A 72089-nucleotide genomic window follows, 5' to 3' on the forward strand; every position below is an offset into this window, starting at 1 on the left:
AAATCCCAGAAGATTGCTTAAAATACCATTGCACGATAGGTTACCATCAGAAGTTAAATATAGAAAACCAGATTTGCTGGTAGTCCTGAAACATAGCATGAAAATATAAAACTCCGTGTGCCACTCTACAGAAGTCTGGTCTGAGAAATCCAGTGATCTGGTCGACACACTGGAGGGTAGGGATGCCATCCAGAAGGACTTTGACAGGCTTGAGAGGTGGGCCTGTGCAAACCTCATAAAGTTCAACAAGGACAAGAGCAAGGTCCTGCACATGGGTCGGGGCAATCCCAAGCACAAATACAGGATGGGCGGAGAATGGATTGAAAGCAGCCCTGAGGAGAAGGACTTGGGGGTGTTGGTTGATGAGAAGCCCAACATGAGCCAGCAGTGCATGCTTGCAGCCCAGAAAGCCAACCGTATCCTGGGCTGCATCAAAAGAAACGTCCCCAGCAGGTCAAGGGAGGTGATTCTGCCCCTCTACTCTGCTCTCGTGAAACCCCACCTGGAGTACTGCATTCAGCTCTGGGGCTCCCAACATAAGAAGGACACGGAACTGTTGGGGAGAGTCCAGAGGAGGACCACGAAGATGATCAGAGGGCTGGAGCACCTCTCCTATGAGGGGAGGCTGAGAGATTTGGGATTGTTCAGCCTGGAGAAGAGAAGGCTCTGGGGACATCTTATAGTGGCCTTCCAGTACCTGAAGGAGGCCTGCAAGAAAGCTGGAGAGGGATGTTTTAAAAGGGCACGTAGTGATAAGACAAGGGGCAATGGCTTTAAGCTGAAAGAGGGTAGATTTAGATTAGATATAAGGGAGAAATTCTTCACTATGAGGGTGGTGAGGCACTGGAACAGGTTGCCCAGAGAAGTTGTGGATGCCCCAACCCTGGAAGTGTTCAAGGCCAGGCTGAACAGGGCTTTGAGCAACCTGGTCTAGGGGAAAGTGACCCTTAGAGAGAGAGATCATGATTCTATGATCTCTTTGCACTTACAAAGTGCATAGCAGTAACTTCAATAGTCAATAATATTAAACTTCATTATCTGTAAGTCTATTTATCACTACTATTAGCAAATGTAATTCATTATAACAAATAGAAGTAAATATTATTTGTAAAGGTAATTCATAAAAAATGGATACTTTCCATAGTAGCATGCTTTATACCAGACTGTGATAATACAACCTCTACCCATTATATACAGTTGGCTACGCTTATGAATTGTGCACGTATGGGACGGCACCAACTGATTAAATGTAGTGTTTGCCACAGAATGTTGTGCCATGGCATTGCACAGCACAGAAACCAGTGATATATTCCAGCATCTGCTGTTTGGCTTCTTTGATTGAACACTATATATAGGTGTGTATGTATGTGAATGTACACATGTATACAAGTATATGTAGGTATGTACATTTCCCTTATATGACCACCCCATGGCGGGAACTTCAGACATCAAGATCCAGTTGTGTTCCCTCTAGTCCTTGGTCATCACTAATAGCAAAGCCCATGCCAACCCAGCCTTCTGCCTGTTATTACTGAGTGACTGCTATTTCCAGATGCCTTCATAAAACCAATCCTGTGGTTATATTCTCTGCTGTGTGGGAGCTGAAAGCCTTTTTAGAGTCTGGTAACTAAGCTCTATTGACTCAGGTGTCAGAGAAATTATTTAGCATTTTTTAACTTGCTGAATTTTTTTCATGACTTGTTACAGTCAGTTGTGCAGTCAAGTTTTCACTTGCACGAACTGTTTTTTTCAAAGTTTACTGTCACAAAAGATTTTTCTAAAAACCATAGTTTCCCTCCCCCACAGGCTGAAAGGAAACTTTTTATATCATTCTTTAAAACAGAAGATCACAATTAAGGTCAACCGGGAAGATTAAAAAATCCCAACAAAAACTATAAAACTTCTAATCTACTATTTGCTCATGGTTTTTGGCCTACTGCTGCCTTCAGAAAACACTCCTAGAGAATGGCCTGGTATAGTGTTACTGATCTGGCATTTCTAGAGCAACATGATTTTCTTACCTACAGTAATTCATTCTTAATTACAAAGTGCTTTCAAGCCCTCAGATGGAAAGCAATATAGAACTGCAAAACATTATAATTAATAATACAAGTGAAAATTAAATGTTTTGTGAAGCACAGGTAACAATTTTTTTATATGTCTGTGCAACCCTTTTTTGCTATGTTTCTTAAGGAGATTTGTGAAGTGATTTATATTGCCAAGGTGTTTTTCCTAGGCTTTTATGCTCTCTTTTAATGAGCCACGTTTAGCAGCTCACGCCTCTGGAAGTGTTCAGCTTCTGTGTTGTAAATGCATGTGCAATAAGAACTGTGAAAAGTGTGGCTCATGATCAATTGACAAGTTGGTGAAGAATATCTGAAGCTTATTTTCATCTTCTTATTTATCTGAGGTTTATTCTTTACTCCTTGCCAAGTCAAAATAAAAGCTTACCAAGAGAAATACCAATTAAAAAGTATTTACCTTTGCAAAAGCTGTCTTTCAAAAAATATATGGAATTAGCTTTCAGTTAACCAGATCAGCAGAGGATTAAAAAATAATTCCACACACATTAAGTTTCAACACATATCTTTATCATCAATGTTCATATGCTTGTCTTCCAATCCCTGTATTTTTTAAATTGACAAATTCAGAAAAAAGTAGTTATGATGCCATATATAACTCTAGCTAAGAGTCAAAATCTAGCTTCCTTGATGCAGATATAATTGCCTCCATTATATTTTAAATAATTCTCATTCTTATTTGTTCAGAAATTACTTTTTTATATCCAATATCTAATATGAAATGGTCTATTTTGTTATCAAACTTGGATGTCATTTTTAATTTTACTTTATCTAAGCCTAATTTATTCTCAATTGGCTACTTTGGAAAACTGTATAAGAGGGAGGAAAAAACTTTTCCTATTCAAGTATTCTTTAAATAAATTATTAAAAATTGTATGGATATCTCAACAGTAACTGAAGGCAAAAATTCCCAGTAGAATTTATTTTCCTGTTTTAAGAAAAAAGTCAAAGTTAAAAAAATTGGTGATTTAAAGCCTATCCTATTTGAAAAGAAATATTTTGAATATATACTGATATGTAAGATATATCTGTTCTCACTAGGAATTTAAAAGTTAGCTGTTTAAGCTTGAACTAGTCTTTTTAGACCTGTTTTATAAGCAGAGGAGAGAAACAGGCCCACTGTAGTGATCCATCTTATTGCAGAATAAGAATTAGATTAGATGAGAAGTATTCCCTAAACAGGTCATATAAATCACCCTGTGCATTTTTTTTTCCTGTAAGAGGGGGCCACTCACTTCTATGACTGGCTAAGATATTTCACTCTTAGACATTTAGTTTCCTACCACTACTTCAGCAGAATTTTGTCACACGTACTTATCTATTTAAAATACTAAAAAGGCATTGTTGGACTCTACAACTATCTCAACAGTTTAAAAATGCCTTCCTGCTAAAACAGAAGTTAATATAAGATAGTAATGAAATACAGTGTGTACTGTATTTGTCATGTTATCACACAATCATTCATGATCTAAAGAGAAAAAGAACTTCTTCAATGAAAAGCAGAGGTTTAGATCATGTGACACTCTTCACTAAAATATGACATTTGGCTCCTTACCACTTTAAAGTTACCACATTTTCCTATTCAGAAGATCATTACAGCTTCTATTAAAATTAGAGCAAAAAATATCTGAAAGAGAATGTATTTATTATGTTGCAATATGAATGTTTTATACTGTATTCACACTGTGGTGTTGGACAAGCTCAAGGCTTTTAATACTGGAGGAATTTACAGAGTGTGACATCACAGCAGGTCTGATTTTTCACAAATACTTAAATGCAGCCAAAATTTCTCAGCAAATACTGCTGAAACAATATGTATCATGGGATTTTATCAATGTCGTTTGAATTATTATTTTAGGGAAATGAATGTCTCTTTTTCATTTAAGTTTACTTTTCTGTATTTCTGTGTTTCTGACTGTTACGATGTATGGTATTTGTAAGAGGAAAGTTGCAATGCAAAATTCTCACACCTCATTCTGAAAATACTTCAGATTTTTTTCTTTGTGAAAAATTTGAAAAATGCATTCACCTATCAATCATTTTTAGATATAAAAATTTACCATATGGAAGAGTTCCCACTTTCACTGAGCTTTATGAATAATACCAAACTCATCACAGAACTGAACTGTGGTAATAAATATTGGGAAGAGGCATCCATAGTTAATTAGTTTCATACTCTCTCCTGCCAGAGTTCATCAACTCTTGCAATAGGGATATTTTGGAACTATGGCACCTTTTAAACAAATGCTACCTGTCTTTCTCCTGGAGACAGGGAGACATCCATAAGGCCTGATAAGTTGTGAATCCTCTAAATACAGTGAAAAAACTATTATCTGAGTCAAAAGCAAGTGGTAAAAGGAAGACTCTGCAAGTTAAACTTCCCTACTTTGTGGTAACGTCCACCTCAGTGCATCTAATTCATAAAGAAACTATTCTAATGGCTTCCAACAGATTCAGGTACTGCGGGTATCATCCACTGTTTTACTGGAATTGCTGCCTTCTCCTAGTCTGGCTCCAGACTTCTCTGTGACACCAAGTTTCCAAATCTGCTGTTGTTTTCTTGTTCCTTTTTATTTCTTTAGTAAAACAAACCCATACATTTTCTTCAAGGAAGCTGTTCAGAAGTCGTTCAAAAGTCATAATTTCTTTTCATTCCTCACCACCACCAAAAAAAAAAAAAAAAAGAAAAAAGAGTGCTTATTCCTAATGCAAAGTAGAGATTTCTCACAGAAAAGAAAGTTTCAAGTGACTTTCACCGCTTTACCTACAGGTGATTCAACCTGATGTCACCTGTGTGAGCTGTGGGTACTGCTTACAGGGAATCAGGATCAGCTTCAAGTGTCCTGGGAACTCAGCTGAAGGAGACAGAGGAATTCCCTAGACTGGAAATGAGATCTCTAAAAAGTCTGAAAGCCCCACAGAGGGTTCAAGATCTTCCATTCAGTCTTCTCTCTCTTACTCTACTGAAGACCCTCATCAACTTTCAAGCAGTGACACTCTTCCTTGGGGAACTTCCCCTGTGCAATGCCATTTCTCCCAGCTACCAAGCTACTTACAGCACGGACCAGTGAGGTACCATCATCAAGCTGGATCTTGCAAAAATGAAGACAGTCTCGGGGAAATTTTTCCCATTTCTGTCTGAAGGTTCCACTGAACAAACCAACCTGAGGATTCAGATATTTAAGAAGTTGGATAAGTAGGTACTTACCAGCGAGTGTTTCTGGTGCTGTATTCTGTGATAGATCTCCTTTGCGGGCACCCAGTCCTAGACTTTCTCAGTGTCTCTCCAGTGAAGTCACCAGGGAAACAGGGAAGTCAGATGAACTTTAAGGAAAAATTTAGCTGCTTAGAAATAAACACTTTGCTACCCACAATATCCAAGCAGAATTATTTATCAGAGCTCTTAAGTATCATAAAAGGAATGATAAATAGATGTTATGTAGACATAAAGCTGTTTCAAGAAGGACTCTCCCAATTCACCGACAGAGGGAACAGAAAACTCATTCCTTCTCGGATATTATTGTACGTTACAGTAATTTTCTTGTGAGCCATAATATATTATGTGGTTGTTCCACAGGTTTTAACAGGAGAGACAACATCATCTTGGCTATAGGGTTTTGACGTATTGTAGGGGATTGCAGTTGTTTGTCTGCACAAGAAGCATACGAAAAGTATTTCTCCCTTTTCAAATTTTCGGGGTAAAAATGCACACAGCGTTCATTACCTCAGACCATAAGCTGCACTAAAGGTGGGTCTGGGAGGGAAAGGGAAGATGTGACTTCTGGAGAATTTGCCAATATTTTTCCAATTTAAGACAACTAATCTTTGTCAACAATTAGTATGACAGACAAAATTGGCTTAAATGATTGATCTACTCTCGTAGTGACATAACAGCTGATGAACCTGGCCATATAGGTTAGAAAGTCAAAATGAAAATGATAATGAATACCATTATGCAAATTTTTATCAAGTCAAAGAATCGAGAAAAAAATCAATCTTAACAGTAAATTCACTTATTCTTAAGAATGGCTGTTTTCACAAAAAGAAGTGACAAAGGACAGATTAGATACCTTTGGAAGCTAGACCCTTCCTAGTTTTAACACAGAAAACTGCTGCTAACAGGAGTTACAGGGACTTTTGCATTAAAAAGCTCATTTTTATCCTAGTGAAACATGTTATGCAATATTCTTTACAGTTGAAATGCAGCTGTGCAAGAACTACAGTGAGGATTAACAGTTTGGAAAAGATGAACAAAGTCTGGTAAAACTATTTTGTATGAGGTAAGAATTAATTATGAATGCACCACACAAGATTTCTTCTCTTGGGAGTATTAATCCATTAAGCTTGGGAGCCCCTTCACACTCCAGGGCCTGGGTAGCCTGATTGCTCTTCAGCCTGTACCGGGGTGAAACTGGAGTATGCGCGAGCGTTTCTCCTCATCACAGGAAAATAGTCCAGGCCTCGAGGCCTGTGGTTAACCTTAATTTTGTACACAGGAAGAAGGAAAAAATATAAATTCCAGATGCAGCAGTATAAATAAACTTGCAAAGTCAAAGCATTGATGCTGCTTTGGATTTTTGCGACCAATACAGTATGTTCCTGATTATGCGAGCTTGTTGTATGAGGAATACTTTTTAATGTCTAGTTTATGTAAGTCTTTGTACTTATTTACTTATGCATGTAAAAAAGGGTAATCTCCTCCAATGATTACATCCTATGTTTCTCAAAGCTAACTATACTATACATTTGCAAGAAACACAGTACTTCTGAGGAGTTTGAATGCGCTGTGAATGCACAGTGACACTGACATAACTGAGCACCTTTGAACTGCTCATTGTATTCAGAAGTTTCATCATTTGACATGGGAGAGACACAGTATTTTCCTTCCTCTAATGTCATAGTAGGTAAGGCTGTTGTTATGTTGGAAGGTTTTACTAGTAATGCTAGAGATTTTCTCAGTATTTTTGCTCCCCTATTAAAAAAGGAACACAGACTTCAGAAGGATTCACATAATTAACTGTGATCTTCCATTTCTTTTCATTTTATGAGTAATTCACTTTCAGTCAAAATTAAACACCCTTTTAAAAGCCAGGCCTTGCAGACACTGATTTCTATTCCACAGTTACTATGTATAAATTTATTTTGCATAAGCGTATTTTTTCAAGCAATACAAAACGCTAAAGACAGAGATTGCGCCACTATCATGCTGAGCTTACTTACTATTTTCTAAGATCAGAGAGCAGGCTGTCAGAGCAGTTAACAAGTGTGCTTCTTCAATTCAGCATTTCTAGAGTTTTCCTTTAATATATATCATCTCTCAAGCATAATCAGAAAGGAAATTATCTTTTCAGAAGCTTCATAGTTAGTTTCCTCTCTAGAAGTTTGCAGGTTTCCATAGTGTTTGTTTTTTCCCAATGCAAATTATATGGATGCCCTGCCCTTCCCTTTTACTAACTGATGTTGAGCAGAATTGGAAATGAAATTAATGGTTTGATATGCATCCACATTACAGCAGCAAGTAAGTTTTGTCCCAGCTCAAAGGCTTGTAGGACCAGATTCCTATTTTTTTCCATTATCACTGTAATTAGTATTCTGCTTTCATTAGTATATTGGCTATTTGTTGTAGGTAGCCAGGATCTTTTCTTTGAACAAAGGGGAAAAAGAAAAGGGTGAGAAACGAAGTAGTAAAGTGCTGCAATTTCATCTCTGTGAAAAGGAAACCTCTCCTTCAGGATTTCCCGGCAATGTAGATGTTACAAGGATTAGGTGATTAGAGTATGTTGTAGGAGATCTGAATTGCTCAGCAGCTGCTCTTTGTCAGAATGTTTTGAACGGAAGAGAGGCCCAAAAATGACTTCGTAGGTGAAGTTACTGACCAGGACAGCTAAAACAGGCTATTAAGGTACTCTTGAACAGAGAATGAAGAGGTATAATACATTTCCTATAACTATTAAGCTCTGGATGGACAGCAGCATAACAGCTCTGAAAACAGGGAAAGAAAAAAGAGCAAATAAAAAATATTTTATCTGCTTTAAGAGATGTGCCTTCTCATTGTGTAGTCAAGTGAGTTAGGGCCAAGGTTGCCAAAGATAATGTGTTTCAGTAAAAGAGCAGAAAAGAATGAATAATAAACAGTTGTAAATCTTAGAGAAGGAGCGTGGATCTTCTGTGTCAGCAAACAGCTGGTTTTCCAAATGGTCTCAGTTCCTTAGTCTGGAATTAGGATGCTTTCATACCTTGCTTGACTTGGATTGGAAGGGTAAAAGTAATATTTCTGCTGGCTTTGGACTGGGTCTGCAAAGATAATGGGAAAAGAAAGCAAATGGAGAGCCTATATTGAGTTTATTGCATTTTGGATCACTGGATCCTGTATCACTGTTTCAATTCTGCCCCTGAAACCTGTGCAAGCTCTTGAGCAGCTCTCTTCCCCCTGTATACCTCAAGGTAAGGAAAAATGGCAAAAGGGAGTTCCTGATACTTACGTCCTTTATGTGGGAATGGGTAATGTGGATCTAGTCTAGGCATGACACCTTCTTTCTTCTGAAGAAAGATGGTCAAAAGGTGGTTGCTAAGTACTTTTTATCACCTTTCTTAAAGGGAATATTTCTTTCTACCCTCAGGAGGTTGTTTTCTTTGCTGAGATCGAGTATTTTTACATGTAAGGGGGGATTGACTGTCTTGGTAGGTCAGTGTCCTCATGCAGGAAGACTTTTGAAAGGTCAGCTTCTCCTGAATCAGAACAGAAATGGTCTTGTCATGTCCTTGTCAGTCACTTCAAAATCTGTCAGTACTTTCTACTGGCCTGCTGAGCACTGAGACACATAGCCATGGCTGGTTGCATCATATCATACTCTGGTCATGAAGTACAAGAAGTCTTCTATCATGAGGGGATGCCAGAAGGAATACTATGAAAGGTGTTCTTTTAAAAACTCCTCTTTTTCTCATGCTGGAGGAAATAACAGAATTACTAACTTCAAGTCCTAAATGGAATGAGATTTGTTTAAATGCTATAAAGCAGAAATAATCTTTGTTTTTACTTCTCTTCAGAACCTTAAGATTTTAGAGGTAACCTTTTCAGTCATTTTTACATGATTGAAGTATCCTAGTCTTCTTTTTGCTTGTTAATCTTACATGAAAGCTGAATAAAATATGAATCAGTGATTTGGACACTAGCCTACACGGCTTGGAGAAACCTGGGTACATGCAGCAGATTTCCTGTGTGACCTTACACTTCTTAATCTTTCCATGGCTTCTTCGGTTCTTCACTTTCAAAATCAGGATTTGATGGGTTTCTGCCTCACACACATTAAGGCCTGTGAAATGCGTCGATATTAAAATCTCCATGGCTGATATTAAATAACCTAAGTAAACAGCTAACAGTCATTACTCTGGTAGCTGAAGCTTTAAGAAAAACACCATATGTTTTGAGACTCACAATAACACCACGAAAAGTGGCAGCATGACAATACTGGCTGTGTTTGCATGTCTTCAGGACAGACTCCCGGGAGAGAGCCCACACAATCTCTTCAAGTGTCCTGAAAAAAATCCAAGAAATGAGGAATTCCCAGCCATTTAAGTATATTTGTTTATGGAAAAAAAAAAAAAAAGGCTTTTATGGAGGAATAATGCCATACGCTGTGTGAAAAAAAAAATCTGGAAACCATGGGGCTTTTTTTCAGATGTTCATGTTGGGGCTTCCTATGAAGTGACCATTAAGACCATCTTGGTTTGTTTGTTTATTTTTGCACCCGCACCAGCTTGCTGGCGTCCTGAAATGAGAAAGTAACAGTGTTTTGGGGGGCTTTTTTGTTTTGAGACTCTTCTTTACCAACTTAGCCAATGAGACAGGCCCTCAGGAAGAAATACCTTGGAAGAAAGAGTCTGTGTTGGAGTTAGTGAGGGGTTGGAGGCTGATGTGTTTGGACTTTGTTCTTAAAGTGAGCATAGTACTGTTTTCTCGTTCTTTCTCTCTCTCTTTTCCTTTCTTTCTTTCTTTCTCTTTTCCTTTCTTTCTTTCTTTCTCTCCTGGTCACAGCTTAAAATCCAAGAGAACCAGTCTTCCTCTATCTCCTGCATCTTTTCCCTGTGACCTTCACTCTTCCTAGTAGTTTTAAAAGATCTAAAGTATAATTCATTTTGTTTTGTTTAGGGGCTCTTTAATTTACTACTTACTGTGAGTAGTTCATATGGATGACAATGCTGGAAATGAAAATTTCAGTTCTTCTGAATATTCCATGTAAATGAAAATCAAATTGAAAAAAAATCACCAGAAATAAACATAAAATTAGCATTAACAATTTTCAAATAGATTTTTAGCCCTTTAGTATCCTCAAGTATGTCTGCAATTCTGCCCGCTTCCATCCAGCAGACTAGCTTAGTGAAGCCAAACAAAAAGCAAAGAAAGTGCTTAAAGCTCCCTTCCTACATTTTTTTTTTCATAATATGTTTCTGTGATCCTTCAAAACCTAGTACATGCACTCATGATGTGGGGAATAATATGTACTTTTTGAGGGGAAAGTCAAGAAATGTCATTCTGAAGGTTGGTTTCATTTTCTTTCCCTGTTACTCTCCAGGTGATATTGATCATAGTTCCTCAGTAACCTTAAAATGCATTAATTAAAAACAATAAAAGAAAGGAAGGAGGGATGGCAGGAAGCAGATTTTTGTTAAGCTCTTATGTATTAATAGTCTCTCAGAGCTTTCTTAATAGTCATTCATTTTCATTAGATGATACAAGTATGGATAATTCTTTCAGCTAATGGGTTGTACTTAGAAAAAGAGAATAAAGACCGCCACTGAAATTTTGGTCAGGCTAGGTACTTGGATGGAAAATCAATGTATTGGATCTCCGAGCCTCTTGTTCTTGTTGAATATGGATGGCATTGTTTAGCTAAAAGCTGAAAGAAAAACAGTGTGAACTGGAAATCCTGCGGTGTCTCCAAATTTCAGTTAATCAATATCTGGGGCTCTGTCAATACAGTTTGAAGCTAACACAAATGCAAAATGGTGGGGTAACTCTGCAGACCAGTGCCATAGCTGTAATCTCTCCCTAGCGTGGAAATCCTATGTTGTGCCTGGATCTCTGAACAAAAGGAGACAACCAGCTTAAAGGCCACGAGTCATGGAAGAACTGATACACTCAATGTTACACACTTGCTTATACAAATTAAGGAACTGAGCTCGGAACCTTGAATTCTTTCCACACTACTTCCGTCAGAAACAACCTGCTTATTTCATTCTACCAAGACATTTTCTGCTGTCTCTCATAAGGAGTGAAAATACAGAAATAAGTCTTTTTAAAAGTAAACCAAGCAGTACATAGAAGAACTCTCCTGGTTATAAGCTCCTACTGTGACTTTCTCAGACATTCTCTGTCTTTACCTTCTTAAAAATCTAAGATGGTTTGAGTAGGCATTGTTAAGATTTTGTGTTTTTTCTTTAGCAAATCTTCACCTCATTAATGAATAAATGTCATGCAACCACTCATTTTAAACTAAGGTAACATAGTTAATAACTTTTTAATATAGTAATTCATTAATATCTTTGTCTAAAAGGCAATCCCATAAGGACTGAGATTATTTATCCAAGTGAAAGCCCTCCTTTCAGGTTGGAAAAAGATATTCAGTACAGTTAGGTCTTCCCGGTGAAAGGACATGAAAAAGCTGTGGCAATGATATAAAAATTTGTGGTCATTACAGTGGGCTAGCTTTATGATAGTGATGAAATGACAGTAACAAAAATCAGTCATTACCAAAATGTTAATGGTACTTGTCATTGTAATTAGGCCAATGGTCTTTAATAAGGAACCGGCTTGCAGTATTTAATTACAAAACTTTGTTAGGGATCTGCTGTTAGGGATGTGACTGTATATCATCAAGACAAAGGCCTGACTCCTGTACACTGCAATTTGTTTGACAATTTTTCACTTGCAATGTGTGTCTTTGTACAATGTGAATAGTAAAGTCTGACTAATGTAGAACTTGATAGTAGTGAAATAGCAACAGTCATTCAAAAAGCAAAGCAAAAAAGAAAAACCCAACCCTGCAAACCATGCTGCAAATTTAGAAAAATCTTCTAAACTTGGGGTTTATCAACTAGTCAGGAAGACTGGAAATAAAGGGAAAGAAATAAAGCAAAAGGAGAGGGGGTTACAGAGAAAAGAAGGAAATTTATTCAGTTACATGATTGATTTGGGAACCATAAGCAGAAAAGTTTGAATGACACTTTGTCCTTCTCAGGAATGCTGGAAATAATAGCATAGGACAGTAAGCGCTTACTGCACTGATCTGGTGAAAGTTAAACAGTTTCTTCAGAACTGTAGTTTCACCTTTGTCTGTTACTGAATATACCAAGAGCCTGAATTAACCCAAGATATCCTTGTGTAGGTGGGAAAAAAACAAAACACCAGATATTAGGTTTCCTTTGCAACTGGAAGGTGAGTTGATACCTTCCTACCATCCTGAAAAGGGCATACTTCTGACCTCATGACTCCTGCTAGTTTAAGAGATGCCACTGTAATAGTTCCATTTCTGTTCACCTTTGTCATCAGGGTTTATCATCCAAAGTGGTAATCTGGGAAACAAATTGTGGTGAATATGGATGCTCTGTGTAAGGCTCCTGTATAAAACAGCCCAGCTGCTGAAAAGTCCATATATGCCACTTCAGCATGAACTAGTAAAACTGTATCAAAGTCCAGGAGTCAGAAGACCTGAGGCCAAAGGTGTCTTAAGCGATAGCTATTGTTTCTTTGGTAGAGGTGGCTTGTCTCATGACCTTGGTCTATCGTGTGTCATTTGAAACATTGGCCTCATTCAAGACTGTCAGTATACGGACTTGTTCTTGTCACAAGTTGAGACATTATCATTTCTAGACAATATATAAGTGGTGGTAGCATGGGCTGATCACTACCGTTACTGCTGGTGCCTACGTGAGGTTTTAGTCTGCTGTAAGAATCACTGTCCAAATAAGATTTGTGCAAAATCATTACATCCTATCAAATGCAATGGGAAAAATGGACATGTGTGTTATTCTGGCACTTTGTAACCAACCTGGGGGCGGGCAAGGAAGGGGGGAGGCTTCTCATCTGCCAAATAAGGTCACATCAGCAGGATTCTTTTCCAAAACAAGTCATCTCTTTCCAAAAATAACTGTTCAAATCAAATAAAGCAATATAATCAGAGACCATCTTATGGAAAAAAAAGAAAAAAAGAGAAGCTCTTGATTTTTTAAGGACAGGGCTTAAGGTCTACGGAAAGGACCTTATAGATGAAACTGATGTAACTGTTCATTATAATCTAACTTTGAGTTGCCACATCCTGACAAGAGCTGCCACATTCACCAATGTACCTTCTGTGTGACAACAGAATAAAGATTGGACATCTTGCAGAATGGGGAATTTATAGAGTGTGGTAAATGTTAATTGTTGTTCTTTATGACTTCCTAACAAAAGAACTTCAAACCTATGTCCTTTTGCAGTACTTTGTCCTTGAGAACAAAGATGTAGCAGGGTCAGCAAACTATGCCACACCTCCTTGCTCCAGGCAATATATGAAACAGCTCCTTGACAACTTAGCAGTTCACCAGCTGCCGAGCCAGGTTGACGGGAAGAAATTTGCAGAACCAGGACTTCTGATTTTTCTGTAGGCAATGGTGATCCGTGTGTTGTGGCCAGAAGTAAAACTTTAACTGTGACGGCAGCCCTAATGAAATGGGAACAGGGAGACAGGCCAGACACCACAGAAAGCAATTCTTGGTCCTTCTCAAGTCTGGGTTTATTTTGCAAATCTTTGTAGTGTCAATACACAGCTTTGAAAAATAGGAACAGGCGTTCAGTTAACAAAATGATAGCCACAGCACCACAGCAGATCCACCATACAAGCCACACTATATCCCTGGATGATGGATTTGTTTTGCCTTTGTAGAGTCTCCTGTAGATAGTTCTTCTGGGAATGAGACCACAGTGCTGCAAATGATTTGAGAAGCCCTACTTCACACAGTTCCATTTTCTGTATCTCTGGCAAGAAGAGGGGGGCAGTTGAAGATATGTTAATTTTACAATATCTATAATGAAGCCATGTCCAGTTAGCCATTAAAAGCAGCTGTGTCATTTGCCACACACTTTTGCTGACTGAAAAAGAGAGGAAAGAAAGTATTCCTTGTGGAGCTGCTATGCCAAGTCTACAATTACAGAGTTCCAGTTTTATTACTGCTTTTTGTAACACAAAGGAGTTACAGCAGAGTGTATGACAATGCCATGTAATAAAAAGTGTAGAAATACAATTTCTCCCAAGTTATATTGTAAAGTATGATTAGCAGCAAATAATGGAAGGTGTCATTTTTTATTTGGCATTGGCATTCTAATTATCAAAGGTCAAGTGAGAAAACTTTATGGCTTGATTTTAACTTAAAGAACTTATTTTAGGCATAGAATGTAAGGATACAGACTAAGGCTTGCATGAAAAAAATGCGAGTGGAGGTTTTCTGCTGCTGCATGTACATGTAAATTTATTACGAAAATATTTGCCTGTGACAGTATTCAGCTGGGGAAAGAACCAGGCTGGTCTGCAAATAAAATACTTTATAACAAGAGGTCACAGACCGCAAGGAGAGAAAATGAGTTGACTATATAGGAAATATTAAGTAGCCATTGGAGATGTCCTCTGGAAAAAAAAAAGAAAATCAAAACCATAATACAGGCTAATTCATGGATTTTACTTTTTCCTTAAATTATTCTTCATACCTGAGATATTTACAAGGAAATAATCTTTGTCTACTTGAAATTTGTCTATGCCTGTTCTGAATAACAAGAAAGATGTCTAAAATCTCCTATATTTATATTTTCAGAAAGAAATATTTTGTAAACTACAGTACCAATTCTGTAATTGTTAATGTAGATGCAGATCTCTACTACTATCAGCAGTCCTACTGAAATCTGTGGCACTATCAATGTTTGATGTTATTTGAGGCAAGGTCACAGAGAGTATCTTTTATTAGACCACTTGATGATGCTAGAAAATTAACATACTTTTTGGTTACTTAAGGCATCTTTCTAGTTTCAGAGGGGAGATCATGTCTCATAGCTGTCTTACAGCTGCAACAAGACTAGTCCTTTAAACATATTTGCATAAGTGACTGAAAGCCTGAATCTTAATAGAAAAATTATGCCTGAACATCTCTGCACCACCACTACACATGTGGTACCACAAGCACTTTTTTTTTAAATGCTAATTGTTCAAACAGCTTTGAAATTCACTTCTCTGCCTTATTTCCACATTATATATTTCCACATGCTATAAATTTGCATGAATCATGTAGTGAACCTGAGTTAGTAAAAAACACAGATGAAAAATAACCTCAATAGAAAAATACTGTCTTATTTTTAAACCAGATGTGGTTCCCAGTCCAGAACATCTACCAGTACAACTGAGTAGGTAGCATGACAATATGAATAAGTGGGAAGGAGCAAGGGATAAGATTGCTTAAGTTGACACCATTGTCAGATAAACGGCTCATGAAATTCTACCCTGGGATCTACCTACATCTTAAAGAAGCCCCCTCCTGTCTGCTTAGCAGCACCTGCCATCATGCTTTTGGGTATGAAAATAAGTCTCATGCAGCTGAAAGGACAATGAAATTCTTGATTTTCCCTGTTGGAATTTCTTCAGGAAATCAGAATTAATACCTCTGACCCTTACAATGGCTTTACTGGGATTTTTAAAAATAAATTGGCAAAATTGTGACTCTGGGATTGATTTTGTTTGTACATGTGTGTGGGGGGGTAGGTAGTAAGAAATGTGTAGCCCCATGTTATAGACTACCTAATGCAGAACCTGCCAAGGCCATGAGGGGAAATGACTGTATTACTGTACAGCCCGCCTTCAGCCAAGTGCAGCTGAACCTTGGTTTCCCTTATGAAAAACAAATACTTCCCACCATATGGCATCTCTTAGCACCCTTCAGGGGCATTTGTTCAGAGCTGACACAAAGAAGAGTACAATCTGTTGAATCACCATTCAGTCTTCCATAAACAAGTAAGTAATCTGTGAAAAGCTTGCATATGACTAAGCCATGTCTTGCTTTTCCTATAAGGATGTCAGACATTATAAAGTACAATGTAGCTGTGGAATCTTTTGATGAAACAAGAAATCGTGGTTTTGATGTCAAAATAAAATTACTCATTTGAGAACAGCTTTATTTTCTGAAGAGAGTAGTGAAAAAAATTATCTGCCATACAAAGACCCATTTCATAAATAGTCAGAAGTAACAGTAAGAAATACACAGACATGCATGCAGACAGCCCTCAAAGACAATGAAATATGTGCCAGTACTCTAAGTTGTTTCTAAGTGAGGGACAGGTTCCTCTGGTGGTGTAAATCAGTGCAGCTCTGCTGGTTTCATGAACTACACTGATTTAAGCTACACTGAAAATCTAGCCTTCTGACAGTTTCTCTGGAGTTATTCCTGGCACTGAAATGCATCTTTAAAGTTCAAACAAAGACACATCCTGTGCTTTTATGTCAAGAGCTACCTTTATATAGGGTATTATGAATAAAGTGACATCTAATAGACAATAATACTGTCTGGGAATGATACCATGTCCCATTTATTCAGCCAGAGGTATAAGTTTTTTTCTAAGTGTTTATTTTTAACTGGTTGCCCTGATCTAAACTGAGAGTGACTAACTTCCACTTTATCATGCTAAGCAGCATATTAGATACCTCACAGAGTTTTGGCTTGTACAGAGTATAGTCATATTATTATTATCTAAATGAGCAAACCCTGGAGTCTGCATTTTATTTTCTAAGGTCACAATTATTTCCTGTACTTTCACAAGTTATTTTTAAACCTCCTATATTCAATCAGTTACTTGTGTTCCAGCATTTTATCTACTTTAGCTCAGTGGTTTTCAAATATTTTGATATGTTGATTTAAAAAAAAAAAAAAAAAAAAAAAACAAATCAGTCCCAGACTCCACCGAGCCCTTTGGAAACTTTTCACACACACACACATTGCTGTGTAAGACCTATGAATTTGCTTTTCTATGACCATCTTTGTTAAATCATTTAGAATTGTCATTCAGGGAGTTTCAGACTACTGATTGAAAATCATGCCTCTAGTTCTGTTAGTTGTTCAAGGATAACCCTTGAAAAAACCAGGGGCATTGCAACCACTCAGTTCATCCTAAGTGTTTCTTTTTTCCAAGCAGATGTAGTACCAGACAGTGTTCTGCTTAGCAAAGCTCTTGCAATAGCTATGAGTGTTCCTCATCATCACATGCACCCTTTCAAAAATTAGGGGGTCATGCAGTATCACTCATACTTTAAATACTTGCTGTCAAGGCTTTAACCATCAAATCGATGTTTCCCCTGGACAGAAAACTGTGCCGTCAGTCTTTCAAAAGGCAATGTGGATAGAATGTTCTTGCAACTGATGCTGTTATGTTTGAGGGGGCAAAATGAGAAAGAGGGTCTGTGGAGTGAGATAGCTACATAACATATAACCGTATAAATGAAATGCAGTGAACCCAAAGCTATATTCAATATGTGATACAGTGATGAGCAATCAATTCACCTCATCTATAAAATGCTGCTTAATTGAAGAATCAAGCCCTTTAAAATTCTCAAAAGTTAGCTGTTTTTTTTCCCAGCAGTTATAACAGGCTTTCCATCTATTCATGTATGACAACATTTCAAGCTATCAAACTTACAAGGTACAATTTGGCACACATAATTTCTAAGTATCACCACAGAAATCTAAGCATTAAAGGAACAACAGGTAACATCTTCTCTTAGAAGCTATGTACATATACATTGGCAGGCTAAATATTAGGCTTGGTCCACAGACCTTAAACTAAGATCCAAAATATGTTAATATAGTGCCACAGTGATCTGACAGCCTCAAATTTCTGGTCAGATGTTTCCTGTCTTCTCTCACAATAAGGAAATTCAGCTCTCCTTCAGAAGTCCCTGGCTGCTCTGTGCATCAGGGTGGCCTCCTGAGCAAAAAAGACACAAAAGGAACCAAACCCAAACCCCGTGGGGTATAATCAAAGGATATACAAACTCAAATTTTTTCAAGGATTTGAATTTTTTATGCAAAAAGAAGCAAGAGAACAAACTGTGATAAAGAAGTCACTCCACACACAGTTTAATCTCACATTTAAGCCTCTCTTTCTCCTTGTTCTTGGTTCTCTTAAACTAGATCCATGTTTTTCAGAGATAAACACAGGGAAGGAGAAAAAAATGACAACTTCATCTGTTGCACAAGACCTAAATATATTTGTGGGTTTTGACTTAGTTGATGCTCAAGCTTATTAACTGACAGTAGCAAAAATAAACTCAAATAAAATTACACAGTGTTTTGTGAGCTTCCTATTTCCCATGTAATCCTGTTCTTAAAATTATATTGGTCATTATAATAAAATGCATATTCCTTGACCCCAATCTGGTCTGGGATACTGAAGAAAGTATTTCAGCTTATCTTGTGCTATCATGTTAGTCTAAAGTGAGATTGTTGATGAATGAGCAAAGCAGAACCTATTACTGGTGGAGAAAAAAAAACATCCAAAAACATGTAGGATATGACAGCATGCCTCCTACTGTGGTAGAGCTCTTCCCTTGGGAAAAGCTGTGATGAATCTCTTTAGCTTGCTATCCACAGAGAACAGTATGTGCACTTGCCTAGTTTTCTACCTTCCTACCCCTGAAATTATATTCTCCTAATTCACCATACAGATCATTGTGCCAGTCTCCTAGAACAAAAATAAGAGATACAATAGGCTGTGGATATTATCCCCATCTCTGCTTAATTGAGATCCTTTTCCAAAGGAGAAAAAAACAGTATTTGTTTAATTCTGTCTTCTAAAAATGTGTAGTTTTGTCCATCTCAGAGGTCAGAGCCTCATGATCTTTCATTTCTAGGAATCCATCCTTCAATGTGCAAAAACCTCTGGCCAAGATTTTCACAAGGGGTTATGTTTTATAGTTCCCATCTCAAAGCACATTAAATGATCTGATGTCAGAAAATGCTGGTCAGAATCTGTTTAAAAGTTTATAACTTCTGAAATATCTCAGGTTAGAGATCCCAGAACTTAGGGGCTTCAGAATCACTAATTGCTATGATCACATTGACCCCCACCAACGGTTTCCAGTCTCTTTTCAAAGTATTGAAAATTGGTATTGATGCCTAGCTTCGCAAATTCAGTTACTGTGGATTTTTTTCCTACTCATCTGGTAACTGAATGTATAAAATCTCGTGTATTTGACATGTTATCTGAAGTATCATGTGCATTGCAAATCCAAAGTAGCTACAGTTTTGAGCTTAATTTTCAACTAAGGAAGTAACAGAAGGAAGTCCGGTTAATTTAACACAGGACAGAAGCACAGAAATTTGTGGATTTCCAAGGTGAAAAGCCTAGGTCGTACAGCTAGTTAATAGTACAAAACTTGTATTTTCAGAAATTCTGTAATCACTGTGGTTTCAGTATGTGCAAAAATGCTTCTAATTTCATTAAGCAATAGCTCTTATCCATGCTTCAGGGAAAAAAAGATAATAGTCTGCCACAGAAGTCTAGGATCCTTCCTAATAACATGTTTAAAACAACAAAGTAATTTCAAAGTCTGATTTAAACCACCCGTAGATCAAGGAAATTCAGAGACGTAATTTCCTCTTTGCCCTTGTGGTTATCAGGCTTGATTTTGCCACCTTTGTTCACTCAGTGCAGCGTGAACTTCGTTTGGTGAACTGAGCCATTGACTGAGACTAACCATTGGCCATTATTCTCCATTAATAATTAGTAGCATTGAAAATAACAATCCATAAGTCCTAGGGACATAGTTGTAATGAGATGTGAATCTCAATAGGCTGGCTTCTGGTGAAAGATAGAAGAGTGATTTGCTCTCAGAATAAATGAAATATCCTTCTGTTCTTCTACATCCTTTTGTTACCAAAAATTGTAACACAGAAAACTCTCCAAACCAAATGATAGTTTAGAAAGCTGACACTGGTTTATTGCAGCACTGGGTACATGGGGGTTTCCTCCTCCTAACATGCACACCTGGTTAAAATCATAACAGGTATTTAAAACTGTTATCAAAGTTAGTTACGCCTACTGGTCCTACCCCTTAATTAACTATTGGTTAATACTTTTCTTACTTCATCTTAAAGATACAGTTCTCTTTTAATTTACTATGCATGCTCAGAGAGTAGGGGGCTTATTTGGGTTGGGGGCATTTTCTAGCTTGGAGGTGTGGTTTTCACATTATAATGAGATTATAATGAGGCAGGTCAACCTTAGGACACTATTTTGGCACTCTATTCTATTTTTCTAAAATTCGTCCTTGTGTTAATTGTTATTGCTAGTTAGTGGAAAGTTAGTGGAGACAGTTTTTATTTTTAATGTGTCTAAATACCAGGTGCATTTGTTACGAAGTATCTTCTTTACATTCTTTCCATTCTTTTTCACTTGTTTTTGACCTTGTATTTTGAGATGTTCTGTAACACTTTCACCGTGGTTGTATCTTCACCTCTGTGAACTTAATCAATATCAGATGCAAAAAATATATGGTCCATTAAGAAAAAAAATTAAGAAATCAGTTTCTCTAAGCATTATCACATTAGCTGGGAATCACCTGAAGTTTTTTTCTTTTTAATTGTGTGGCTACAAGATAAAATTTGGCAAGCTTGCATATCATGCAAAAGCCTGTCTAAGATGGGGGAAACAGCAAAGGAAGACATGAAGTCTGGCTTAACTACAGCTAGTTGAGGATTTTAAAAATTGAATTGATTTTTGTCAGAAAGTGCTAATTTGAGGGAACCCATGTCATTGTTTAGATCTATTTCACCAACTTACGCTAAGTGTAGGCAGAGTAGGGTTTTTGGAAACCTCACTGATTTCTTGTAAGCTTGCCTAAAACATTGTTAAAGAGCTCAAATTTTCAGATTGCAGTTCTCAGAGCAACTTGCCATGTAGCCTATTTCTGAAGATTCCCAGGCTTTTTACCACAAAGTCAGTCCCTCTCTGAGAACAATTATTTAATTTACAACCTTGTTAAGAGTCATGATTGCATGACTCAATAATCTCAGTAATATCAGAATTGGACTGAAGTACAGGAACTAGAAGTTGTTAATTCCTGCCCTTTTTAATAAATCTTCTAATTGAATCATCATTTTGGTATTGTCCAGACCAGCCAAATAGCAGTTGTTAGTCTTTTTCTCTTTATTTATTCCAGCCTCTCCAAAACAGAGTTAAGAATGTGGGTTTATTCAGCAAATGTGACTTTTAAAGGTGCATTTGCAGTATGAAATTTATACTTAAAAGCTGAGATTCTAGGCATATGATACTCAGAGAAATTTAAAATTACTGGCATGGTACTGATTTGTAAATTAGTACTTGTAAATGGCTCAAGCACAGTCTGCGGTTCAATACAACTCTTAAATTGGCTATTTGCAGAGGATAAACACTAGATATTCAAAGAGAATATTGTTTATAACTCTTAGATATGTCTCTTGGAAGTCTGATGTCCTGTAACATTTATTTAAGAAACAGAAAAGGATGCTTGCATGTGTCCTTTAAAAATCAGGGGTTTGTGCTTTGATAATTGTTAAGCACTTCTAAGTAGGTCAAAGACTATGTTCTTAAAAAGGTTTAAATGGCTGCTTACCACTTAGAAATAAAAATGCAATTAGGCCAAGCCATGTTTTCAAGCAATCGAAGAAAATACTGTTACTTAGAAAAAGGTTTGAAGCAAAAGTAAATTAAATACAGGAATGAAGCCTATTGTCATTGTTAGCTTTGCTTCTTCTGTGGGGTTTATTTTTGCCTCAGAGTGAGGATAAATGTCTGTGTGCATTTTGCATGCCTTCCTTTAACATGTGTTCGCCCATGTTTGCAAATGTGCAGAGTCATTAACTCTCAGATGCTGATACAGCCATACACATTGCACGTACCAACATGTATAAACTAGCAGTGTACTAAAAGACAAAAGTCTGATGTAGGCAAACTCTTTCCCTTTCTTCCCCTTATGAAATCCTTTCCTATTTCAGAATCAACAGCAACCATGCCTGACAAGCCTATCCTTACCTTCCAGAGAAGAATTCCTCCTTGGAATTATTCCTTCTTCAACAGCTTTTACATATCTGAATATAGCTATCTCCCAAACAATGTTTATCTCAATATTTGTTTTCCACCCAAATAGCCTTTTATTTTTGTGAAAAGAAAGATGGCCACCAAAAGCTTAAAATGCTTAAAAGTTGCTGGTTTGCAAATTGACCAGTGGAAATTCAATTGATATATTTTTCAAAGATCTTGGAAACAAATTTCAAAGTAGCCTGAAACTGTTTTAAGCATTTTTTCTTAAGGAAAATACGTGTTTTTGCCATTTCCCATTGCTTTTCTTACCTATGCTGCAAAAGTTACACTTTCCTGCCCAGTAATGTCTGGGAGAAGTTTATCTGACCTTACATTAGTCATCTAAGTCTGAGATTAGGTTTAGGTTTGTTGTATAGTCAGTGGATGTGAAGAGCAGGTCATCGCATCACAGGGCAGATTTCTATAATAAAGCATCATGTGGAGATCTCTCTTTCTTTTCAAATACCAAAGGGAGCCAGGGAAGACTAGCTTTTACTTAAACCTCTAAGGCATCTGTATTAGAGAAGGTGAACCCCACCCTACATCTGGAAGAGTCTGTCCCTTTCTATTATGCCTGTTGTCAAGGGCAAACATGACAGAATCATTTCACCACCATGGATTTATTGATGGTATAGCTTCTTCCCCTCAGATTTCTCTCCACTGTCCTAATTAAAAACTCAATAGCTGGTTTTCTTTGACTCCAACTATACAGATCCTTGTGGACTTAATAGTTTAACAAATTCCACTGGTGTCAAAATATGAAATTTGTCATTTGGAATAGTGTTATGCTGTTGATATTTCTTCTCACTGCTTTGAAGAACAGAACACAAGGTAGATACATTAAATACCAAAACCCACAATACAAGAAGAAAAAAAGTACAAATGAGAAAAAGTGTGTGAACATTTTGTGGTGATTAGGAAAAAAGGCATGTATGACTCCCTGGATGAGGAATATGTTCATGGAGTATATAGTCTTCTTTTGAGTTCCCCTGGGCTATTTATTTCTTTATTTCTTAAACCCACATTCACAATTGCTCTAAAATAATACTCAAAACACTAGGCTTGGCTGACATGTTTCCAGAACAAAGACTCCTTGAACTTAAAAGGTTTTGGGACCACAATATAGAGCATCGTCATGAAAGGAACAGAAAACCATCTGTGGTGACTCACAGTCACTTGATTGTTTAAGGGTTTTTTAATTAAAAAAATGAACTAAAAATTCATTAGTGATTACAGTATACCTTTCCAATATGCAATGAGGAAAAAAAAGCAGAGGATTCAAAGATAATTACCCTATAAGAGCAATGTTAAAATTATCCTGTCACATCCCCATCTTTTTGTCATTGCATTAGCTGACTTTATTAGGACCTTTACAGGGTCTGCTTTGAGAACCCAGGTAGCATCAAGCGTAGCTTCTAAAAGAGAACTTTTACATTTTTCTTTGTGGACAATAAATAATTAAAAAAAGCCCCACAAGCCAAAGTCCCTCTCATCCATGCATCTTTCCTTACATTGTGCTATTGTTTTCTCAGGAGGAACACAAGCAATTCCTGAGATTCTTTCATTCCCCTCCCACACCAGTTTGCCCCTTTTGCCTTCAATCATCTATCTGCTCTGTCCTTGCCTTTTCTTTGTAGTATTCAAATACCTCCTTATTCCCAAATTACTTTCCATGTGTATTTTCCTTCCAATTACGTGTACACTTTTTGTCAATGTCTCCCTTGGACCCTTTTACTTACCTTGAAATCTCACTGCCTTTAGATCTCTTGTCCTCCCTCACACTATCCTTTTTAGATTAAGGTGCTTAGTTGATAGCCTATAAAATTATCACACTACAACAGGTCAGTCCTCAGTCCTGATAACAAGATTCTTTCTTCTCTCAACAGGAATTACAATAAAAAGTATCTCCCATCCTGGTGGAATAAGCAATCAAATTGCCCCAATTGCCAAAGTTCCCTGTCCCTTCAAATCTTCTTTCGTGCTGCTTGCTGCAAAGGCGACCTTCTCTACCTCTGCTGATTCAGACATCAAACCGAACACTTCAGAGTACTGGTCTGCTTGTTACGTCCCCCCCTGTGAAATAGGGCTGGCGTGTCTCTCATTTAGGTGGTATGTACTGGGGTAGACCAGCCGGCTACAGTCCTAGCTATTAGACATTAGCTCTGAAGATGGCTGGCTTAACTACACAATCCACCAAGGTGCAGGTTTCTGACCTGACTGGCAATATCATACCTAAAAAGCCAATGCAAAATAACTGATACTAAAAAACCACTGTTTTTTCTAGTCACTTTAGAGGTCGATAGTTGAATCACGGTGGATCAACTCTTTATAATACATCCCTAGCAGGAATATATATGAATACATATATTCACTTAGGACATTCAGCAGCTCTGACAAAGACATGTGATTGACTTGTTTAATGGGTCCTTTGTCAAGCATCTGCACTAAGCCTCTTTTACTCTGGATTGTAAAACCCCAATAAAATGTCTACAGCATTTTTCTAGATTTTATAAGTATGTATTGCAAAGTTCTGCTAAAAACAGTAAAAACGTCTTTCTATGGAATTACACTAATTATTATGGGCAATATTAATAAAGGGTTTACCACCAGGTTTAAATGAGCAACTGACTGACAGTGGAATATGTTGGATTGTTCCGAAAGCATAATTAGAGAAAGCTCACTCTCATAGCTATTAGTGTTATTTTTAAACCTGCCAAATATAGATCAGAAGTCAAATGAAAATATCTTTAAAGCCTTGTGATCCTTCATGCAAGTCTGAAATGTATTTGGGAATTCTTAATTAGGACATCTTAAATATCATTGCCACGGGACTTTAAAAATCACAGTACTGATGAAATGTCTCTTCAGAAAACACTTGAGTGACATTTAGTATTTAATATTTCCCTGGACTTCTCTGCAAAGATTAGAGAAGAAAGAGTTTTAGATTCTCAGTCAATGTTATCATGCCCAAACTGATACAACACAAAAGTGAGACTATTATCCAAATGGCCTACAGGTGAAGTAGAGAACTGTAAGAGAACTTTTTGCACATCACCTGCAGGTAATGTATTAAAAAGATTACAGGGTTCTCCCAGCTTGCTAAGGATTTATTTCTGAGATTTCCATGGACACATCAGGTTTACCTCGGAAGGGAAATCTGATATTTTAGAAATATATATACAATATAGATATACACTAGAAGTGAAACTTAAGGAAATCAAGGCTTTTCTGCTGCAGACAAAACACAGGTGAAAAAAAACAAACCCAAACACAGAAAAATATCCCATGAAACAAACTAGCATTGATATGTTTTTTAATATTTTTTTAAATATTTTTTCAATAAAATGTAAGGAGAAAAGGCTGCTCTGAAGAAAAAATATGTACTCTGCAGATCAAAGTTAGGGCTGGTGCAACAAGTTCACTACCTGACAAGAGGTGCAAGCAGCAATCATGAATACAGAAGCTAAGGAGATCTGCGGAAGTTCTCTTCGGTGCAGGCTGTCTGTAGTGTTTAGGTTCATTGAGAAATGAAGTGTCTGAGTTTCATTGGCTGTCTCTAAGTTGTGGGGGTTCATATATTAGACAGTGTGTCCCATTCTTGTGACACATATCCCACTCTTGACATGTGTATCCTGATCACATCCCTAGCAAACAGCTAGAAGTGTTCTGTTATCACTTTGTACATGTATTGTTTGCCTTTGAAAGGAAACTTTGATGTAGAGGTAGGGAGGCAGCTGTGTTGGAGTTTTTTAGGGGAGAAGGAGGGTGAGAGATGCCTAGCAATGAGTCACCTAGTTACCCTGAAAAGCTCAACATCTGCAAGATTACTGCAAAAAATCCCATATTCACTAATACTTTTTCAGCTACATGTAGTAAATCTCCTCTTGCAAGTATTCACAATCCCTTTTGTTTGCTTTCTGCGAATATTCAGGAGAATAATGTTTGATGAAAGAGATAGTGTTCCAAACCCTTGTGCAAATATGTATTTATGCCAGAAGTATTTGCATGGGGATCTTGAAAGCTGAGATGTTTCACATAACAATAGAGTTAACCCCTATGCTTCCAAATCCTGCAGAAAATGGAAAGAAACTGTTCCACCATGCTGTTTAGCTGTACTTTCCTCCTTAGTAGTACATCATGTTCATGATCCTAAAAACAGTGACTTCAGCAAGACTATTTACAATGGTAGAATTATCTATAAAGACAGAAGCTTCAGGAAGGGACAACCAGGAAGGGACTAGAGGCAGGATTGTGATCTGGGTTCATTTAACTGCTTCTACAGCACTGAGTTACATTTAAGACTATATTCAGTTACCTAGACAGGTGTCTAGTGGTGTTGAGATGACCTGCAGTATCCCACCTGGGCTCCAGCTGCTACTTTGCTTGTCTCCTGTGGCTCCTGTATCTCACTCTCCAGCCCCAGGCAGATGTGCCAGATACCCTGGGGCACTGCAAATCCCACTAAGTGCCCATGGTTAGGACACTGAATTGCACCCTTAGTTCAGGTCTCAGTTTCTTAGCAGTGACAAGGAGATAATCTTCCTTTCCTAGGAAGGAATATCATGATGATGAAAACCATCACAGACTGTTTAGTGCTTGCATATTATGGCAATGATACGTGCATAAGAAACTGAAGGTAAAGTTCTGATGGCAGAGGTCTTTGTTCATTGGTAAAATCTTTCCAAAGAAAATTAGCTAAGAACAATAAAACCACCAGTGTTTAAAATTCCATTACATTGTATACTACTAATATACATGAAAATATCTTCAATAGAAGTGTGTTTGTGCAGGAGTTTACAAGTTGTTTGGGAATACCATATTTTCAGTTATTTTATTAATAACTAGGAAGAGATGTTTTCTTTGAGATTTTAACTTTTATAGTCACATGATGAGATCCATAACTGAAATTATTGTCCTTTAATATTGCCTGTTGTTGACAGTATGATATTCTTGATTAACTGTGTTTTTATTGAAGCAAATCCAGACAGAAGCATAGGGAATAAAACAGAATTTTATAAATCTAAAAATAAGTACATTTTTAATAAGAGAAGGAATCTAAATGAATGTCATTTATGGATTGTTTTTATTACAGTGATATATGCAATAAAAATGATAATACATTCCAAAATTCACAATTTCTATACATTACAGAAATATTTTTTCATAACTCTTAATCTGAAGGATTATGGATGACCAGCTGTACAGATACTTATCTGCCCTCTAGAGATAAACAGAGGGATTGGAAAGGGATACAGTAGCAGCTGTGACTGATGTACTCTTTGATTTAACAGGACAACACAGTCATATATGTATGTGCACACAGTATACAGAAAACCCCAAATGCCTGAGTGTTCCTCGTACAGACAAAGATGACCTAAGTTACATGCCATCATAATAAACTTATAGGTAACAAAGCAGGTTAGCAAAGTGTTCGATGTCAATGACTGGTAAAACCTCTTCATGTATATCACCCAGTCTCAGACAATTCTTCTCCATACCGCCTTAAAAATATCAGTCTTAGAAAATAAGTATTCCAGTAAACTAGAAGGGAAAGGACTCATGTTAACAATCTGTGCCAAAGAAGAACAATGTTTCATATCCTTCCCTTTCTATGTGTGTTATCCACACATAGCTGTAACACCAACTGCTGCAAATTGCAAGTCTTCTGTACCAATAATTTAAGGGCTACACACATGACATTCAGCAATTCCACTGGGGAACAGTAAGTGAAGTAATTTCACTGTTTAGAAATTCCAGAAAATCACAAGTAAAACATATATAACTTTATTGGCATTTTTATTCAATAGAGTTATCAACAAAAATTTTTGACAGTTAGAAATACCAAGAAATGACAACACCATCTGAAATTTGAGGAAATACATATAAAGAAGGAACCAAAGTCTGACACATAGGCATTACTATCTGACTGATATTCTTAGGCACTTACCATTAGATTCCCCCCACCCCGCCCCTCCCAAATGGTTGAGGTTGGAAGGGACCTTTGGAGGTCACCCAGTCCAACCACCCTGCTTCAGCAGTGCCACCCAGAGCAGCCTGCCCAGGACCATGTCCAGATGGCTTTTGAATATCTCCACGGATGGAGACTCCACAACTTTCTGGAGCAATCTGTGCCAGTGCTCAGTCACCCTAACACTGAGATAGAGTTTTCTGATGTTCAGAGGAAACATCTTGTATTTCAGTTTGTGCCCACTGCCTCTGGTCCTGTCTCTGGGCACCTCTGAAAAGTGCCCGGCTCTGTCTTCTTTGCACCCTCTCTTCAGGTATTTGTATAAATTGGTAAGATCCCCTCTGAGCCTTCTCTTCTCTAGGCTAAACAGGCTATTTCTATACAAGAACAAAAATAATTTTATTTAATTCTTTCAGTCATAATAATTCTTAAAGATGTCTGCATAAATCTGTTAATGCAATTTTAATCAATAACAGGGACATTGTATAATATGATCTGCATTGCGCATTTCAACATTGAGTTTTAAACTAGACCTAAGTTAAAATGATACCACTAAGAAGAATTCATTTTCTAAAGGTAATAAACCAAAAATATGTCTCTCACCTTCAGATGGAAAACAAAAAAAATAAATTGAGAGTCATGCTTATAACCAATCATTACTAACATACTGAGAGAAAAGGAGAAAAGAGGTGTGTACTATGACACAGATCAAAGCAACATTTTTTTTTTAAAAAAGGTGGTCAGCATGAAGAAACCGGCATACTGGGTTAAATTTTAAAACGGCATTCTGAGGCAGAGAACACAGAAACCAAATAATATATAAGAGAGGGAGTGATATGAATTATTCCTGAAAAAATCTTTAAGAAGGAGGTAGAAATTGGGAGCTTTCAAAGTGGAACAAAAACATTTAAAAAAAAAAAAAAAAAGAGGAGATGGAGGGAAAAAGAAAAATGTACAGAAGGGGAAAGTAACACTCTCCTAATGGAGTTTCCATCCTGGGTTAGTCTATGAAAAGCAGTAGTGAACCATATACGACACTGCAATACAAGCTATTGCCAATGTAGTAAAATTGATTAATAACTAAGGCACACAACTGGGAATTAAGACATACTGTTTCCATTTCTGTTTTTCAGACACTCGGTGCAGGATTTTGACCAAGAGATTTGTATAAGTGCATCAGTAACATTTCAATTAGTACCAACACTTTTGCATTATTTGCAATATATATTACTAATTTTACAAATTAATATTAAGCTGAAATGTAAGTACCTACAGCAAAGTTAGCTAGAAGTCTGAGCCAGGCTCTTTACAGCAGTGAATGGCAGGATGACAAGAGACAATGGGCACGAACTGGGAGAAGAGACATTTTAACCTGATACGAAGAAAATCTTATTCACCATGAGGACTGTCAGACACCCGAACATGTTGTCCCGAGAAGCTGTCAGTGTCCAGCCTTTGAGGTTTTCAAGACCCAGCAGGATAAAGCCCTGAGCAACCTACTCTGATCTCATAGCTCAGTCCACCATTTTCAGCAGGTAATTGGACCAAAGATCTCCCAAAGTCCCTTCCAATCTGAATTATGCTCTAATCCTATGATTCTACCTAAAATAGAGGTGCAATTTTACCTCTGACCATTCTGAGCTGACTAAAAGCTTATGACTGCATTAGTGCAGTGCTGAGCTAAATGTAATACACCCTTTCTCTCAAAAAGGTTTATGAAGTTGGACTTGTTGCCACCCTAATGCAATAAGCTTAGGTTTGGTCAGTTTTCTGTATAAGAAAGTCAGGCTTATGCTTCTTAGAATATCACCTCTAGACAACCCCCTTATACCTCCATTCTGTACCCATAATACGGGATATTTCATAAGGGTATTGTAAGGATACAGTCTTTAATATATGTGAGATGTTGAATTTCTGTAGTTATGAAAAACCTAGAATCACAAATTAAATGAAACAAATAATATTTCAATTTTACCAAGGAATTACATGCCTTACTGCAGAAAAAGCAGGAAACTCCATCCAGTTGGGCAGGATAAGTCTAGCTGGGAAAATGGGCAGCTAGATGTGTCTGTCCTTTGATTTTGGAAGGAAGTTAGTATTTTGAAAGGAAATCATTACCACCCTAACTAGCATAAAGTCATCAGAGAAGACGCTGGTAATTTAAATGAGCCCAAAGATGCCCACAGCAGAGAATAGCTTTAAGTTGAGTTGCATTTCTCTTTTACTCATGGAGTCACCTTTTTGTGGTCTCAGGCATATAATACTGGGGAAAGTCCAAGGTGTGGCAGGATGAAAAAGATGCTTTTGGGATCTCTTGATTCCCCTCTGAATTGAGTTCCATCCAAAATGATTTAGTTTTCCTCAAAGGTTGCTCTCATAAATGCTGACTACCAGCAAGCAAGAGGAGTCCACCTGACAGTCCAAGCCAACTGGCATCCCATGGAGGAAGCCACAGCTGCATGCCCTCCAGAGGGGATATTGTCAGGTGCAGAGGGAACTTTTGTACTCCATCGCCACTGGAGGCTAGTGTTAAGGTTCTACATTGCACATGACATGCAAGTGTGAGAGTATCTTTAAACTAAGCAAATTTTCCATGATGCTGTCTTGTGGCCAACCTGCAGAGAGTCTCTCTAGTCAGGCTAGGAGCAAGTACTGAGTATTCACCTGTGTGCAAAGTACTCCAGACTGCCCAGCTTTTAATATTCTTCCACACTTCTCTTCCCCTTAGGAATAGAGATCTGAAGAGCATCTCTTTAATTTTAGCCATCCAGAAGCTAGGAATGTTAGGAAAGGAGGTGCTGCCCTCTGAAAGCACTTTTATTTCCAGTGATAATAGATAGAGCCTTGATACCTATCTTACAGGTGGGAAAAAGGAAATGACCTGAATCTCACACGAAGTACCTGCCCATAAAGGTCTAGAAAGATTGTGGCAAAACCAGGAACTGAATGTAGATCATCTAGATTCTTATCCAGTACTTCAATCACAAGTCTATGTTTTGTTGGTGACACATAATTCAGGAAAAAATCCTGTTCCTATCAGCATTATCCTGTCTTTTAGGAAATCTGGCAATGATAGGCCAGCCTCTCCCCAAAATGTGAGATGGAGTTGTCTAGTCAGTGCCTGGTGACTTTTCAGATCATTATTCTTAAAGAAATAAAATCATAATATAAAATTTAAAAAATCTGTAAGATAATAAGCTCTATCTAAAATGTATATGGGAAAGAAGCACTTCAAATCACTGTCTCAGGCTCTGCACAAAGCATATTGATCTATAGATTCCTCGCTCATAATAGCCACTTTGTTTATTACTTCAGTTTTCTTTCTGCTACAGTGGTTCTTATAATAAGCTCCCCTAGTGATTTTTGAAACATGGAAAAAATCTAACCTTATTTTGTCCAGCTGTTCGGAGAAATTAACAATGCCAGCTCTGATTTTAGTTAATATAAAAGCTAAAGCTGAACTGCATGTTCAGAAATCATTTGTATGTAAGAAGCTGTGCTCCTGATCCCGTGCCAGCTTAGAAGGAAAGACAGAGGTAAACAAAGATGGCATCCTGTGGCCTTGAATCAACTCTCTACCAAGGTCTACTCACAGTTATTTATTTATTTATTTTATTTTCCCTGCTTATTATGGAAGCTTTGTGTTAAGCTCTACAGCTGCAGGGGATATGCAGACACCAACTTGATCAGGAAATTCTGTAGCTGAGAGACTTTATATTTGGCGTATAAGCAGAGTTATGGCACTAAGGGACTGGATTTGCCCTGCTCCGATATGCTGTACAATCTTCAATAGCTAGTGTTTCACCAGTTACTGCAGAAAGCAGAGGAATTATTTAGGCACCTAGGCTGCCACGCACAGGAAAAACTAATCACTCTTCAGATTGAAGTGGGAAAAGTGGTGGTGGAAATAAAGCTACCCTTGCTAGGAAGAGGTCAAAGGAGCACTGCTTCAGTCCTAGTTGAAGCACCTGCTCCAAGAGGAATATGAAGAATTCTGGGGTAAGGCAAGGAGGGACAGTTAACTTAGGAGGCCACTGGAGGAAGGACAGCCCATATATGCCATGAAACAGATCCATTATCATTCAAGGGTTAATAATTCAATCTCCAAACACAGGGCTCTCAAGTCCAAGCCCTTTGGTGCACATCAGGGCAACAAACAGAAGTGGGTCGTTTCAGTCTCTGCAGAGCCAGGGAGCAGGGAACCAAGACACCATGAAGTCTTTTTACTTCCCAGACTCTTGGGCTTCCCTGCGTGGAAGGAGATGAGAGTTTGACAGCAGAGCTCATGAGCTGTGCTGTTTCTCCCCCACTCTCCAGTCCCCATCCACACACCTTTTTCCAGCCCAAAGAATCGCAACCCAGCTCCAACCATGTGAGGTGATTCCACTGCATGGACCCTGTTTGATCTTAGTCTTAAACTGCATGCTAAGGCAAGCATTTCACCACCAATTTGCCTCATAGTTTACAAGAGAAAGAGAATCTCTCATTGGAAGAGCTGCTTTATAAAACATGGCTGCCTGTTATTTATTCTAAACATGAATAGCTCAGGCTGACTTCTCCTGTATTCAAAAATATGCTAAAATACAAAACTCACTCCTGCAGGACTAGAGCACAGAAATGACAGACAAGGCTACAGGGATACAGTATCAAGAGGAGTTAGACATTAAAACCAGCTGTTCACATGGGCTCCAGAAATCTCAGAAGAGATGTACAACAGCTGTATTTTAGAGATGTACAACAGCTGTATTTTAATGCCCATTACTGGAAACAAATTTTTTTGAGTATACCTTTTGTGTGTTCTCCTCTAGAAATAAGTGGGTGCTGAAACTTTAAGCTACTCCAAGGGATGGAATCTGTTTTATAGCTTTTTTTGTTTTGTATATCAAAACATAAGGAATTTCTTACTGGGTGAGACCAATGACCCATCCTGTAGTCCATCTCTAATTGTGCCAATAGAAAATATTGTTTGAGGAGAACACATGCATGGGGTGGCTGGTACACCATTTTACGCACTGTTTCTCCCGAGAGCTAAAGGATGCCTTGAATCTTCAGCACTCTTCCACTTTCAGCAAGCCTTGCAGGAGGTTAGATCGTATCCCTTGCTCACCCCTAGACGTGGGGAGCTCTTTCACAGCCTCCACCTTGAAAGCCTCCCCAATGGTCTGTATCCAGCGTTTCTGGTGGGTGCTATAGTATCTAGCCCATCCCCTTCTAACTCACGCCATGGAGACTTTCTTACCAGCTTGCGCTCCACTCCATTTTCAGACACAGAGGAGTAGGATGTCTTACAGCCAGCAAAGAGTGAGGAGCCCCAGTGAGTCAGCTTAACTCTGAGCTGATTCCTGTGATTCACCAGGGACTTCTGATGGAAAATGGTTCGTGGCACAGGAGTGTTCACAGAGTGTTTCCTGGGTCCCTCTCCGCACACAAACATCAGTTGCACCACGTTACAGTTCCTTGGCCCGAGCATCCCTAAGGAACGGCACTGCTGATTTTCTGCCACCCTGAGAAGTGAGCCCTAGGCCTACCTCCACAAGCTTTTAGCCCATGAAAGAACCTTTTCTTGAATCTGTAATAACCTTTAATGTGGAAATTTATCAAAAGTAATTTTAATACAGCTTCTACCATCTTGTCAGGGACAGAAGTGAGACTAAATGATCTGTGGTTTGCATGATTACCTTTAGAACCTTTTCTGTAGATATGCTAGTCTGCTGGCACTGGAGGGGGTTGCAGGGGGGCGTTTCAGACATCAGTCAGCAGTTCTGCAATTTCACATCTGGGTTGCTTCAGAACTCATCGGTCAATCATATCTTCTCTTGGTGCCCTATTGACTATTAGATCTATTTAGTACGATACTTCCTGTGTATTTATTTCAGGTTCTTCTAGGAACTCTGATCTATTTGCCACAAAGAATTTACAAGGTGTGGGAATCTTCCCAGCATCTTGTACATACAGTAAAAACAAAAGCAATATTTCACTGAACTTGTCCACTATGGTCTTATCATTCATGAGTTCCCCTTTTACACCTCTTGTCATCAAACAGTCCCACCAATTCCCTAGCTGGCTGATTTTGATGTATTTTAATAACTTTTCATTATCAGTTTGAGCATCCTTTGCAAGGTGCTCTTCAAGTTCTTTTTTAGCTCCTTTAATTTCCTGCTTCTATTTGACCTGCTATGCATTACGGATTTTTCTCTTCTACTCATTTGAGAAAGCTTTCCAATTTTTAAATGCCAGCATCTTCTGTATGATAGCCTCTTTAACTTTTTTATTGAGCAATGCAGGGTTTTTATCTGGACAGTTTTTCTTTCTTAATTTTTTGTTTACTTTTACCTAGTCTTCTAATACAGTATTGTCTAACTCCAGTTTTCTTCCCTTTTGGATTTATCCCTTCAGCTTTTTGCTTTGCTTTGTCTTTACTAACTTTCTCATTTTTATGTATTTCTCTTTCTTGCAGATGCATATCTGCATGCTGGATTTGTTTAATCTATTCTTTCCCACTACAATGGTAAACCTAGCTGAACTTATCTGATATTATAGAGTGACTTTCCTAGTAAAACCACTTGGACTAGACCTAGTGAAAGGTAAAGACCAAATCCAAAATGTCTCCAAAGCTTTGTCCTCCCTCTGCACACACAGCTAAAATGACACTGTAGGTCTTCCAATTTGCCTTCCTTATTTATTAATAATGTGCTTTGTATCTCCTTGCTGGCCTTTTCACAGGCTCACTGAGAACTAACCATGTCTGTTTTAAAAGTTGCATCAGTCTTTGCCCCCACTGGCTTTCCCCTGCTTTTAGCAGCCTACCTTCATTATAACTCAGGTGCAGCTGTCCTTCCTGTGCAAGGTGCTGCTGCCCCAAGAGATTTCTCAATTCTTAAAACATCTAGATCTCTACACCGTCATCTATGGGTTGACACTACATATCAGGGGAAGGGAAGGGAAGGGAAGGGAAGGGAAGGGAAGGGAAGGGAAGGGAAGGGAAGGGAAGGGAAGGGAAGGGAAGGGAAGGGAAGGGAAGGGAAGGGAAGGGAAGGGAAGGGAAGGGAAGGGAAGGGAAGGGAAGGGAAGGGACCTGCGCTGTATGCTTTCATGCACAGATCTTATGAATGTGCTTATCTTCACAAATTTTGTCCTGTTTACCCATCAAGCTCAATGGATATAAACAAGTACATAAAGGTTTTACTGAAGGAGAATTATGGGGCACAAAGCAATAGTGCTCCTTTTCCATTTGTAACTAATCATTATTTTCTCAGTTACATAGCTCAGGCATCTAGTCAAGGGAAACAAAAGTACCATCTGATTTAGACAAACTGCGCCTTACCACATATAACATATGGTCAACCTTAACAATTCACAAGCAGTTCAGATGCTTACAAATCTTCAAACATGTGAATGATTATGAATAACTAGGAAATGTGTAAAGACAGAGTTGAATTCATAATGGTGATTATTCACATAAATAATTAATATAATTCTAGAGTTAATGCATGCTTGACTCCATGGTAGCATATCTGGTAGTCTCTGTCAGAGTACATCATAGTGTTCCTATTGCTTTATTTTTATAATGGAAAAATAGGTGGAAAAGAGAATAGCCTGACACATACCAGGATTTACGTGTTTTCCTAATACATCAACTTCTGGCATCTGTGTACATGCCATGTAGGCATATCTGATGTTGTTCAGCTGTATGTATTAGAACAATATCTTTGCTAGGATTTGATCTTTTAAGTGTAAGTACGTTTACCACACAAAAGAGGAGTGTGACAGAGAGACAGAGAGAGAGAAAAAATGTTTAAAAGAAAAATAACATCTTCATTAACAAAAGATGACATCAGAGGCAAAGATTCACCAAATGTGTCATTAAATAAAACACTCCTACTTTGACGAAAGAGAGAAATGGAAAAAAAGTTTGAGACAGAATGATTTTTGTTATATTACACAGCTCAAAAGACATGTTCCCACCTAGCTTGAAAAGTCATATTCTTTTGGTCCAGTTGAGTATTATAAAGAATTAGGATAAATATGCAATTTTAACAGGTTAAAGTTAGATATAAGACTATTCCTCACAAAAGCACAACTATGTAGTTTCTGTTACTTTCTTTTCTTGCAGGAAAATGCTGGAAATAAAACTCTTTATTTTTTCCTATAGTCGTTATCTGAAAAAAACCCACCCACCCACCCAACCAACCAACAAAAAAAAGGCTTACAATAATAAACTATTTCCCATATATTTGGTGTATGTTATATCTGTTTAAAAAAATTTTTTTCATAAGGGAGGGAAATCCCATGGTCTTGCTCTCAAGGGTCAATCTTTGCAAGACTTAGGAGAGGTGATATAACCTCAGTCTTAATGAAAGGGAAGGGCTACAGAGCTGCATGTCTGTAGCTTCCTCACAGAAAAAAAAGGGGCATGGACTGGACAAGGCAGTGTGAATCAGGCAAGATTAAAATTTTGTCCCCTCTTACCATCTTATCACATCTGACTTGCTAAGAGAAGAATTCCCACTGATATCAGCTTGACCAGCCAAATTTTTGTTGGCTTTGGTGTTTCCAAAGGGCAATGGAGACTTTCAGGTGACTCCCAGAAACCGCCTGTGTAATCCAGCCATTCATAGTGGTTTGTTAGCTATCACAGTGATAAATAATACAGCGGGACTGAAAGGAAATTTCACCTGACTCCTATCATTTGACTTTGCCAAAGAGTAGAAGCATGCAAATGGTGAGTTATGGTGAGTTACCATGTCTCAAATGAAGAGAAATCACTTCTCAAAATATGCTAACTCAAAAATTGGAATAGTATGAGATTACTGGGAGTCTACAATGTGAGCTTGCTGTGCCATCATATGGTAGGATATGAGCCAGTTCTGGAACAGAAGCCAAATGGCTGCTCTAACGTGGCATGGTATATGATTCCTGAAAGGCAATGGATATTAGTTTAGCAGCACTTAACTACTGCTGCTCAAGAGCTTCCAGAGTGCTCAGTTTAAACTTTGTAAGAAAGACTAAACTCACATCCATCTATATCCTCCAAACAGATTTAACTCACATAACTTTGCTAATGCTGTAGAAGCTGGTGGCAGAGCAAGGAATTGAATCCTGATTACCAAAAGCAGCAGGCATGCTAGTGCTGAATCATCAGTCCACCCACTATTGATATTCATTAATGCCACCACTGCTCACACTGCAATGTGCTTTGCAATACTGATAGCTCCCTTGGTAAAATGGAAATCATGCAGGTGCTCATCAGTGTGAGAACAGGTGGTATAAGCATGCTTTTAAAATATGATCAAATGTTGTAATTTGGAAATGGGAAACTTACTGTTTCTGAACCCAGGTCAGGATAAACCCAAGCCGATAACTAAGGATGTCCAGCATGGCTGGATTTTCTTCTTGTTGTGTTTTGTCATCTCATTTATGTGTTTCTTTTGCTACTACTGTTGTTGCTTAATTCCTTGGCAAATTTGGATCCAACAACAGTTTCCATTAAGGTATAAAACATATCTTGTCCCTCATCTTCTCTTCTCCAGTCTGACAATATCAGTACCAAATCCCTAATAAGAATGTTAATAGTTTGGATTCTTTACAGAAGTGTGTGCATTGAAAATATTCTCACATATCATGGTGCCTAAAGCTTTCAATGCTCTATTCCCCCATGTTTCCAAAGTTTCTTCTTATGTTTTACATATACCGAGGGATAATTTATTCAGATTGATGTCACTTACCTTCCCTCAGAAACAAATACACTGCTCCATTTTCTCTGGACTTAGTTTAGAAGATTAACAACTTGTAACTATTAGAAATGTATTTTAACAGAAAAGAGTTCATCTTCCAGGAGAAACAGTAGGTTAGCAATCTGAGAATCAGAATTCTTCTGCATATCCTTACAGCAGACTTGGCATGTGCAGTAATCACAGAAGTGTCTTTACAAGGTTTTTGCACAACCTTCAGAGATCATTCCAGATGGGAGAGACTAGTTAGGAACTTCTGCAGAGTTCCCAAAGCTCATTCTCTCTTTGACTCAGTTTCAGACCAAGCAGCATGTTGGTAATGTGAGTGGTGATGCTGTTATCCTTTATCAAGGACAGAACTCAGTCCAGTAATTTAGCACTTCAAAGGTCTGACTGGCTTTCAGATACTACTGATCTGGTCCAAATGCTGAACAGTGACAGACTGCACATCATATTATCAATCTCCTGAGGTAGCTTAGGAAAAATTTAATGTGCAGTTAAGAAGAAAAACATATTTTCAAGTATCAGTGGGACTGTCATTCTTATTTTCATAATGCTACTATTGCTCAAAAATAAATCAAAGTCAGAACTAAGGAAAAAAGCGAGGGGGGTGTTAGCATTCATTTTGGAAAATGACTAATAGTACAAGGTCTTAAGTAAACAAAAAAAATGGTGCCTGCTAAGACTACAACAAGCAATGCTCGGTACAGTCTTTAGGGAAAAATTGTGTCTTTCATGGCCTCTCTTCAAGAGAGAATCAATTTTTCTTTTTTCTGCCTCTCTGCCAATCACCCATTTTTGCACAACTCCCTTAGGTAATACCAAGTTATTCGGTATGGAGGTTTCTCTCAGTCCACAGATCTGACTTACTAATCAAGTCAGCTTTCTTTGTTTTGGTATGTTTAGCTCCTGTGTTTCAATTATTCCCTCATCATTTTACTTCTTGTCTACTCCTCTGCCGTGCTTTTGATAAAGTAAAGAGTCTTGTGGGGCTAGAAAGCCACTGAATCATCTTGCGCTGTAACGATGGATCTGGATACCTGCCACCAGGGCAAAATGTTACTAGATTTAAATTGAGAGAGCTATATTTAAGAGAGACAATACTTTCAATTAAGAGACTGTACTTAAACTAAAAGGCTTTATATATGTTTACAACTTCCTGGCATTGCTGCTGAAGGAGAGACATTTGTGAACCCAAAGAAATACAATAAATCTGTTCTTCTTTTTTCCCCCTTTTTTCCTCACTAGTGTGTGACACAGAAAACTGCTACCTTAGTTGGAGAGCAAAGAGGAAGAAGTGACTGAAATTGATTGATAGGTTAGTCTAGAGGGTAGAGCATTAGCAAGGTTCAGCATGCTCTTTGAATTCAATGTAATAATTGCCCCTCCATTCTGTTGAGAGGACAAATACACTGAATACAATCAAGTTGTATAGTAATAGGGATCAAAAAAGCAGATTTATCATAAATAGACCTTAAAAAAATGGTGTCTCCATTAGTATTCAAGGTACCTTACCAATCACCTTGCCTAAGTTTAAGTAAAAACTGTCAATAGAATATTTAAAAAAAGGTGAAATAATACAGTGAGTGCTGGCAAAACCACTTTGAGTTCGTTAGAAAACAGGCTCTTCTCCCTTGAAATAATTTGGGAAAGTAAAATGTCACTACAGTATGTACTTTGTTTCAGTTTTTTGACTGTTGATTTTGAAAAAAGAAATCCAGAAAGACTGGGAAAGAACTACAGCAAAGAGCTGAATTTTACGTTATAAATAAATCATATGAAGATGAAATAGTCTATTTTCTGTCATTTTTCTTTAAATATGTCTGACAGAACAAGGATTGACTTCAGTAGTGAAGTTGTTGTGAAGATTTTTTCACATCTTTTGAATTGCTGAAGAATTTCCAAAGCTAGCTCATGTTACAGAAAACATTAAATGTTTGACTTTTCTCCCAAACTTTTCCATGGTTTTCACCTGTTCAACAACTGATACATTTTCTGTTGGCCCAGATCTTCAAAGTTTCAGCATCCTGTACCAGCAAAGGTTGTGTTGCCTTGCAAATTCACGTTCTGTTTGCATTCCTTGCTTTCATGACAGATGGTGTTTGATGATACCATCAGCTGCCTTCAGAACTAGCCAGATATTGTCTGGTACCTACTTGTCAGAGCCTCTTTCCTACTAATTGATAGTATTTTTGTATTTCCTACCTCCTATTTCATGATTTCTTCTCAGTTCCAAATCAACTGATTTATGGTACTTGACATCCTTCTGTTTTCAGCTTCTACTTTTTCATATCTAGTTTTGCTATGGGCCAGTACTAAATATTTAGCACTTGGTAGACTTACTAGACTCAAAGATTAAAAAGCCATGCCTTCTTATGTCTTGAGATTGGGTTAAAAATCATGCACATTAAGTGCAACGCATTCTTTCTTCTTTGCCATCTGGTTCTGAGTTTTTAAAGATTTCTTTGTAAATTTACAGTTTTAGTAAGAATTGGTTGCTACTCGAACTTGAAAAGCTGACATTATCATGCTGTTAAATATACCTCTAAAGGATGCCCAATATCAAGAAAATACACAATCAATTTTTAATGCCTGCTGCAAAACTAATTTCTGGTTTTGTTTGATAATATTCCTATGTGCCCACCTCTGTGTGGGCAAATGACAACTGAGTACATATGCAGTTATATAGATGAAGCTCTTCATGATAATACATTTGTTCTTATGCTAGAAAGGATAGTAATTTGCTTTAAACTGGAAGTAAAGACTAGGACTGCCAATAAGATATACACCAAATGCTAACTTTAAGCAAATATTCATACAATTACAAGTTTGTATTTAGGTTAGGAAATTCACATGCAATTAAGCCTTCCATCTTTACAATCGGTCCCAAAAATGTTCGAATCATCAAAAGTTTCTTCCTCATCCACCCACTTGAGAAAGTAACTAATCATGTTTGACCCTAGAATATTGCCAGAACTTGGCCATTAGTCCCCTCAAAGAATTTTCTTTTAAGCAGAAATGCCTTAGTCCTACAGATCTGCATGTTGCTGTTGTTCTTCTTCCCCTGTGTCAAGAGAGCTTATTCAAATCTCAGTTTTGTTTTTCATTTTTTACCAAAGAGAAATCCCTGAGTATTTTAAGAACCTGTTTATAAAAAATGCTATAAAGAGGTAATGGCTACAGTTGTGAAACTGGTGCTTTAGTGTCTCTATCCCTATCCCAACCTTCCTGACTCCATTTATTTTGAAATCAATGTTTGCATCCCACTTGTGTGACAGAAAACAAGCAGGAGTTACTAGTTGTATATTGCATGCGCACCTTCCACTGTGGTGTCTCACTTCTCAGTGTTTGGCTGATGAGGAAATCTGCAAGCCTCTCACAGGAACCCAAATCAAGACAACAGGCTTCCTAGCGAGGTGGTCGATGCCCCAAGCCTGTCAGTGTTTGAGGCATTTGGACAATGCTCTTAATAACATGATTTAACTCGGTCAGCCCTCAACTGGTCAGGCAGTTGGACTAGATGATCATTGTAGGTCCCTTCCAACTGAAATGATCTATTGTAGTCTAGTCTAGTCCAAGAGTGTGAGCCTCTTCCAGAGGCAAAAATGGCTCTGGTTTCCTTGTTCCCTGCAGGGTTCAGCGTCTGCCTTTTCCTCCCTCTTTCATAAGTCTCCTCCAAGTTTCCTCGTGTGTACTGGAAGTATCCACTGTGCATTCAATCCCTTCAGGACACTGACTGCTGCTTTTTTAATGTATGGAGATAAAGTCTTGCTATATTCAGACATAGGTTTGCTGATGTTGTGAGAGATTTCAGGTTCTACAACACACAGACTCCTTCTGGTACTCCTTTGCCTCACTGTCTGTCTCTTTTCAAACCTCCCTTGAAAAAAAATTTTTGATACCGTATTTTACTTCTTAGTTTTTCCTTCTTTTCTTTAATTATAATTTAATGTAATTATAACAGAACTTTTTTTGCAGCCCTATTCTCTGCTGATGTAAATCAAGACAACGTCATTGATCTGACAAAAATGCCAGCAGTGTGAAGAAATGAACACTTTAGTCTTTACTTCCAATTATCAGTTCTGAGCATTTTTCCTATGAAAAGCAGTCTACACAAATAAGGATTGTTGAACAGGTAAAGTACATGACAATAGCTATATTTCAAACCACTGCAGTTCACTAGACAATACTAAAACCTCTTTAGAGACATGAATTTCTTGCTCAGAGTAGCTTAGCTGTGATACGTGTTTGATTTTACTGAATAGTGTTATATTCTTATATATACAATCCTGGTACAGATGTTCAACTGGGGTAAATCGGCATAATATTATTGACTTCAAGTGAGATCATTCAAATCTCAGGTTTGTTTTGCATTTTTTACCAAAGAGAAACCTGTGAGTATTTTAAGAACCTCTTTATGAAAGATGCTATAAAGATGTAATGGTTACAGCTGTGAAACTGGTGCTTTTTAGATAGATACACCATGCTAATTTTTAAAACATGCTGCTTTCATTTGTAATTTCCAAGGCACTACACTTTTTTCTCCCTCTGTACTGTACACTTACTTCTAAGGGCAGGCTTCATGGAAATCTTTAGGCAGGAGAACACAGATGAAACAGTTACTGCCATTGCACTCAAATCAGCTGCAAGCAGAGTCCAAGCAGCTTTGGAAGGAAAGCAATAGTCCCTGCAGCCTGCTGCCCCTCCTGCCTGCTGGTCAGCCCTCTGTCTGCTTTGTACCAGCCTTTGATCAGCTGGAGGACTGTCCTACGTCATCTATCCCCTCTTCCCATACACACACATGTTCTGCCTTTTTCTTTAGGGGGTAAACAAACTTCATTATTTCAAGTTTCCAATATATCTATGGGTAAAATGAGGGGACGTTTGAGGCTGAAAGACTAATTTAAATATCCTGCTGACACCTTTCCCACAGTTTTCCCCTTTTCTTCACAATGATCTTTCTGAGTTGTTTGCAAAACTGGGCATCATCCTACTAACCATTTGTGCACTTACCTCATGATGGTCTCATCTGTCCCACCTTCCTCCAGGTTGCAAGGGTTGAGAATGTCTTGAACATCAAAAGCCGTATTATAGTCAAGATACGTGATGTCCATTGCTACCCTTTTGTCAGCTCAGAGAGGCAAAGAGATTGGTTTGATGCAGTTTGTTCCTGAAAAAGCCACTTTGGCTGCTCCTCATCATCCTGTTATTTTCTAGGTGCTCATAGATGTATTGATTAGTAATTTCCTCTCCGGTGATGCATTTTAAATTTACACTGACCAGTCTTTGTTTTCTTTTCTCTGCTTTATGTTTGTAAAGAGAGTTACTAATTTTATTTTCTTCAACACTGTGAAGACTACCTTGATCTTTCATCATACATTAAAGATAATCTTTCAGAGGTTACTTCAGTTTTTTCTTTAAGCATTCTATGATAAGTTTCACTATGTCCTCCCTTACTTAAATGTTCATAACCCATGTTTTGCCTGATGTATTTTCTAGGGTCCTAATCAATTATTAGAGAACACCCCCCAACAAATCCATCGCTGAATTGTATTGACTCTCTGACCCACTATATTTTCTTTATCTTCTTAAACCAAAAGCATTTGCAGGTCTTGCATTCTACGTCCCTGTCTTTTGTAACATATTTGCTTCTCAACTTATTTTGGCTTCATTTCTAAACGTCTATGACAATTTTTCATATTTATCTCAGTCATCTCTTCTTGTATCTGAAACTTTTGTAACTTCTTTTTTACTTCAGGTAATTCCAATTCTTCATTTGCATTTTCCAGTCTCAAAGCATCCTGATACATGTTTTTAGTTAGGCTAAAATTTTGTCATCTCTGAATTTTTGAAAAATGTATAGGACCATGGTGCCTTGTGGACTTTACATTGTCCTGAACCCTGCCAGCCATTTATTCATTCAATAAACAATAACAATAAACAATAAAACCAAAATGAGCTTACATTTTCCAGTAAGAATCAGGATAGACACTGGTAACATTTACCACTGTGTTTGTCAATAAAATGCTGTTGATGACTCTGGTGGAATTTCTCCAAGGGACAAGGTCTGACAAATTAACGCTTTCTTCTTCAGACCTGTAGGGTCTGAAGTTACACGATGTTTGCACATAAGCAAAAAACTGCAGTATTAAGTTCTCCACAAAAATGGAGAGACAATCAATAAAGATAACAGTTCTGAGGATGAAAAGAAAGGCATACTCAACCCTCACACACACTCTCAAAAGGTGAAAACACAGAAATATTCTGAAATGGCCCAAGTCTGTGATCTGTTAAAAGTTCTTGTACAGACATTACTAACCGTTTTGTTTAACAAACATTACATTTGCCTGAGATTGAAAGAGGTGATGGACAGCCTGCCTGTACTTGTAGATGACTGCTGCAGGTGAGGATGAAGGAATACCTAGCTATATTGGAAGGGAACTAAAGCAACTGTCCCCTTATGCTGAAAGTGGAAGGGGAGTATCTGTTCTCAGTCTCCCACAAAAGGAAGTTTATGAAGAAGGTGAGGGGTCTTTCACAACAAGAAGTCCAAAATTAAATAAGAAGGAACAAAAATCGAGACATTCTGAAGCTATAATCATATTTCCTAGCTGGGGGGGATTGATCCCAAGCTGAGGGACTACATTCTTCAGAAGCCCGTGGAATGAATGGATACTGAGTATAGCTTTGAAATACAGGCTTTGGACACTGGCTTCTATTTTGTCAGCTTTGGCACAGGATATTTGAACCCTGTTTTACTCACACAGTTCACACAGATTGTTATGTTGGCCCTAGCCTTACATTGTGGCACAATGACAAAGAGAGATCACTTTTAAGAGGCTATTAGAAGAATACTCACCAAATTGCCTTTGTGGTACCTTTCCTGCAGTATTTATAAAAACAATGGAATTGCCTACCTGACCTTACTTACTCAAGCATTGCCAGTCTCTGTCTTTACATGATGCATATCTCCCGTTCAGTAAAGATGCACTGAACTATGATAATAAAGGCACAAACATTATTGGGCAGTATTGGTATCTCAATTATGTTTATTTTCTGGTGTTCACGAAAGAGGAATACGGGTACTTTCCCTGCTCATAGATACTTCCCATTTAAATAGTCAAAATACATAGATATACTGAGTTACTTCTGAATATTGCATAAACTTTTACTGAAATATAAACCACCAATAAATGGCATGATTCATAAATCACTTTTGCCTCCCAAATTCCAGTATTCTATTTTCATCCTGTATTCTCCTGAAAGCAATATCAAGTCATAAACAGAGCGGCTGAGCAGCAATAAGTATTGCAAGTGGAGTCTCAAAAAAACTGCTGAATTAAAATGGAAAGAGACCAAACTAGAAAACTACTCTCTCCCCTTTCTATAGACCAATCACGGTCCAATAACATTAAGTCTACAATCCTCCCTAACACACTGAAGTTCCTTCTTTTTGTATTGCTCTTCCCTTTTTGACACTCCATGCATTCAAGCAACTGCCCCTGAACTCTGCAATAGGAACTTAGATAAAATAGGGCTTGATAATAATCCTAGTATCAGAGCTCTCTCTAGTGGTGACTGTTCTACCTCATTATCTATTATTCATCCTAGCTAAATACAAGGAGGACTGAGTACCTTTCAGATGGGACACCAGTAAATTCCTCCTTTTGTGACACCCGTTAGAGAGATTTTAGGCTGACAGAGGTGTGTTAGGATGAGAATACATGAGTGTGAAGAGAAGGGTGATGGATTCTTAGTTGAGTTGGGACCTTGGACTTTGGGCAGATGAGGTAGGGATGAAATCATCCCACCATCAGCTACTTAAACTAACCAAAGGGCAGGACACACAAGATCTAGTGAGAGGTTCACCATCTCAGCTCTCTAGTCTGCTGGAGACTGCTGTTTCCCACACTAGCACTGACAGATGCGAAGGTCTGATGGGGTCTTAGCTGGCTCAGGGCAAAAGCTGGCCATTTATTTCAAACTATTATGTTGGCGCTTCTACTCTACAACATCCTACTTTGCATTGAAAGGGCTAAGGCGTCAGCTAGCTTTTTTTTCTGCTGACTTGTGCTTTGTTGGCTGTCACGGGAGGGAAGGAGTGGGTAAGGAGGTTGTAGTATAAACCTCAAGATAAGTTTGGTCGAGGCTGGTTGGTCTGTCAGTACTCCAACATAAGTAACTGAAGCTGTATAATTTTTCTTTTTCAATATGTTTCCAAATGACAAGAAGCTGCTTTGAAGGAAAAAGGAAACTGGGAAGTATGTCAGGCTGTGTAGAGCTGCACTAGAGCATGTTCTGCCTATGGAGAAGGCAGAGAAAGGCAGTGTGATGACTCCACCTGACAGAGTAATTTTGACCTCCTCTCTTTCGAGGAGGAGAGGTTCTTCATGAAAGAGGATGAGCAGCCTTCTGTCCCTTTATCTAGTGTCAGTCAACATAAATGAACACCTCATTGAGTCTTTGAAGAAATGTTCATGGAAGATGTGAATGAAGGGTTAAATCCCTGACAGTCCTTGGCTGGGACCTTACTGTGATACATAAAAGTTTTACTTGCATTATTATAGATCAAATAGGCCTTGAGATAGCTCATTAAAATTCCTGAATATATCACTGATAACAGGGACTCAGGATGATTGTGTCAAGATAAGCGCCAAAAGGCTAGTTTAAAACTGACCCTCTTGTAACATTCCTGGCCAAAGGATGGATGAGCTAATTCCATGACTATAGATGCACAAAGGAAGCCCAAAGTTCAACTAGCAACTAGCGGACAGTGTGAGGAAGACTATGGATGACCACGGGAGGATGAGAAGACAGTAAACCTAATTTTACTGGTATGCTTGGACTATGTAAATGAGTGCGGGGAACTCATCCACATAAGAATGCCCTTTCCAAGGAATCTGATGAATACGTATGATTTTGCTGTATATGAACTGAGGTGCTTTGCTAACCCATTGGAGCACTCATGGAGGACCAATCCCCAGTGCTGCCCAGCACTGTATTAAAGAATGCCTGCTTAATAACAAGCTAGTTGTTATTGAGTTATTCATCTTGGAAAACTGTCCTGATCGTGGGCTTGGTACCAACTTTGTTGTTTCAGATGCACAAATAACAGCCTTATAATTTACTCGGAGACTGGAGATGAAAAGGCTTAGCAGAGCATAGAGGAAGAATCTGTGACTCGCTTTAGCAATTCATTTAGATATTACCATAGTGGCCACAAAAAGCCAAGTCCTTACCAAACATTACTGAATGCTCCATTAAGCTTTCAGCATAGGAACTGTCATGGGTAAGAACACACAGGCATTAAGAAGGGTAAAAGTAACACACAGTTAATACAGGAGTCAACTCAGTTTGCCTTTCACAATTAGAAGCATCATAGAAATGGCTGTTAAGAGGCACAGAAATATAGTGGCCTGCACATGAGCCGAGGGAAGGACTTTCTTTGTATGAAAGTGTATCAAACTTAACAGAAGTGACTTATTCATTTTTGAGAATGAGGTGGCTATAAGGCGGCTGAGTGTTCTCTAAATATTAGGGAACTGGCATTTGACTCCTAGAGGTTAAAAAACAAAATAAAAATAAAAATTAAAAAAACCCCATAGCTCTCCAAGGCAAAATGACACATTAATTGGACCTAAAACTAAAAGCTCCAGATTTTTAGTTTAATGGATGATTCATTTATCAGAGAATTTGATAGTTCTGCAAATATAATGCAAGAGTAATAGGCAACTGCAAGGATAACAGCAATTTGAATGAAGCAGTCTCAACTGCAACTGCATCACCTACTTGAAGTTACACAAACATTATGCAGAAAAAGACTTGTGGTCCTGGTGAACACTCAAATTGAATATAAGCCAGCAAGTATGCCCTTGCAGCAAGAAAGGCCAATAGTATCCCGGGCTGCATTAAGAAGAGTGCTGCCAGTAGGCTGAGGGAGGTGATCCTTCACCTCTATTCAGCACTAGTGACACCACACCTGGAGTACTGTGACTAGTTGTGGGCTCGTCAATACAAAAGAGACATGGACATAGTGGAGACAGTCCAGTGAAGGGCCACTAACATGATTAAGGAATTGGAGCATCTCTCCTATGAGGAAATGCTGAGAGAGCTGGAACTGGTCAGCCTGGAGAAGGGAAGGCTCAGAGGGATCTTATCAATGTATATAAATACCTGAAGAGAGGGTGCATGGAGGATAGAGCCAGGCTATTTCTCAGTGGTGCCCAGTGACAGGACCAGAGGCAATGGGCACAAACTAAAACACAGGAGGTTCCCTCTTAAACATCAGGAAACACTTTTTTACTGTGAGGGTGACCAAGCACTGACACAGGTTGCCCAAGAAGGTTGTAGAGTCTCCCACCTTGGAGATACTCAAATACCATGTGGATATGGTCCTGGGCAGTCTGCTCTAGGTGACCTTGCTTGAGCAGGGTGATTGAACAAGATGATCTCCAGAGGTCCCTTCCAACTTCAACCATTTTGTGATTCTGTGATTGTGAAATACACAGCCATTAATTTGGAAGCAGAGCTAAGAGGCATGCAAATCTCTTACCTGAAATCAGTTGTGATGATCAATGTACATACAGTCCATCAGACAGCAGTATGGGACATGAGTTCTGAGAGCTTGTTGTCCACCTCGTCTGACTCAAAAAAGAATGAAATAATAAATATAAACATGAGCAGAAATTGCAGTTAAGTTTAAATCGATAAATTCAGATTATCAAATTAAAATGTTATCAAGGAATCAGTGTTTATCTTTCATTGACCAGATATGTGGAAGAGTCAGTTTTATTTAAAACTCTTGGCCTGTTTCTAACCACAGCAATATTCTGACCTAGTCAGAAAGGATGCAGAGGATGAAGGCAGATGTCCCTCATGTAAACATCTTTTGGAAAGATCAATTCTTGTTTTAAAACTTCCACAATAAAGTGACCTAATGGAAGCACATCAGTCCCATAGTAGCTAGTAACAAAATACAGCAGTTGCCATGACTGCTTCATGCCTCATCCTTCAATCCCACTGCTGGTGGGATTCTATTGTCCATAGCAGTCCTATCATCTGATACAGCATCATGGACTCTTTCCACGAATCTAACATCAAAGGTATGTTAAAATAAATATATACAAGCCCTATTTCAACTACTTACTTTTTAGCTCAAAAGAGCCTATTGACCAGTATCATTTTGTACTGATATAATGAAAAAATTGATACACCAACACAGATGTCAGTACACAAGAAATAAAGAGATATTAAAGTGGAACACGTCCTCCCAAAAATAGAAAGTATTTTTTTCTGCTCAATTTAATGGGATGTATGTTCAAAAGCTGGGGTTTCATTTCCCTTTTCTTTTTTTTCTTTTTTTCTTTTTCTTTTCCTTTTTTCCCTCCCTTTTTTGCTTGACAGTGATAACCTGGCAAAGCTTGGAACATAACTGTGGTCTCTTGTTGCACTATCAAGCGACCTGGCTAGTAACTCCAGTCTTTTATATCTTCCTCTACACAGTTTATCCAGGAGAAATAGGGAACAATACAGAGTTTGTTAAAGCATCTGAGGAAATGTTTCTTTTACTATAAGAACAGTAGTCTGCTTCACTGGGTGGAGAAGTTCTGCTTGCCAGGCAGACCAGGAGAGAAGCTACTTTTTGGCTGCTCCATCCTCTAACACCTACCCCTGGATGGAAATATCTGTGGTGAGCTGCACACTGTTGGGATTGAGCTAGTTGAGCTGTTAGTCTGTGATACCAATCAGCAAGGTGGTATCCCACTTTAAACTCATGAACTTCATGAAAGATGGGAAAGCCTAATGATGTGTATACGCACCTGATCTGGAAGCTTTCTAGAGCTGCATTGCCAGAGGCCGATATATCTTCCTCCCGGCGGATGATAGAATTTCCCTATCCACTGGGCTACATATGAGATAGTGGGCTGCCTTATGCTTCACTGCTGAGAACAAGAGCTTCCTCCCTAAGACAAAAGCAGTTCTTTTTTTCCCGGGTGGGAACTGTTACTCTTGATCTACCAGCAGGCCTCCTTTACAGTTTTCATCATCATCTATCCAATGTCTCTAGATCTAGCAGGCTGTTTGCTCTATCATCCTGGCTGTGGTCTACTTAAAGTCTTATTATGGGTCATCTTCTCAACGCCATGCTTTCAGATAGAGATAGGGACTGCGAAGTTTCTCCCTGCTTCAGCTTTTGCCCAAACCTGTTCAGGATACCGATGGCAATGCCATAAATGAGAAAGCTGTATAACCTGTTCTCTTGCAGTTTTTCAAGAGGTACTGACTAGCACTGGGGACTGGTCTTAAGCTGAAGTATGCTGTCTCGTGCATTTATTTCTGAATAATATTACAGATTTTAGACTCCCCAAATGAGAGCTTTGCTGCATGTGAGTCATCCATACCATATACCTTCATGTCCTAAAGGCCTTAAGAGGCAAGAGCTAAGTATTCTCCTTCTCCCAGTATGTCAGGCAAAGAGTTTTCTTGGTCTCTGTGAGGAGTTTATGCAGCTAGGTAGTATGGCTGGTGGGGAGAGGGGTGGATTTTGGCCTTCAGGTCACTGCTATGAATATTCTTCTGGCCAGGTCCTCCGTATAGAAACACCCATGAATATTCTTGGGTACAAAATGTGCAACAAGGAAAAGAGTGAATAGTTTCCCTCCAAAAATCTAAAGCATCACAAAACCAATTGTCATTGTCAAATTCCAGTCTCTGTGCAACAACACGAAGTATTTTATTGCAAACTGCATTCTCCTGGCTTATATTTATAACCACTGAACAGGCTTTTAATGCTGGCCATACTGCCATCAGCTCAAAAGTTATAAAGATCTTCTTTCCATATATTTTTTCCAGATCAATTTGGGGTGGTCACTCAGCAATAAATTGAGTCTCTGAATCAATCTTATTTCTTCCTTTTTAAAGATCCCTTTCCACTCCTCTTCTTAAGCAATGACACCAACTATTTTAATCTAGCCATTCTAAATCATTTGATTCATATGGGTAATAGAAAATCCCTAGAAATTTAACAGTACTTGGATCTTAATTACCAGAAAAGCCATTGTGTGAATTAGATTGGAATATAGTATGCTCTTATATAGCCCCTTTCACACATAAGGTGCAGTGGCAGTGAGATGCTTATGATGAACTGAACAATGTGTGATAATAAAGCTGCATCACTCCACTAATTTGAAGGGTCCTAAGAGTGATACACTTTTTGTCAAGGTGGCTTTATACCAGGATTCTGCAGTAGAGAAGGCAGGTTTCTGTCAGGCAATATTTCATTTTGGAATTCTCGTTACTTGCACTTTTCATGCTTGGCAAGTTAAGAATTGACCTGCTGAGACAAAGCTGTGCTATCTATGGCCAACTGTACATTCAGACTGACATGACAGCTTTAAAGAAACAGAGTTATTATAATTAATAAGCATGTTTGCTTCTATCTGACAGGGAAATAAAATACATACATTGGGGGATTTCACTTGGCATTGGCCAGAAGTTATATAAAGAACATGCTGTTTAGCCAAATTTACCCTCTGTATGCAATGATAATGAAGAAATTCTAATTAAACTTTTCTTACTTTTATTTCATGAAATAAAAATATCCTGTTAAGTGTTTTATCATAGAGTCTCCATAACTGATAGGAAAAAACCAGAAGATGAGTCAAAGTTTACATAAGTTTCACTGAAATTTTTGTTTTGATAGAATAGAAGCAGTTGTCTATGCAACACACTTATTTATATATTTTTGTTTAAACTGCAAATTATTCTGTCTTGATATGTTTCTTTCAAAGAAGAATGTTCTGTATGCAAAGAATGCATTACTATACAGCATCTTAAACTGATATATCAATTTAGTTTTAAAATTAGCAATATCTTCCATTTGTCTTGTACAGGGCAATCTTTTACCACACAATTACTCCATTCCTGAATTCCAGAAAGAAAGCCAAAATTCTGCAAGTGAGCTGGATACTGCTGGTGGTATTTTAAGACTCGTCTATAATTGTTCATCATTTTGGCCTATGTTTTTACATGGGCCATTTATCACTTTCAAGTTTTACCACATTGGTCATCTCTCTCATAAACCATGCTTTGGTGTGGTGTCTCCAACAGATACAAACCTCAGAGATATTGTCTCTATATTAAGTGTCTTTGGATAGTAAAAACAACACAGCAGGTTTCCAAAAGAGCTCCATTTCAAATAGCTCCTACTTCAACCACATATAATTGGAAGCGATGTGGTCCAGCCTTTCTAGTGGTATGTACTAAATGCTCTTTAGGGGTCCAGGCTGGCTGCATAGATGCAGCTGTAGTGGCACAAAGGCAAAGACAGAATTCGAAGATGAAGTAACTACTGTGCTTAATGTGGTGTGTAAGCCAAAAAGTTGAACCACCAAGAACTTGCTTTGCATACAATGAGGAATGTAATAAGCAGTTTTAACTCCTTTAAAAATTAGATCTCAAGGATGCAAAATGCTTTGGAAAATCTATCCATACATTACATACTGTTGTTTATTTTGTTACTCACTACATCAGAATTTTTATTGCAGTCTTTGCTAGCATAACTGTCTGCACAAATCCCTAAACATAACTTCTGTTTCATGTTGTTTGCTCTTTTCCTTTTGCTATTATGTTTTTTTCTTCATGAATGCACTGCTTAATTATTCCATCCTTAAATGGCTTCTTCACAGTATGTTTAAAAAAAAGAAGTCTCTCTCTACCAGTCCCCAATTTTTATTTTCCTTAGTTATTTTCATTAGTTGCTTCTCCACTGTCATTTTCCCTTTTATCTTTTCCATGCAAATATATTGTGTTTTACTCAATACAAGTAACTCATATGTCATGTTTATCTTGTCACTCTTCAATCCAGTGTCTGCGAGCATGGTGAATCACACTTTTACAACAACAGATCAGGAGGCTAGATATCTTTGTGACCCCAAAATACACAGACAACATAACATATAACTTATACAAATTTATACTACTTGTATACATATGCATACTGATTATTACACATAATGCTAATTAAGGATTCAGTCCTGCCCTGTACTGAATCCAAGGCTTGCAAAGCATTTGGGTAATCCTGGCAGTTGCCAGGGGACTAATCATATGACAACATTGTGCTCAGACACAGTTAAAACTTTGCTATTGAAACTAATTTTCAACTTTGACAGAAACATCCATCTCTGTTTCCTTCAGTATCATTATATGTATTATAACAGGACTTGAAGGTCCAATAGATACAGGAGCCCTATTATTCAGGGTCTGGTGCAAAACACTATAATGTGAATCTATGTTCCACAGAGTGTAGATGTTTGGCAGGAAGAACAGGAGGGAATGGAGTAGCTCAGACAGGTGGTATGACATTCAAAATCACAGACCTGAGCAGGAGAGGGAGGTCTCTCCTTTTATAGTTGTATACCCTAATAACAGACCTTTTTTTTTTTTCCCCCTCCAAACAGGAGTTTTGCTGTGGTTGTGTTGCATAGCATATAGTACAAAAATGAGAGAATAAACATTGCTTTCCTGAATTCACAAAAATCAAAAGAAAAATTCTCATTCATTTAACTAAAGCTGCGGTGTTTCCAAACTTTGTGCAGTGTTTTTCACTATCAGACATTATAATTACAGTAGATCTTAGCAAAATAGTAGCACATCACTACGCAGTACAAATTAATGGAGAATAAAGGTAAGACCTGCATGGATGTTATAATAAATGATCATTGCATGTGTGTATATATATATATATATATATGGACTTAAAATAAGCCATTCCTGATTCATATTAGCTGAAGGGAGGGATGAACGTGGTTTTGAATTACAGTACCAACTGTGAAAAAAATGCTGTTGAATACTTGCTTGGTTTCTGTATTGTTCATTTTGAGGTGCTCCACCATTTTCAGTTTGGGTAATATCCCCCAAAATATTTCACATCAAAATAAACTGAGATGTTTATAATATTTATTGTTATAAACAACCAGTATTATAACCATCCAAACATATTAAAATCAATGTACTCCTATTAAAAAAACACAACAAAAACAATGAAAAAATAAGGACAATGTAAAATTTGAAAAAATGCTGTAATAAATTATAAATTATTATAAATTCCTTTAGTTTTCCATATTATTATGTTGATCATGATAAACACATTTGGTCTTTAAGACAACATAATAAAAAATCCCATTGGTATTTGCTGCAATTTAGCTGTGAGGCTTTGCAAGCATGATAGCAGTCTCTAATAGTTTGGCATGATGGTGCACAAGGGAGACAAATATACTCTGATCTTCAGGAACTGATTGGTACTATATAAGGAGGTCTAAAGGAGAAATAGCATTACTTAGAGATATGCTATGCAGAAGAGGAAAGAAGAAGTCAAAGTAATGAATAGCAGAGTGGTGTCATTTTTCATAGGGTTTCTATAACAATACAGAGAGTCTTTTCCTCCCGATCATGGGATAATACTTTAAAAATACATTATTAGAAAAATAAACTCATTTCTCGGTCTGACCTACAGTGAGAGAGCACTACATACAACAGAATCCCTGGGCATTTATGTAGGGGATAAAGCTGAAGCTAAAAGGAAGAAATTACAAATGTATAATTTTTAATTTCTCACCACATTCATTACATATTATTTTTCTATAGACCAACTTTTCATTTGGAAACAACTGATCAGGCAATAAGAAGCCTCTGTAGACTTTCGCAGTTAGCAATTGCACTTTAATAGCCCGATCTTGCCTGAGCCAAACAACCTCCTTCCTTTGAACCCTTAATCCTTCAAGAAGAATTTCCAGCTCTTTCAGCTGAACCTTCTCATTTCTTCTGCGCTGGCATGGGATGTTTCCTCCATCCTTCACTTTGCTCCCCTTCGTCTGTGTGTTGCGGTTTGTCTCCATGTCCAGCCTTACCTGCTGCTCATTTCTCACTTACTGCTCTGCCTCACAGAGCTCTCTACCATGCTTTGCCTCTTTGCTTTTTTCTCTTGCTCAACTTTCACTTTTCCAAAACACCCACTCTGTGCTGTATTTTGCCTTATCAACATTTCTTGAAGCTAGAGGAGACAATTACACCCACATTTCTTTTGGCAGTTTAGGCATCTTGTAGTAACTTGTCTCTCATGCTACCCTTGAAGAGTGCTGGCTTCCTTTCCCTTAATCAGTTATCTCTGTAATTATTTCTCTCCTTAATCAGCTGCCTGATTACTATTCCCTCTCTACCAATCATGATTGCTCCCATCATCTGACATTGACAGTCAGCCCCACCTTGCTCATGCTAGGAGCTTCCACTCTCCATTTTTTCAACACCCACATACTGCTGCTAAAATAGGTATTAACCTGAGTATCTTACACAAAGAGCCAGTATGATTTGGACAGGTGGGGGAAGTCGGCTGGACCACTTCCACTGAGAACATCAACACCTATGCTCTTCTGCTAGGTGCAAAGGGCTGTAGAAAGAAGGCAAGAAAGGCACTTTGAAGTGCACCTTTTCGTGCCTAATGTGGCAAAACTTTAGACCCACTTTTATTGATCACATTCTTTTGCATCCCTGACTTTTCTGCACATCAGCTCTATCTGTGCTGTTTTACCAGCTTATACCCATCACATATAACCAGGTAGTGAGAAAATAAAATTATGGGTATTTTTCTTTGCCAGTGACTCCCCAGGCCCAAAACCATTGTCTCATATCATCCTCTATAGCTGATTTCCTTTTGTACGTCTCTTTCACCAGAATTAAATGTTCCCACCCTGCCACATGCTGCATCCATGCTGGTGGTGGTGTCTAGTGGAATCTTTTATCAAAGCAGAGGTGCTCTGTGGTCTGTCTGTGACATTTCCTTCCCTGTTTTGCTGTCATCCTGAAATATCACTGGGATATAAATTCCTCACCCTTTCTGCCCAGCTGGGGCAGTGGGCCAGACTGATGAATCAAGAGAGAGCTCTCAAAGAATTTGTACTTGGGAGATTTGGGCTTAGGTTTTTGTTGAGTATTACACAGTATCGGTGAAGAACCTTTACTCTCAGCCAAATAAGCCTTTCCTCCCTGCTGGTATTCAATACACGCCCATCAAAGATTTCCAGATTAATTCAATTTACTTGCATATATTTGCCACCTGACACTGCCTGGAACATTTAGTGGTTATTACTTGGAGCGAACTGATTGGAGGCTTTATAATCACCATCTCAAACTGGATATTGTCTTTGTGGGATTTACAGCTTAGATTTGACAAAAGGTGGGTAAATATAACATAAAAAATAAAGAAACCACACATGTTCCTGTACACAAATGTCCTGCAAAATGGGTTTCTTAAAACCTTGCAAACCCATCCCTTCCTTCACCCTGGAGTTAAGATACAAGGGCTGATGCAATCAGTGAGCTAAAAGCAAAGTTGTATCTCATCCACTAGAGATGAGACTGGAGGTTTTCAGAAAGTCAGTGGAGAACTAAAGTAAAGAGTGCTTAAAACAAATGAAAAAGCAGAGTTCAGCTTTTGACTGAACTGGCCTAGAACCATCTGCTTGTCTGAAGAATTCTTCAACTGGCCAAACTGCAACTGGTTAACTATGTCCTTTCTTTACTACTTCAGCTAATGATAAGGACCTGAAAATGTGACTATAGCCAATACCTACACAGTCCAATCCAAACATGATCAGGCAGACTGAGCCTGATCGTAGATTTTATGTGCATTTTATAATGTTATTCAGTGGCAGAAAAGAACACATTTTATATTTTATTGGTATTACTAGGAATACTAGGAAAATACCAATCAGGCTAAGATTTTTAAGAACTGGTATTTCTAGATCTTTGACATGATCCCGCATGGCTCTTCTTACATTCCTCTGCAGCTGTATGCTTTAGTCTCTGATATCCAACTGGATACCTAGTTTGCAGAGAATAGCTGCTCACCAATTTAAGATGGGACACTCCACAATGCCTTGTTTTGTTCAAAAATCACTGCTTGCTTCTGATAATAGCCTCTATCTGCAGTTTAATTTCATTTAAGGACATTTGTGCTACAAGTGTGAAAACCCCTATGGAAAAAATGCTGAGTTGTGTCAAGGGTGCTCACGATGCGGTGGTGTGTGGTACACAGTTACAATCTGTAGTGATCTGCTGCTGCTGCTGTCTGGGTTTCACAGGCAACCATTTCACTCCTCACACAGAGCTTTCCCATATTTTTCTTCTTTTTTACCCCCATTAAGATCAAAAGAATTGTCTCTCAAAGCAATGACAATCTCTAGCCATTTCTGAAAAATGGACATAGGCATTTTTAAATTTTTGGATACTTGCCCACTCTACGTGGATACCAACAGCAGGAAAAAAAAGAACAACTATTTCTTTCACCCTCAGTTTTCCCTCATGGCAAAAGAACGATTTTTAAGCATTAAGTTGGAAATATATGGAACTCAGAAGGCTAAGCAGAACACAGGGATGGAGAGAATTCAAATATTTATACTCAGACATTTGGACTGCTTTTTTCCCCTCTCCTCTCCACAGTGCACACTTATGCTTCTAAATCCATACTTGGGGATTCCAATAAAATAACCTGAGTTTAGAGATAGCTACAATTCATTTGTACTGACAGACACTCTTTTGTGCTGAAAACCTTTCAAAATCAGGCCAGATATATTAGCGGTCAAAATCTGGATTTGCAGGTTTTCAGTAGGATAGAGAGGTAAAACTGCCTCCCAAGGCTCTTGTGTGGATTAACAGCTAATGTTTGCAAAGAAGTAAAAAACCTGCAAAATATTAATATTATCATAGTACAGGAAATTAGCCACACTTTTTTTTTATATGATTAATAGGAGCTGTGCATCAAGTACCCTTCACACTGCATTGAACACATAGCCCATTCAGTTCACATGTCATTAACATAATAGGAGAGTAGACAAAGTGAAGCATTGCAGCATTGATATAACCTGCCATAATGCAGTGCTTCAAAAGATGTTCAAAATATTTTTAAACAATTAGTCATCCTCCCTTATTGAAGCAGCAACCACCCAAACAAAGAAAAAATGCAAGCCATGAAAAAAAGCAGGCAGAGAGTGAGGAGGTAAAGGTCACACAATATGGATCACTGGTTGTTCAAATTATTTTCAGGTAGTTTGGCAGATCTCCAGGGGCACGATTCAACTTTGTACAGGTTACAGAGTGAAATCCATTTTTGGTTCTAACAGAACAATTTCACAGCATGATCTTCTAAACTTAAGAAAAAGGCAAAACCCTTGAAACTGATTGTTCATTTTGTAGAGGAGCATATAGCAATTTGCTTCCTCATTCTTTGCAAAGAAAAAAATTGAGACACAGCACTGGAAAATTAGATCTGGGATTAATTGGGCAAGTGGGGAACTCCGCTTTCCTATTAAACTCTTTGCTTTCCCATAGTATCATTCTCTTACTTTTGTTCATCCCATTACTTTAGTTGATTTTGTCTGTCTTGCTTTAGTCATTTATACATCATATTCCACCTGACACCTTCATATTTTATAACTTGTTCCCATTTGTGAAAGAGTTAGTTTTGTAAGAGAAATAGTACAATCAAAGCCTTAACTTGCAAACTCTTCCTTATATTTTTCCTTTCTGCATTATCTAGCAAAATATGGCTCTGTTCCCTGACCGAGGATATGAAATCCAGCATACACGATAATGTAAAGTAGAAAAGCAACACACTGGCCATAGCAAAAACAAAGGACAGGTAAATGCATGTCCTTCTCAAATCTGATTCTACCAGGAGGAGATAAAGGCAGTAAAAAGCCACATGAAATACAGAACAAATGAGTGCACTTTTTAATCTTTACAGAATATTGTCAGGCAACGAGGGATATTTTTGGACTTCACTTTGACAGTTCTTGCTCCATATTTGGTGTCTAATCTCTGAGTAGGAGCTTACAAAGCATGAGAACATCCTAATAGAACCAGGACCTTGTTAGCTGAAGGATTGCTCTGGGTTTGTAGTCCATCACTGCAGTAGAAATTTCTAAAGACTTGCCTTTGTCCATTGGGGTTGAACTTTCCACAACTGATAGGTAACATGGGCCCTTTCAGTATTTGGAAGTTACTCCTCTTGTCAGTTCAAGATAGCATAAGTTTGATTAGTATGGTTCAAGGTGTATTTGTGTAGTTGATTTTTTTCCAACTGATTTGTAGCTGCAGGTGCCTGCTTAAGATAGCTATTAAGCATACTGCATCGTGTTGTTATATTTTTTAAAACAGTGGCAGGTTGTCATATCAATGGATGTGCTGGCTGTCACTAAAGTAAATGATCAGGAAAGTGAAGAGTAATATTATTATGCATGGTGGCTGGTTAAAGCCTTTTTAACCTGCAAGGAATTTTTTCCTATAGAAGCACTTTTGTAAAAAATTAAAGGCCAAACCCTCCTTAACCTTTCATACTGCAAGGAGAAATAAATTCATGGTAACTTCAAGTAAATATTTCCAAACTTGAGGTCAGAGAAATACGAGTAGCGTGGCGTTTTTCACTTCCCTGGAAGCAGGTTCTTATATAACGGTTCTCTCAGATCGGCTGTTATGAATTTGGGTCAGCTGGCAGGTGCATGAAGGAGGCCAAGGCATATTGGAATTACATTCCACAATATCTTTGTGTGCAAGAGGAAAGATTTAACTGCAGGTTGATCACTGCAACCCTGATATAGAAAAGCCTTCTTATACTGGAAAGCACTTAAGTGCTTTTTAAAGCACAAGCTTAAATCCTACTTTTTAAAGACATTCTTAAAGCTGCCATGTACTTTAACTGTGAGCTTGATATTTAGCACATATAACTAGAGCATTGCTGAACTGACATGCATGTAAATATGTTTTTAAGTTGTTTGCTGTTTCCCAGGAAAAGGGAATCAGCACAGAGAGAAAGTTCTGAAGCAAAAAGAAGAGGATGGAGTCCTGGCAGAAGAAGAAAGATGGGCAACCATTGGCTTCTGAGTATCACCAAAATAAACTGAGAAACCTAGTAATCAGTGTATATTTTTAAAGGTCAACTTTACAGCTACTTTGCCAGAAACTCTGGTCATCAGAAGGGTTATGTTAAATAGCTTTTTTGTTTTTACTAAATCTGTCATAGAAATGAAACATACAGACTCCACCTGATGGGTTTAACCTTCTGCATTTTGAGGTTGTTTCACATTTCTTTGAAGATTATTATGTAACATTATTGTATTCTAATTCTGAATTGTTTTGAACGTTTACTGCTCATTGACAACTGCAATAATTTTCTGCCAAAGGAGAAGCAGATTAACTAATAACCTATAATACTTTTACCTTGTGTTAAATGTGGTACTTCCAGTGAAACCATTTCATTACATGTATTTAGTTTGCAGATGACTTGGTCTTTCAGTCCACAAACAGCAGGCTTCTCAGAGATAAAGAGTTTTGCAGGTAGAATACAAGTTATTAGGTGGTACATTTTTGCCCACTTATGATTTTAATAAGGTTGTCTATAGCTAGGCTTTTGACTCCATTTGGTAATGCATCAAAACATCTCTGGAGTCTGGATGATCACGCTATAGTAACGAAAACTGAGCGATAACATTACAAGGCATTCTGCTTAATTTTGTTCATTTTAAAACAAAGGCCCTCCTGTGTTTCTCTCCTGGCCTAATGATGGTCTCTTTTAATCTCCAGGCTAGATTCAGCCCTACCTCATTGCATCGGAGTCAATACCCTGATCACAGATCTCGTCCTCCCATGTTGCCTTTGCCCAAGCATGTTCTCCCCTTTCCTGGCCACTCTCCACGGCAGTCATGACACCAGGGGAAACACTCTTAGTGTTATCCCATGAATGGATGCATGTTGCCATAGGATATGTGCACAAAGCCAGTGCAAACTGTGGGTACTCACAGATTATCCCTTCCCAGACCCGCCACCCACAACTTTGCTCTGAAGGGAGTGGTCTTCACTTCCTTTTGGGTAACGTGTATTTTTTTAGGCTCTTTATTCTAAACTTCTCATGCTTAAGCATGCAATGTGCATGTGAGCAATGAGTGATAATAAATGTCAGTCTCTGAAGTGCCTTGAAGTGAAAAGTGCCACACATAGTATTGCAAGAGTGAAAGAATCTAAACTATGGATAACAAGATAACTGAATTTTAATTTATATGTAAAACAAATATGGAAGTTGAAAAAAAAAATTCAAACAGCTTTGGAAGAGAAATGGTTATGCACTCTTTTTCGTTCGTATATATCTGCAGTGGCATGGGTACTATATTTGAATAATAAAAGTAACTGGAGCATAAAATTAATAATTTTCCACTGACCTCCATATTCATTTAAAATTATTTTTCCTTGCAGACAGGTAAAGCTTTGTGTCAATTCTCATTTTCCTTAAGCTCTAGACAGTTATTCCAATCCAACATAACAGAAAGCGAACAAGAATGTATTAACAGCCCAGAAAGTCTCCAATGCCCTGTTAAGTGTAAGTTCAGGATTCAGGTGGAGGCTGCGTGTGCACATAAGCGTAAATTTTCATAATATGACTCTCACACAGAAAATAAATTATTAAAAAACAGTAGTATAAAATGCAGAAATTAATTCCATTTTCAGACATCCTCACATCCACCATAAATCCTATATCCTTTCTGGGCTGTAAAGCTTTCTGCCTAAACTATCAGAAACTCATTATATATAATCCAAATGTTTCTATCCAGCATATACTCAGAAAGGCCATTGTTATGCTATATGAAAACCAGTTCCATACAAAGGACAATGCACTGTATCTTTATGACAAATGCATGGTTTTCTTAATGTCTCTCTTTGGTTGATTCAACATGAACTTCCATGATAGATCAAGGTAAAAAACCAAGAAAGACCAGGAGAGACATAAAAGACACGATAATTAAACAGCATTATTGACCAATCCCCTCTGTTATTTTCTTGTTCTTTAGATTAGGATTCCTTAGGTCTAAGTATAGTCTGTACAGTCATTATAAGCAATTGAGATTTTAAAAAAAGGAAAAAAAAAAAGAGGGTAGAAATAAAGAAGAAAAGGTTAAAAAAGACACAGAAAACAAAGATGATGATGATGATTACCTGATAGAACTTTTACTGTAAAATAACATGAGCACAGCACAAATTGTCAAGAGATAATAAACCAATTCATTAGATTCCACCATCTTATCTCATTATTGTTACAAAGACAAAATTTTGTTCATGCCAGTTTGGGTAGGTGTACTTTGCTAATAAATATGAAACTAGGGATTCTTAAATACAGATCCAAATTTATCACCAATCAAGTTGTTCTGCCAGTGGAATCATGGGACTGCTAATGTTAGTTCAGCCAAATCATTCTAATTAAAATTCAGACATTTAAAGAAGTCACTTAATCATCGAACGCTGTCAGTTCATTTCAAAACCACCTTGCTCCAGTGATAGTCATAGCCAAGGTTTATAACTTGCACAATCCAAAAGACTACCTCACATTACAGTGAGAATGTGATATGCATGTAATAATTCTGATGCTAACCTAATTTCTCTGGAATAGCACAATTCTGATGCTAACCTAATTTCTCTGGAATAGCACAAGCAGTTTAAGGTCTTAAGCCGTTTCCTTCAGAAGTTCAATAAATGGTAAAATTTCTACCTTGTAAGACAATTCAAAGCTGATTTTTTCATTTTTCCTAAGAAGATATCAATTTTCTTGACCATAAAATCTATGATTTTTCAAATGAACTCTTGGAAACACTCACCACTAAGTTTTGATAATGAGTAAGAGATAAAATTTAATGAAACCATATGAAAGCAGCTGAATGCACCTTAGTAAAGTTCTGCGAAAAAGTGACCAGAGCTGCATCACACACAGATCTGATCCTCTGAAACTGCCCATCAGATTGATAATCAGGCCTTGGGATCTTACAGGACTTTGAAAGATTAATCTTAAAGATTCGTTTTTCACCTTGCTTTTTCAGATTGCAGTTTTAAAGGAATCAGCTACTTTAATATGAGCGCATGTCAAACCTAGATTCTGTATTTCATATTGATCCAGCCTAGATTAAAGATGACATATGGTCCAAACAGCTGTCAATGGCTTGAATTGGTGGGCAAGAAAATTTCCGCTGAACTGAAGTATGCTTCCACCTTAAGTTTTGAGATGCAGCTTGATTACAACTACTTGATTAGTACTTTTATAAGTCTTTTATCTAGTTACTTGAGAAGACGACTCTGCAGTGTTATATCTTCATTGGATGTTCGTGCCAAATCATAGCTACATAACACACAGAATTTTGAAACAGTTTTAGAGGTGCACCCAAATTAGTAAGAGTTTGCATTGAAGCTTAATGAGTTAGCTCTTGTCACTGCACTGCTCTGAATGAACTATAGAAACAGCATTTGCAATTAAAATGTTTAGGCCTAAATACTGTCTTTAATAAGCTGCTTATTCAGTGTTTAATTTTCTGTTTGTTTCAGAACAGAGAGCTTTTTGGATCATGCAGTTTGATATTTTATACATATATCTTTACTTCTGACCAAGACAGTTAATAAAAATAATATCTTTTGCTCAAACCTTGTTGGTTTTTATTGTAGCAGACTGCCCTCAATTTTTCTACCATTAATGTGATGGCTTTGCAGGGATGCCACAATGTACTGGAAAGGTGGATGGGATCAAAGAAAGGTGAGGTAAGCTTCAAAATTATAGTAACACTAATGATTTAACACATAGAATGGTCTGAAGAATTGTATTTTTATTTTGCTGAACAGAATTTTTAACTTTCAGCTGATACCTGAATTTTGAGATTGCAAAATTACATAATGAAAAATGGAACCAGCTTTGAATTTGAGAAACTCCTGCATAAACAGAAAATCCAACAAACAGAAATGTTTCTTTAAGGATATGTATATGTTGTAAATTGACCCAGAGATTTTCACAGAGGTGTTTCTGAAAGGCTGAGCCCTGCAGCTGCCTTATTTTGGAAAAACTTTCCCCTAATCAGCAAATAAATGGAAATTTAATTCTCCTTCTGGCTGAAAACATATGTGAAAAAAATTTCACTACAGCAATAAACAGTTATGGAATACTAAAATATAATAGTAGCAATGACAATAGTTTTAGTAAGAAACCTAACCTTATGGTATCCAGTTAATGAACCTTGTGGAGTATTCCAGAGGATTTTTTTCCACGTGCTTAGAAAAGAGACTATATGGAGCAAAATCAGTGCAAAAACTAGAATGAATTAACCCCAATTGAGGACTAGAACATCATTTTGTGCTGTCTGTGAAAACATCTTAAAAAGCAGAAAATGGTTTGAGAGACTGTCTGGTTATTGCCCAGTCTCCTCCTGGATAATTGTGCCAGACTAACCTTAGTGTGGATGCTGTGGAGGCAGCACACTGCCCCACCCTTGGTCCTCACTCCGGCTAACAAGCATGAGAAGCTTATTTTTCTTCCTTCACTAGACAACAGCACCAGAAACTGAAGACCTTTATATGTTCCTTCACTGCCTAAGATATATAGCAGCACTAATGTATAGGAAATTATTTTTAGTGCTAGCAAAACAAAAGGGTGCAAGGCAAACAATGAGACAAGCTTTTCACTGTGTCCCAAGTGCAATACTGTTGTAAGGGTCCCTCCCATTCAAAGTCCTCTGCTTGAGTACTCTGGATAAAGAAAGCAGGTTGTGTGTTGTGATAAGCTTGTCTGCTCAAATGAAGTCGTCTTCTGTTGAACTTAAGAGAATGACATAGAAAGAACAAGTAATGCTTCCTACATCTGGTGAGCCACCCAGGTTTGTTTGTCATGTTTTACAGATATCTTTTTAAGGATTATAGTTTCAGACACCTGTAAAAAGAAAGAAAAAAAAAAGAAAAATCCATAGCATGTGGATAATACAAATCTACACACAAATAGAGCACAATACCCAGCTGAACCTAGATTCAACAAAACTACAGAAGAAAAGAAAATGAAGAAGAGAAACTTTATTAAAAAGGTTCAACTTCCATTGGATAAAAGTAGAATGCAATCAAATAAAACATCCTTACTGCAGGATTTATATCTGCAATGTAAACAGAATATTGATAAAAGAAAAGTTGTCAAAATGTTTAGCAATAAAATCAGAGAAGCTTTGGAGTGCCTCCTGCATATGAACCTGCTTATATAAACCAAGAAAAAACAACAACTTTATGGAAACAAAGTTTAATTAGCCCAGCAAGTGCCATGTGGATCCTATAAAAAACAAGTGAAAATATAGCCTAATTTCAATGAAAAGACAGTATTCATGCTAGATATGCTGCCCAGTTGAAAGAAAGTGTTTATCCACAGATTATAAAAATTTCAAAGGATGTCGTCATTGCTAGGAAAAATCCCAACAGTTGTAAGTCAAGAATTATCATGGCATTTTGCAGTCATTCCTTCTGCCTTGATTGTATATTGCTCTACTAGAAACGTTGCTTTATATTTTACTTTATGTTGAAGTTGTTTAAGAAATGTTCCTGGTTCACTCTAAACAGGCTGGTTTAAAGTACAGTTATATTAAGTCTGGGTTAAAAAATCAACCTATGCTAAATGACTTGTAGCCACAATAGCCTACAACTACTTTGATTACTGCAGGCAGAAATCATCTTTTTAATTTTTTTAAAGCTTGAAATTATGCTGTATTTAAGGGTAAAATAATCCTGGATAATTTTATACACACTCACTTCAATGACTAATGAAATTCCAGAATTAAAAACAGATCTCAGGAACAGAATGAATTGATTGTTGAAATATAAGGAAGGTGACTAATTAAAATTTTATGGAATATTTCAGATGTTAACTTACAGCATTTTGGCTGGATTATCCCAGTAAAAGGCTGTAATTATGTTTTTGCGTCATGTCTGTTTTTCTGTCTTTCTCTCTGGAACTGTGCATTTCACAGGCAAAACAGTGATGTTATAGGCATCCAACTACCCAAGGCATGCACTCTTCACTGGGTAAAAAACTGGCTGGATGGCCAAGCCCAGAGAGTTGTGGTGAATGGGGTGAAATCCAGCTGGCGGCCGGTCACAAGCGGAGTCCCCCAGGGCTCAGTTTTGGGACCGGTCTTGTTTAATGTCTTTATTGATGATCTGGATGAGGGGATAGAGTGCTCCCTCAGCAAGTTTGCAGACGACACCAAGCTGGGCGGGAGTGTTGATCTGCTCGAGGGTAGGAAGGCTCTGCAGAGGGATCTGGACAGGCTGGATGGATGGGCCCAGGCCAATTGTGTGAGGTTCAACAAGGCCAAGTGCCGGGTTCTACACTTTGGCCACAACAACCCCATGCAACGCTACAGGCTTGGGGATGAGTGGCTGGAAAGCTGCCCTGCAGAAAAGGACCTGGGGGTGTTGATTGACAGCCGGCTGAATATGAGCCAGCAGTGTGCCCAGGTGGCCAAGAAGGCCAACGACATCCTGGCCTGTATCAGAAATAGTGTGGCCAGCAGGAGCAGGGAAGTGATCATGCCTCTGTACTCGGCATGGTGGTGTGGGTGGGTTGTTTTGGTGTGGGTTGTGGTGTGTTTTGTGGTTTGTGGGTGGTTTTGGATTTTTTGTGGGGGTGTGTGTGGTGTGTTGTTTTTTGTGGGTTTTGGGGTTTTTTTTATTTTTTTTAATGGTTGGACTTGATGATCTTACAGGTCTTTTCCAACCTTAGTGATTCTGTGATTCTGTGATGTGCACACTCCGTTTTAAGTTGCAGAGCAGCAGTGAAAGTGCTCAGACGAACGAGCTGTAAGAGAAATCCAAGCCCAAATAAAGATAGAATGAGTGGAGATCAGTAGAGCAGGTCTGGGAGACCGGACCTTAGTGCTTGGTACAACTGCTTCTTCAGCTGTCACAGCAAGACAAGGGGAATGTCATGTTCATATATACCATGCTCTGAATCAGATCTGTGCCAAGTCTAAAGACAAAGTCATCTTGTAGACCCTTAATCCTAGTGTGCTTTGGGAACTTATTAACCTCTAAATATTTTTAGCTACAAGTCATCTAGTGACTTGTGAAGTCATCACTAGAAGACTTGTGAAAACCTTTTTACTCTTAGATTTTTATAATTGTTCTTGGAAGTTGAGTCAAAGTCAACTTCTCAATACTTTGGCTAATAGATTGAGTAGGAAGTCATCAGGATCATTTATCCAGGACAGAATGGCAAATGGTAGGAGCATAATAAAGTACACTGGATATTGCAGTCCTTGCAGAAGACAATAACAGATTTAATCAGTACTTTTGGTTTTCCTTTGGATTCTTCAAAGTCAATGAGCTAAAGTACATATTTTTTACACATTCTTCAGTAGCAGCTGATCCAATCAAATTTTCTGCAAAGTTTTAATTTTTTTTTGTTTAAGTAAACAGGTTACCTGTTTTGTGTTCAAGTAGAATCTTAATATTTACCATAAGAACCCTTGCTAGGGATATCAGCACCAATACAGGTTTTTAAGAGGTCTTTCTAAAAGCATATCATTTTTACTACATAATAACACTGAGTTGTAATAGAAATTTTCCAGGTTTTAATAGGTACAAGAAAAGAATTCAAAGACACTCTTGGCCTTCCTACCTTCTATAAAATTGTGGACATACCTTCAGGTTACACATAAAATATATGTTGTTTTGCATAGTACAGTGTAAACAGCTATATACACACCAATGAATTCTATACCCTCACTTAGACTTTGGAGCAGTCATAAATGCTTTAATATCCCAAATAACAGCATCTGTTAAAAATATTTAAAATAATTGCATAATTTTTACAATATAATATATATTTTAATATGTACATAAAAATATGTATGTACACACATACATATAGACATCCTTTATAGGAAATATTTACATACAAATAGTCTTATGTGCATATGCATATGTGTATGTGTGTGTGCATTTCTGTGCTTGTCTATACATATTCATACATATAAAAAACCAAATAGTTATGCTCACATAGAGCAGGAGCATAAAAAAATGTATATGACAACTATGAAGATAGTTTAACTAGTAATTTGAGTGCTGAAACGCCACATCTGTGTAAATTTTTAATACAGTGAGCATGATTTTGTGTGTGTATATATAAGTATGCATATATGTAAACATCCTTTTTACATTTAGTTTTCTAAAATTGTTCTTGAAACTTGAGCCAATGTCTGATTCCTCAATAGTGTGACAGGTATATTGCATACAAACTATCATTAGAGTGATTAAAACTATACTGAAATAATTGTACCTGTCATAGCTGGTTTATTTTTTCTACTGTTCCTACAGATGACTGAGCATCTTGCTGGTTCAATAGTCAAAACTCCTTTAATAGCTCAAAAAGGATCTGGAGGAACAAAAGCAACAGTACAATACTTTCCTTTTACTATTTCCACACTCTCACTGGAGACTCTCCTTTTGACTTTTGCAGAAATTAATCTCTTGCAGGTGCTCTCATTGTAGATAATTCCTGCTAACTACCTCTCATCTCTTAAAAAAACACACAAAACTATCTGTGTCATAAGCAACCTCCCACAGGTCCATTATTTCCCTTGTAAGGATTTTGTTCATATTTTCCTCTCTTCAGTCTGGTGATGGCACTTAAAAAATAAATTTAAGCACACTGGTGTCTCTACTCTAAATATTCAGATTGAGGACACTTAGCATCTATTTATTTACATTTTTATTACTGTCATTTGGGAATTGATCCATTATACTTCAATATAGCTTCTGTGTATAGTCTTTGTGTATTTTCTTGACAAATGAAATAGGGTCTTTGCTGTTACAAAGTCAGCAATTTTTCAACTTAGAAGTTATAAAAAGCCTAGAGGTGAGACTTCCTCTTAAATTTCAGTAAGTACAGCTCTCTTAGGTCATTAGCTTCACTGACTAGTTGCACAACTATTTGCCAGCATTTGACAGAATAATTTCCCTAGAAAGAAATACAGCAACAGTCTAAACTGCTCTGTTAAGGAATGTCCAGTTGCTGTCTTCCAAATATGCACTGTGCTCTTAATCTCTAATTATCAATGAATAGTTAAAATTAGTTATGACTGCTGTCAAAGAGTTTTCCCAGTAGCTCAATGTTAGAAGGTTATTGTTAACAATTAATTGGTCCTTAATTGCTTAAGATCGTTAATGATTTTATGATGCTCCACTTCAGTGAGATTTAAAATATTCATCAATGGCAGAAGAAAAATATCTCAGCTTCCTCTTTCTTAACTTTCATGTAATTTAACTGAGTAACTGAACTGGATTAATCTTTCTTCACCATGGATTTCTAAAATCGGTGTGAACAAAAGTTGCTAGTTGCAAATAAATAAAAAATACAACTGTGGTTTCATTTGGACAGCTGCATAACCCATTGGTTTCTGCACTGTCATCTCCCTTTTTCACAGGACTTTTTGAAAGACTTATTGTGGTTCTGGACTTCCAGTGTTTAGCGTGACTTGACCTTTTCCTTTTTCTCACTTCTCATGATCACTGTAGTAAAGAATCATATAGATGTGCTATGATGAGCAAACAAGGCTTTAAAATCACCAGTTAAACTAATTTCATTGCTTGTGATTTACTCTTGGATGCTCCTGCCCAGTACCAGCATAAATATTTGATATTGTATGAGATCATAAGAATTAGGAACATAATGTTAGTGTAAGTGTAGAAAAATGTGTTATATATACACCAAGGTTTAATTCAAATGTTAAATTGACTGATTTTCTGATATTTGAAGTGGAATTTGTAAATAATTAATTATACACAAAACTGGAGATTGTGTTGGCCTTCATGTCAAAGTCAAAATGACCATCTTCTCTCTTCAGAATAAAGACATGACATAAATGCATAAAAATGGATTGCAGACTGTTACACAGAATTAGGCTTGCAGTTAGGTGAACGACTAACAAGCTGTAAGATTGAATATGTGACTCTCATAATTCTATGGCAATAACCCTCTGAAGAAAACCCTTGAGGGATTATTCTTACTCATTAGTAAGCATCCGCTATATGACAATCAGTTTAGTATTTAATGGAAATCCATATTTCCAAGCCCAAGGTACATCTAGTAGTTTCAAAACTTGCTAGAAGATGAATATTTAAGACTGAGTGCCAATTTATACAATATTGTCCCTTTATCTAGTATGGTGCTTGTGTAGTTGATTTTCTACTGTCAAAATTTTCAACTGAATACTTTCTACACTTAGCCAAGCCCTTTAATAGAAGACATCATTGTATCTCTAAAAAAGAGAGCAACCCTCTGGTTTTTTTAAGAGAAAAGTCACAGTAAAGCTGAGCAAATATTTTACAGCGAGTAACTTAGTGAATTTAGCCTGTTTTGTTTTTTTTTCTCACAGACATATTACCATTTTCTAGGATGCATATACAGTTTTGGTGATTTTTTTTAATAGTCATTTACTCATTAAACATCCATATTTCATGCTGGACATTTAAAATTCAAAATTAATTCAAGTATTACAGTGTATAGTTTCTGTGCTTTGAGTGAGTGAACTCAATTCAATAACGAAAAGATATGTTTAAAGAAAAAATGAAGATGGAGAATCTTTCCTGAGAAAATAACACTTGAGAGAGAGGCTTCAGAAAATGGAGTGAAGAAAGTAGATACTATTACAAACATTCCTTCATTTCACATTATTATTTAAAAAACAAGATTATTTCAAATTTTATTGGCTGTGTTCCCTGGTGACATTATACTTTTACACATCTCATTCAGAAACAATAAAATTGGGACAATCAAATCCCTCCCTGTGTGGCTCACTTAATTTCCCATGCAAAGGCATGAGTAAATTTGCACAATTTGTTCTTGGTTTGTTGTTTCTTTTGTTTTGATTTGTTTTGGGGGCTGAGGGAAAGGGAAAAATTATCCCTTTTCAATGCAAAGAACCCATCATACATGCAATGTGTCACCTCTGCTGTGAGAACTTGAGCACGGAAAGTTAAAACTAGAAATAAAACTTGATTACTAAAAAGCTGATGGAAAGCAAGCATAAAAGACTGCTTGCACAGTTCATAATTTGGTTTAAATTTTAAGTGAATTATCAAACAAAATTTTTCAGTTTTCTATGCTCTAGGAAATAAAATACAGACTTCAATTCTCAGTTGTGCAGAATATCCGTTCACCCTAATAATTTTTTTTTTTCAGTTTCCAAAATGTTATATTTTTCTTCTTTTTTTTGGTGGGAAGCATGAGTGTATATTTTTCTGGGAAGCATGAATGGCTCAAGTCCTGACAGAGATATCAGACATCTTTCTACTTTCAAGCTTCTATTCCAAATGTGAAGCTAATAATAGATTTAATTTATTTTAATAAGTAAAGAAAACAAAATTTCTCTGAGTTTTAATTTTGAGATGGCTGAAATGTTTATGGTAATGTACCAGAAAGATCCATGCTCAGGTAAACACACAGCTTGAAAATTTTGATTAACAGATTCTTATACTGGAAAGCATTGGACAAACTCACTAATAGGTGGATGCATGTATAACATAAATACTAACCGTTTTATACCAACTTTAATTCAATCCATTTATTTTTAAAATAATAAAATAAACCTTTTTAAAAGTCTCTGAACTTAAACCAGAAGACTAAAATCAAATTTACACTTTAATTAAGACCATATAATTAATTTGTAAGTCTTTAATTCTAGATTGAAGTTTATTTCTACCTTCATAAATCTTCTTTACCTGCTTCATATATGCCTGTAATTGTTTTCAGATAATTTTGAAAATTGTAGTGTTTATAAATCAAATACTATTGTAATTCTGTTTCCTCAATGTAGAAAATAATGCATCTGAATTACTAAATATGTGCTTTTATCTGAAGTGTATTCTATTTCTGCCTTTATAAGTTTATTGTCGGCTCATGTCATGGTTTAACCCCAGCCATTAACTAAGCACCACATAGCCTCTCACTCACCCCCCCTGGGGGGGAAAGAATTGGAAAGGTAAAAGTGAGAGAACTTGTGGGTTGAGATAAAGACAGTTAAATAGGTAAAGAAAAAGCCGTGCATGCAAGCAAAGCAAAACAAGGAATTAATTCACTACTTCCCATCGGCAGGCAGGTGTTCAGCCATCTCCAGGAAAGCAGGGCTCCATCACGCATAGCAGTTACGTGGGAAGACAAATGCCATCACTCCAAACGTTCCACCTTCCTCCTTCTTCCCCCAGCTTTATATGTTGAGCATGATGTCATACGGTATGGAATATCCCTTTGGTCAGTTGGGTCAGCTGTCCCGGCTGTGTCCCCTCCCAACTTC

This window comes from Gavia stellata, chromosome 3 (genome assembly GCF_030936135.1).
Source record: "Gavia stellata isolate bGavSte3 chromosome 3, bGavSte3.hap2, whole genome shotgun sequence".
Taxonomy (NCBI): Eukaryota; Metazoa; Chordata; class Aves; order Gaviiformes; family Gaviidae; genus Gavia; species Gavia stellata.